The sequence below is a fragment of the Canis lupus genome, chromosome 26 (genome assembly GCF_003254725.2).
Source record: "Canis lupus dingo isolate Sandy chromosome 26, ASM325472v2, whole genome shotgun sequence".
In the NCBI taxonomy this organism is placed as follows: Eukaryota; Metazoa; Chordata; class Mammalia; order Carnivora; family Canidae; genus Canis; species Canis lupus.
This window is the reverse complement of record NC_064268.1, coordinates 25,299,717-25,371,805: the sequence shown is the minus strand read 5'-3', so window position 1 is coordinate 25,371,805 and position 72,089 is coordinate 25,299,717. Positions and strand designations below refer to the sequence as shown.

Genomic DNA, 72,089 nt, shown 5'->3' with positions numbered 1-72,089 from the left:
TATGTTTAATAGACCATATTGAAACTGTAGATTAGGTCTCAGTACTGGTTTACGTAAAATGGAAGGGAAGCCCCACTCCTCAACATTTAGAGAAGGAGGAAGAAAGCACAGTCTTGGAAGGTCACTTTGGAGAGATGGACACACCCTGGGAGAGATAAATTGGGTTATTGTCATGAACCACTGAACAGGAGAATGGGACCAGGGATCTTCACTTCCCATGGTGGTGTTGACCCTTTCACATCTCACTTTCTCTCCTGCCTTTAAAGCTGAGCCTTGGGAGGAGCAAGATGGCGGAAGAGTAGGGTCTCCAAATCACCTGTCTCCACCAAACTACCTAGAAAACCTTCAAATTATCCTGAAAATCTATGAATTCGGCCTGAGATTTAAAGAGAGAACAGCTGGAATGCAACAGTGAGAAGAGTTCGCGCTTCTATCAAGGTAGGAAGACGGGGAAAAAGAAATAAAGAAACAAAGGCCTCCAAGGGGGAGGGGCCCCGCGAGGAGCCGGGCTGAGGCCGGGGCGAGTGTCCCCAGGGCAGGAGAGCCCCGTCCCGGAGACGCAGGAGCTGCACCGACCTTCCCGGGCGGAAAGGGGCTCGCAGGGAGGTGGAGCAGGACCCAGGAGGGAGGGGATACCCTCGGGCTCCCCGGGACAGTAACAGCAACTCCGCGCCCAGGAGAGTGCGCCGAGCTCCCCAAGGGCTGCAGCGCGCACGGCGGACCCGGCGGGACCCGGAGCAGCTCGGAGGGGCTCGGGCAGAGGAAGAGGCTCCGTGCGGAGGGGGCTGCGCGGTTCCAGGAGCAGCTCGGAGGGGCTCGGGCGGCAGCTCCGCGGAGGGGGTTGCGCAGCCCGGGAGCGCGAATCCACCAGCGCAGGCTCCGGAGCACAGGGCGCCGGGACACAGCCCAGGATCCGGCCTCCCCCGGGACAGGCAGAGGCCGGGAGGGCCCAGGACCGCAAGGACGCTCCTGCCCAGAGCTGAGAAGATCAGCGGCCCCGCCCCGGAGCCTCCAGGCCCTGCAGACGGAGTTCCTGCCGGAGCTGAATCCAGGTTTCCAGAGCTGCCCCACCACTGGGGCTGTTCCTCCTGCGGCCTCAAGGGGTAAACAACCCCCACTGAGCCCTGCACGAGGCAGGGGCACAGCAGCTCCCCCAACTGCTAACACCTGAAAATCAGCACAACAGGCCCCTCCCCCAGAACACCAGCTAGACGGACAACTTCCAGGAGAAGCCAAGGGACTTAAAGAACACAGAATCAGAAGATACTCCCCTGTGGTTCTTTTTTTTTTTTTTTTTTTTTTTTTTTTGGTTTTTTTTTTTTTGGTTTTTTTTGTTTTGTTTTATTTTTTTGTTTTGTTTTGTTTTGGTTTGGTTTTTGATTTGTTTCCTTCCCCCACCCCCCCCTTTTTTTTCTCCTTTCTTTTTCTCTTTTTCTTCTTTTTTTTTCTTTTTTCTTTCGTTTTTTTTTCTCTTCCCTTTTTTTTCTCTTTCTCTTTTCTTTCCTTCTTTCTCTCCTCTCTTTTTCTCTTTTTCCCAATACAACTTGCTTTTGGCCACTCTGCACTGAGCAAAATGACTAGAAGGAAAACCTCACCTCAAAAGAAAGAATCAGAAACAGTCCTCTCTCCCACAGAGTTACAAAATCTGGATTACAATTCAATGTCAGAAAGCCAATTCAGAAGCACTATTATACAGCTACTGGTGGCTCTAGAAAAAAGTATAAAGGACTCAAGAGACTTCATGACTGCAGAATTTAGAGCTAATCAGGCAGAAATTAAAAATCAATTGAATGAGATGCAATCCAAACTAGAAGTCCTAACGACGAGGATTAACGAGGTGGAAGAACGAGTGAGTGACCTAGAAGACAAGTTGATAGCAAAGAGGGAAACTGAGGAAAAAAGAGACAAACAATTAAAAGACCATGAAGATAGATTAAGGGAAATAAACGACAGCCTGAGGAAGAAAAACCTACGTTTAATTGGGGTTCCCGAGGGCGCCGAAAGGGACAGAGGGCCAGAATATGTATTTGAACAAATTCTAGCTGAAAACTTTCCTAATCTGGGAAAGGAAACAGGCATTCAGATCCAGGAAATAGAGAGATCCCCCCCTAAAATCAATAAAAACCGTTCAACACCTCGACATTTAATTGTGAAGCTTGCAAATTCCAAAGATAAGGAGAAGATCCTTAAAGCAGCAAGAGACAAGAAATCCCTGACTTTTATGGGGAGGAGTATTAGGGTAACAGCAGACCTCTCCACAGAGACCTGGCAGGCCAGAAAGGGCTGGCAGGATATATTCAGGGTCCTAAATGAGAAGAACATGCAACCAAGAATACTTTATCCAGCAAGGCTCTCATTCAAAATGGAAGGAGAGATAAAGAGCTTCCAAGACAGGCAGCAACTAAAAGAATATGTGACCTCCAAACCAGCTCTGCAAGAAATTTTAAGGGGGCCTCTTAAAATTCCCCTTTAAGAAGAAGTTCAGTGGAACAGTCCACAAAAACAAAGACTGAATAGATATCATGATGACACTAAACTCATATCTCTCAATAGTAACTCTGAATGTGAACGGGCTTAATGACCCCATCAAAAGGCGCAGGGTTTCAGACTGGATAAAAAAGCAGGACCCATCTATTTGCTGTCTACAAGAGACTCATTTTAGACAGAAGGACACCTACAGCCTGAAAATAAAAGGTTGGAGAACCATTTACCATTCGAATGGTCCTCAAAAGAAAGCATGGGTAGCCATCCTTATATCAGATAAACTAAAATTTACCCCAAAGACTGTAGTGAGAGATGAAGAGGGACACTATATCATAGTTAAAGGATCTATTCAACAAGAGGACTTAACAATCCTCAATATATATGCTCCGAATGTGGGAGCTGCCAAATATATAAATCAATTATTAACCAAAGTGAAGAAATACTTAGATAATAATACACTTATACTTGGTGACTTCAATCTAGCTCTTTCTATACTCGATAGGTCTTCTAAGCACAACATCTCCAAAGAAACGAGAGCTTTAAATGATACACTGGACCAGATGGATTTCACAGATATCTACAGAACTTTACATCCAAACTCAACTGAATACACATTCTTCTCAAGCGCACATGGAACTTTCTCCAGAATAGACCACATACTGGGTCACAAATCGGGTCTGAACCGATACCAAAAGATTGGGATTGTCCCCTGCATATTCTCGGACCATAATGCCTTGAAATTAGAACTAAATCACAACAAGAAGTTTGGAAGGACCTCAAACACATGGAGGTTAAGGACCATCCTGCTAAAAGATAAAAGGGTCAACCAGGAAATTAAGGAAGAATTAAAAAGATTCATGGAAACTAATGAGAATGAAGATACAACCGTTCAAAATCTTTGGGATGCAGCAAAAGCAGTCCTGAGGGGGAAATACATCGCAATACAAGCATCCATTCAAAAACTGGAAAGAACTCAAATACAAAAGCTAACCTTACACATAAAGGAGCTAGAGAAAAAACAGCAAATAGATCCTACACCCAAGAGAAGAAGGGAGTTAATAAAGATTCGAGCAGAACTCAACGAAATCGAGACCAGAAGAACTGTGGAACAGATCAACAGAACCAGGAGTTGGTTCTTTGAAAGAATTAATAAGATAGATAAACCATTAGCCAGCCTTATTAAAAAGAAGAGAGAGAAGACTCAAATTAATAAAATCATGAATGAGAAAGGAGAGATCACTACCAACACCAAGGAAATACAAACGATTTTAAAAACATATTATGAACAGCTATACGCCAATAAATTAGGCAATCTAGAAGAAATGGACGCATTCCTGGAAAGCCACAAACTACCAAAACTGGAACAGGAAGAAATAGAAAACCTGAACAGGCCAATAACCAGGGAGGAAATTGAAGCAGTCATCAAAAACCTCCCAAGACACAAGAGTCCAGGGCCAGATGGCTTCCCAGGAGAATTTTATCAAACGTTTAAATAAGAAATCATACCTATTCTCCTAAAGCTGTTTGGAAAGATAGAAAGAGATGGAGTACTTCCAAATTCGTTCTATGAAGCCAGCATCACCTTAATTCCAAAGCCAGACAAAGACCCCGCCAAAAAGGAGAATTACAGACCAATATCCCTGATGAACATGGATGCAAAAATTCTCAACAAGATACTGGCCATAGGATCCAACAGTACATTAAGAAAATTATTCACCATGACCAAGTAGGATTTATCCCTGGGACACAAGGCTGGTTCAACACCCGTAAAACAATCAATGTGATTCATCATATCAGCAAGAGAAAAACCAAGAACCATAGGATCCTCTCATTGGATGCAGAGAAAGCATTTGACAAAATACAGCATCCATTCCTGATTAAAACTCTTCAGAGTGTAGGGATAGAGGGAACATTCCTCGACATCTTAAGAGCCATCTATGAAAAGCCCACAGCAAATATCATTCTCAATGGGGAAGCACTGGGAGCCTTTCCCCTAAGATCAGGAACAAGACCGGGATGTCCACTCTCACCACTGCTATTCAACATAGTACTGGAAGTCCTAGCCTCAGCAATCAGACAACAAAAAGACATTAAAGGCATTCAAATTGGCAAAGAAGAAGTCAAACTCTCCCTCTTCGCCGATGACATGATACTCTACATAGAAAACCCAAAAGTCTCCACCCCAAGATTGCTAGAACTCATACAGCAATTCGGTAGCGTGGCAGGATACAAAATCAATGCCCAGAAGTCAGTGGCATTTCTATACACTAACAATGAGACTGAAGAAAGAGAAATTAAGGAGTCCATCCCATTTACAATTGCACCCAAAAGCATAAGATACCTAGGAATAAACCTAACCAAAGATGTAAAGGGATCTATACCCTCAAAACTATAGAACACTTCTGAAAGAAATTGAGGAAGACACAAAGAGATGGAAAAATATTCCATGCTCATGGATTGGCAGAATTAATATTGTGAAAATGTCAATGTTACCCAGGGCAATATACACGTTTAATGCAATCCCTATCAAAATACCATGGACTTTCTTCAGAGAGTTAGAACAAATTATTTTAAGATTTGTGTGGAATCAGAAAAGACCCCGAATAGCCAGGGGAATTTTAAAAAAGAAAACCATATCTGGGGGCATCACAATGCCACGATTTCAGGTTGTACTACAAAGCTGTGGGCATCAAGACTGTGCGTTTCATTGCATTTGTATCTTTGGGGTAAATCCCCAACAGTGCAATTGCTGGGTCGTAGGGCAGGTATATTTTTAACTGTTTGAGGAACCTCCACACAGTTTTCCACAGTGGCTGCACCAGTTCACATTCCCACCAACAGTGTAAGAGGGTTCCCTTTTTTCCACATCCTCTCCAACATTTGTTGTTTCCTGCCTTGTTAATTTTTCCCATTCTCACTGGTGTGAGGTGGTATCTCATTGTGGTTTTGATTTGTATTTCCCTGATGGCAAGTGATGCAGAGCATTTTCTCATGTGCATGTTGGCCATGTCTATGTCTTCTTCTGTGAGATTTCTGTTCATGTCTTTTGCCCATTTCATGATTGGATTGTTTGTTTCTTTGGTGTTGAGTTTAATAAGTTCTTTATAGATCTTGGAAACTAGACCTTTATCTGATATGTCATTTGCAAATATCTTCTCCCATTCTGTAGGTTGTCTTTGAGTTTTGTTGACTGTATCCTTTGCTGTGCAAAAGCTTCTTATCTTGATGAAGTCCCAATAGTTCATTTTTGCTTTTGTTTCTTTTGCCTTCAGGGATGTATCTTGCAAGAAGTTACTATGGCCGAGTTCAAAAAGGGTGTTGCCTGTGTTCTTCTCTAGGATTTTGATGGAATCTTGTCTCACATTTAGATCTTTCATCCATTTTGAGTTTATCTTTGTGTATGGTGAAAGAGAGTGGTCTAGTTTCATTCTTCTGCATGTGGATGTCCAATTTTCCCAGCACCATTTATTGAAGAGACTGTCTTTCTTCCAATGGATAGTCTTTCCTCCTTTATCGAATATTAGTTGCCCATAAAGTTCAGGGTCCACTTCTGGATTCTCTATTCTGTTCCACTGATCTATGTGTCTGTTTTTGTGCCAGTACCACACTGTCTTGATGACCACAGCTTTGTAGTACAACCTGAAATCTGGCATTGTGATGCCCCCAGATATGGTTTTCTTTTTTAAAATTCCCCTGGCTATTCGGGGTCTTTTCTGATTCCACACAAATCTTAAAATAATTTGTTCTAACTCTCTGAAGAAAGTCCATGGTATTTTGATAGGGATTGCATTAAACGTGTATATTGCCCTGGGTAACATTGACATTTTCACAATATTAATTCTGCCAATCCATGAGCATGGAATATTTTTCCATCTCTTTGTGTCTTCCTCAAATTCTTTCAGAAGTGTTCTATAGTTTTGAGGGTATAGATCCTTTACATCTTTGGTGAGGTTTATTCCTAGGTATCTTATGCTTTTGGGTGCAATTGTAAATGGGATTGACTCCTTAATTTCTCTTTCTTCAGTCTCATTGTTAGTGTATAGAAATGCCACTGACTTCTGGGCATTGATTTTGTATCCTGCCACGCTACCGAATTGCTGTATGAGTTCTAGCAATCTTGGGGTGGAGACTTTTGGGTTTTCTATGTAGAGTATCATGTCATCGGCGAAGAGGGAGAGTTTGACTTCTTCTTTGCCAATTTGAATGCCTTTAATGTCTTTTTGTTGTCTGATTGCTGAGGCTAGGACTTCCAGTACTATGTTGAATAGCAGTGGTGAGAGTGGACATCCCTGTCTTGTTCCTGATCTTAGGGGAAAGGCTCCCAGTGCTTCCCCATTGAGAATGATATTTGCTGTGGGCTTTTCATAGATGGCTTTTAAGATGTCGAGGAATGTTCCCTCTATCCCTACACTCTGAAGAGTTTTGATCAGGAATGGATGCTGTATTTTGTCAAATGCTTTCTCTGCATCCAATGAGAGGATCATATGGTTCTTGGTTTTTCTCTTGCTGATATGATGAATCACATTGATTGTTTTACGGGTGTTGAACCAGCCTTGTGTCCCAGGGATAAATCCTACTTGGTCATGGTGAATAATTTTCTTAATGTACTGTTGGATCCTATTGGCCAGTATCTTGTTGAGAATTTTTGCATCCATGTTCATCAGGGATATTGGTCTGTAATTCTCCTTTTTGGCGGGGTCTTTGTCTGGCTTTGGAATTAAGGTGATGCTGGCTTCATAGAACGAATTTGGAAGTACTCCATCTCTTTCTATCTTTCCAAACAGCTTTAGGAGAATAGGTATGATTTCTTCTTTAAACGTTTGATAAAATTCTCCTGGGAAGCCATCTGGCCCTGGACTCTTGTGTCTTGGGAGGTTTTTGATGACTGCTTCAATTTCCTCCCTGGTTATTGGCCTGTTCAGGTTTTCTATTTCTTCCTGTTCCAGTTTTGGTAGTTTGTGGCTTTCCAGGAATGCGTCCATTTCTTCTAGATTGCCTAATTTATTGGCGTATAGCTGTTCATAATATGTTTTTAAAATCGTTTGTATTTCCTTGGTGTTGGTAGTGATCTCTCCTTTCTCATTCATGATTTTATTAATTTGAGTCTTCTCTCTCTTCTTTTTAATAAGGCTGGCTAGTGGTTTATCTATCTTATTAATTCTTTCAAAGAACCAACTCCTGGTTCTGTTGATCTGTTCCACAGTTCTTCTGGTCTCGATTTCGTTGAGTTCTGCTCGAATCTTTATTAACTCCCTTCTTCTCTTGGGTGTAGGATCTATTTGCTGTTTTTTCTCTAGCTCCTTTATGTGTAAGGTTAGCTTTTGTATTTGAGTTCTTTCCAGTTTTTGAATGGATGCTTGTATTGCGATGTATTTCCCCCTTAGGACTGCTTTTGCTGCATCCCAAAGATTTTGAATGGTTGTATCTTCATTCTCATTAGTTTCCATGAATCTTTTTAATTCTTCCTTAATTTCCTGGTTGACCCTTTTATCTTTTAGCAGGATGGTCCTTAACCTCCATGTGTTTGAGGTCCTTCCAAACTTCTTGTTGTGATTTAGTTCTAATTTCAAGGCATTATGGTCCGAGAATATGCAGGGGACAATCCCAATCTTTTGGTATCGGTTCAGACCCGATTTGTGACCCAGTATGTGGTCTATTCTGGAGAAAGTTCCATGTGCGCTTGAGAAGAATGTGTATTCAGTTGAGTTTGGATGTAAAGTTCTGTAGATATCTGTGAAATCCATCTGGTCCAGTGTATCATTTAAAACTCTCGTTTCTTTGGAGATGTTTTGCTTAGAAGACCTATCGAGTATAGAAAGAGCTAGATTGAAGTCACCAAGTATAAGTGTATTATTATCTAAGTATTTCTTCACTTTGGTTAATAATTGATTTATATATTTGGCAGCTCCCACATTCGGAGCATATATATTGAGGATTGTTAAGTCCTCTTGTTGAATAGATCCTTTAAGTATGATATAGTGTCCCTCTTCATCTCTCACTACAGTCTTTGGGGTAAATTTTAGTTTATCTGATATAAGGATGGCTACCCCTGCTTTCTTTTGAGGACCATTCGAATGGTAAATGGTTCTCCAACCTTTTATTTTCAGGCTGTAGGTGTCCTTCTGTCTAAAATGAGTCTCTTGTAGACAGCAAATAGATGGGTCCTGCTTTTTTATCCAGTCTGAAACCCTGCGCCTTTTGATGGGGTCATTAAGCCCGTTCACATTCAGAGTTACTATTGAGAGATATGAGTTTAGTGTCATCATGATATCTATTCAGTCTTTGTTTTTGTGGACTGTTCCACTGAACTTCTTCTTAAAGGGGAATTTTAAGAGGCCCCCTTAAAATTTCTTGCAGAGCTGGTTTGGAGGTCACATATTCTTTTAGTTGCTGCCTGTCTTGGAAGCTCTTTATCTCTCCTTCCATTTTGAATGAGAGCCTTGCTGGATAAAGTATTCTTGGTTGCATGTTCTTCTCATTTAGGACCCTGAATATATCCTGCCAGCCCTTTCTGGCCTGCCAGGTCTCTGTGGAGAGGTCTGCTGTTACCCTAATACTCCTCCCCATAAAAGTCAGGGATTTCTTGTCTCTTGCTGCTTTAAGGATCTTCTCCTTATCTTTGGAATTTGCAAGCTTCACAATTAAATGTCGAGGTGTTGAACGGTTTTTATTGATTTTAGGGGGGGATCTCTCTATTTCCTGGATCTGAATGCCTGTTTCCCTTCCCAGATTAGGAAAGTTTTCAGCTAGAATTTGTTCAAATACATATTCTGGCCCTCTGTCCCTTTCGGCGCCCTCGGGAACCCCAATTAAACGTAGGTTTTTCTTCCTCAGGCTGTCGTTTATTTCCCTTAATCTATCTTCATGGTCTTTTAATTGTTTGTCTCTTTTTTCCTCAGTTTCCCTCTTTGCTGTCAACTTGTCTTCTAGGTCACTCACTCGTTCTTCCACCTCGTTAACCCTCGTCGTTAGGACTTCTAGTTTGGATTGCATCTCATTCAATTGGTTTTTAATTTCTGCCTGATTAGCTCTAAATTCTGCAGTCATGAAGTCTCTTGAGTCCTTTATACTTTTTTCTAGAGCCACCAGTAGCTGTATAATAGTGCTTCTGAATTGGCTTTCTGACATTGAATTGTAATCCAGATTTTGTAACTCTGTGGGAGAGAGGACTGTTTCTGATTCTTTCTTTTGAGGTGAGGTTTTCCTTCTAGTCATTTTGCTCAGTGCAGAGTGGCCAAAAGCAAGTTGTATTGGGAAAAAGAGAAAAAGAGAGGAGAGAAAGAAGGAAAGAAAAGAGAAAGAGAAAAAAAAAGGGAAGAAAAAGAAAAAAAGACGAAAAAAAAAAAAAAAAAGAAGAAAAAGAGAAAGAAAAAGAAAGGAGAAAAAAAGGGGTGGGGGAAGGAAACAAATCAAAAAGCAAAACAAAACAAAAACAAAAACAAAAACAAACAAACAAAAAAAGAACCACCGGGGAGTATCTTCTGATTCTGTGTTCTTTAAGTCCCTTGGCTTCTCCTGGAAGTTGTCCGTCTAGCTGGTGTTCTGGGGGAGGGGCCTGTTGTGCTGATTTTCAGGTGTTAGCAGTTGGGGGAGCTGCTGTGCCCCTGCCTGGTGCAGGGCTCGGTGGGGGTTGTTTACCCCGTGAGGCCGCAGGAGGAACAGCCCCAGTGGCGGGGCCGCTCTGGTAACCTGGATTCAGCTCCGGCAGGAACTCCGTCTGCAGGGCCTGGAGGCTCCGGGGCGGGGCCGCTGATCTGCTCAGCTGGGGCAGGAGCGTCCTTGCTGTCCTGGGCCCTCCCGGCCTCTGCCTGTCCCGGGGGGAGGCGGGATCCTGGGCTGTGTCCCGGCGCCCTGTGCTCCGGAGCCTGCGCTGGTGGATTCGCGCTCCCGGGCCGCGCAACCCCCTCCGCGGAGCCGCCGCCCGAGCCCCTCCGAGCTGCTCCTGGAACCGCGCAGCCCCCTCCGCACGGAGCCTCTTCTTCTGCCCGAGCCCCTCCGAGCTGCTCCCGGGGCCGCGCAACCCCCTCCGCGGAGCCGCCGCCCGAGCCCCCCGAGCTGCTCCTGGAACCGCGCAGCCCCCTCCGCACGGAGCCTCTTCCTCTGCCCAAGCCCCTCCGAGCTGCTCCCGGGGCCCCGCAGCCCCCTCCGCGGAGCCGCCCCCGAGCCCCTTCAGCTGCTCCGGGTCCCGCCGGGTCCCGCCGTGCGCGCTGCAGCCCTTAGGGAGCTCGGCGCACTCTCCTGGGTGCGCAGTTGCTGTTACTGTCCCCGGTAGCCCGAGGGCCTCCTCGCCCTCCTGGTCCTGCTCCAACTCCCCGTGAGCCCCTTTCCGCCCGGGAAGGTCGGTGCAGCTCCTGCTCCTCCGGGACGGGGCTCTCCTGTCCTGGGGACACTCGCCCCGGCCTCAGCCCGGCTCCTCGCGGGGCCCCTCCCCCTTGGAGGCCTTTGTTCCTTTATTTCTTTTTCCCCGTCTTCCTACCTTGATAGATGCGCGAACTCTTCTCACTGTAGCATTCCAGCTGGTCTCTCTTTGAATCTCAGGCCGAATTCATAGATTTTCAGGATAATTTGAAGGTTTTCTAGGTAGTTTGGTGGAGACAGGTGATTTGGAGACCCTACTCCTCCGCCATCTTGCTCCTCCCCCCCGGTTAATCATCTTTCAGCTCAAGTCATGATCCTGATGTACTGGGATGGAGTCTTGTGTTTGGCTCCCCACTGAGCAAGGATTCTGCTATGCCACCTCCTTTCTCTTCATCTCTCTCACAAATAAATAAACAATAACTTAAAAGGAAATAATTTCTTATTAGGGCTCCAGTTAAGAGGCAGGTGATAAACTGCTGGAAGCAATGGTACAGGGGTAAGGCCTGGAAGAGGCTGGTTCTTGGGAGACAGTGACCACTCTTCTCACTTGGCCTGTGACTACATGGAGGAGGGAGACAGGATTCCGTCCATGGTGGAGACACCAGCTCTTGGGCCTTCAGGACCCACCCGAGCCTTGGATCCCAGGTCTTATACCCTCCGCACAGTGTTGAGATGGACTGGCACCTTCCTACCCATCTGCTTCCTCCAAGGTTGGTATTTAACAAGAATGGAGGTGCAAACTGAGAAGTCAGTTCTCTCAGATTCGCGGCCTGTGCTTCTCCCTCATCGCTGCACCCAGACTTTATCTCTCACACGCAGACATGGCCTCCCCAGGTGCCTGCACCAAAGCCTGTTTATGGAGCTCACTTGCAAGTGCTTGAAAGTCCTCAGGCCCCACTTCTGATTTCTCAGGTGTCCCCCCAGGACTCCTGCCCCTCTGTGTTCCACCACGGAATGAAGCCCCTGAATCCACTACCCTGGAGTCTGCCCAACGCCCTGTCCCAGATCTCATCTTGCATGGAAGAGTCCTTCAGCTCAGACTCAACAGACACTTACGATGCGCCTCCCTTGGTCCAGTCCCCATCCTTAGCTCTGGGGCGAGAAGGGAAACAGAAGACCCAGTTCTGCCCCATGAAGGCTCAGTTCTTCCAAGGACTCACTCCATACAACTAGCTCTTCATGTGGAGAATTGCCCTCCTCAAGGAGAGGAGACATTTCTGGTCACAGAGGAGACCCCCTTCTCTGTGCCTCTCCAGACAGGCCCTGATGTGGAACCCCACAGGTGACAGTTGTGACCGTGGACACCCTGCAGGCAGGGCAGTGGTTTCTACTCACTGTCCCTGTGCTCCAGCCAGGGCAGCAGACATAACTGATCACAGATGTCATCAGATCACACACCTGACAGATCTGAGCAGGATCCTGACCCTCACAGGCCTGTGGGGACATAGCCAGCATCCCTCAGGACCTTGAGCCTCCCAAACCCATACTGCCTCCTGATGGCAGGAATGTGTCCACTCTACCTGGAAGGGCTCCTGCCTTGAAGCCAGAGCCCAGGGCTGCTTTCTGTAGACATTCCTGCCCTCTTCAGAGCTGCTAGTCTCAGTTTCCAATGCGGGGAGTCCCGTGGATTTGGTTTGGAAACATGCCAGTCAGGAAAGGCAGCTGTGGTAAGTGAGGGGACATTGTGTACAGACCCAAGATTCAGAGGGAAGGGAAAACATATGAATTCCGCTAAAATATCATTGTCACTGTGGGTGGCACCATTCTTACTAAAGAAGACTCACTGTCCGGGCTTATGCTTGAAAATAAAAAATTGCAGAAGGATAAATGTAGTGGTCTGACGGGCCTGCCATAAGAAGATGACTGTCCACACGTTCAACCCCTTTTCCTCCGTAGACCCCAGGGATGGCAGATGTCTGCCTTCTCTTGGAAGATTTGCATCTTTTAAAATGTGGTTAAACTGTGATCCTACAATGAACATATCATGTTTTATACTGTGGGCCCCTTCCTGGGTAACATCTTAGTCGGTCCCGGCTTTGGGTGATTAGATACAAACTTGGAATTAATATCCACATGTGGATTTCTAGGCACTTGCAGTTTTTAATGATTGTGAATGAATCTGCTGTAATTATTCACATGGAGGTTTCCCTGTGGCAAATGTTTTGGATGTATTTATTTAATTTTACACTGGCATCTATTTAGAAAACACCCAAGATTAGAAACTGGTCAGTGCCAGTTATACTCATGTAGATAATAATATCAGATTAAAATAAGGGCTGACTTAGTCTTCAAGCACTTCATGGGTACAGTTGAGGTCCCATGATATTTTCAAGTGCAAAATAATTTCTTTCATTTAATTCAAATCACAAAGAAAAAAATGAATATAAATCAGCATAGAAGTAAGTGTTCCCCAGCTGATAAAGACAAGAAATTTTTGTTTTCATGAAGCCTCTTTGTCTACAAATGGGCTGCTCTGAGTAGCTTTGAGGACAGAAGGGATAGGAGGAGCCTCTTTTGCATGTGGTTCCCCTGGATGGACCTTGGTCCATGGCGTCAGCAGCAGGAGCATAAGAAACAGAAATACAAAAAATAGGCATTCCCCTGAAGACTAATGGGAGGATAGCATAGCGTTGAAACTTGAACAAATAGGTAAATGACCAAGAATAGGAACTCCAGATTCCTCAGATGTCAGGTGAGAGATGAACACAGTGGGCTTACCACTCCCTTGTCTCTGAATTGAGGTCAAAGAGATTCTGTGTCCCAACCAGATGGGAGCCATAGCCCTTCTGTGTCTTCTGAGACCCCTTGTCTAGGAAGGGGCTGCTATGAGTTCTGGGGGAAGGGAGGGAAGGAGGAGCCCTCATTCCCACATGGTGTCCTTGGAAAGACGTGGGCCGATGGTGGCAGTAGCAAGAGCCTCAGAAACAGAAGCCACAGGCTGAACCTCACCAATACCTGGAGACCCATTCTGCCAGATGAGAAAAGTGTTCTGATCTCAGTTATGACAAGCCAGGGGATCTGCATGAACCCTGAGATGCTGTCACAGGAGCTTTAAGGGGGGGCCCCTTCATCCTCTGTCCTCAGCCCACAGATGGCCAGAGAGCCAGAGTTGCTGTTGACCAGGTGCTCCAAGGGTCTAACTATCATAGTAGATGGGAATTTGGGGGCCTATTCATGGGAGCTTTTGGTCTCAGGACACATATTGGACATTCCTGACGTGTCTTGACTCAGATGCAGTTGAATTCTGTGCCCCTGGTTCTTCCTTTACATCCTGGACTCTGTCTACTGTCTAGACAGTCCCTGGCACTAGGAATTTCAATTCATTTTTATAAAATTCCCCATATGTTGCTGCCAAGGACAGGGTTGGTAGATAGATTTTAAGCCAATGGGGACAGAACTGTATGCAAAATTCTCTGCAGTGAGCCTCAGTTCTGGATTTCAGCCAAAGAGAAAGGAAACAGCTGACTTGGCCAGGAAGTCTGGGCAGCATAGGGATCCCCACTGCTCTGGGAATAGCAGGTTTTCCTCTAACAGCCCCACAGGCCTGGATCACTGGAGAAGCACTAGTAATCAGCCTATTTTTCAGTCTGGAGCCCATAGGTGGTCAAGGAGCCAGTGATGCCAAAACCAGAGCCAGAAAATTGATTGGGGACCCGAGGATCAATTGCTATTGCCATAGATGAGAAGTCTGGGGTCTGTCCTTTTGAGCTGCTTGTACCATTTCACACCATAATCACCAATACTGGGACTCTTCCAAGGCAGGAGAAGGTGACCCTCTGGCCAGGGCCCCAAGCACTAATGGCCGCTGAGTCAGTACAGACTGGGCCCATGACCCTGCAAGGACGAGAGACATAGACAGGTTGTGCAGGCCTGGTGAGCAGACCTCGGGGTGGGTGTGGTCGTGTAGGGGGGCAGGAACCTGAGTCCGGTTCCTGGGTCCCCTCCCCCAGTGCAAGATGGGGGACAGGAGTCCTGCAGACCTGATCCCTCAAACCAGGCTGACTCCCGGGGATTTCCTTGCAGCGTCCCAGGAGCATGTGGCGTAGTGAGTCCTCCTGTCTGCTGCGAGTCCTCAGGGGTGAGTCGTGTGTTCAATGAGGTGAGACCTGCCCCTCTTCATGTCCTGCAAGGGAATTTTCAGGGAGGATTGAGGACAGTGAGTGTGTGTTGGGAGGGATGTTTGCAGACTTTCAAACCCCAGGGGGAGGAGGAGTCACAGAGGAGCACAAGCTGAATGTCCAAGGTCAGGCTGCAGTGCCTGGACATCAGGTGTCATGAAGAAGTGGGGATGGAGATGAACCCCAAACTTTGCACCCACCTGCACACCCCCAGATCCCCAGCCACAGGGAGGCAGAGCTGGGGGTCTCTCTCATCCCTTCATCCCCCAGGGGAGGAGCACTGCATTCTGGTCACAGCTCCCCACTCCCACACAGGGTCACACCTCCTTGGATCAGTGGATGGGATGATGTCACCCTGTGCCCCATCACAGCCCCCAGAAACCTAGATGACATTCTCTGCCTGCACGAAGGTGCTGTCACTCTGGGGTACAGTTTGCTGAGCTGTGACAGCACAGCAGTGTGGTGTGGCTGCTGTCACAGTGCTGTAGAGGAGAGTGACATTATCATGAATACAGTCACCTCACACACTCACCCTCCTCCTTCCTCCACCTGCTGTCAATCCCTGGCCTCCTTACTACCTCCAGATTCCTGTCTCTTCCAAAATACAATGAATTCCAGTGATGTGGAATGTAGCCTGTGGTATGTTCTTCTTCCCTATGAAATGTACCATTAGGGGATCCCCAGGAGGTTCAGCGGTTTAGCACCTGCCTTCGGCCCAGGGCGTGATCCTGGACTCCTGGGATCGAGTCCCTTGTTGAGCTCCCTGCACAGAGCCTGCTTCTCCCTCTGCCTGTGTCTCTGCCTCTCTCTCTCTCTCTCTTGCTCTCTCTCATGAATAAAAAAATAAAATAAAGAAATGTGCAGTTAATACTCATGCATATTTTTGAACTTCAAAACTTATTTTCTTTAAATGTTGATTAATATCACTCTTTATGACTATTCATAATGTTGGAGGACGCTTTTCTTAACTCAAGTCTGATAATTTTAAAAAGCTGGTATAAAAATTAGTGTGTAGATTTTTATTCCTTTCACCTGAGGTAATATGAAAAAAGTTTCCATAAACAAGCACATCGGGATTTTTCTCTACAAAGATTTTTTTTACTTTATATAATTTTGAGTATGGCATTGATTTATGTGTTCGATACAACATCAAATAATGAGAACTAGTCATTTGGTTGAAGCTAAGGGAACAATGATCCCAGCTGCACAGAGCGCTGACATGTGCAACAGCAGAGCAGGGACGGGGCTGAAGGACCATGACAGCTTCATGACTTATGAGAGTTTCATTTACTGAAAAATCAGAAGATGATAAGTGAATGTTCACTAGTCTAGAAGAAACTGTCCCAGCTCATGAGCACAAAATTTTCGGTATTTTTAAAGACTCGTTGTGTACAAATGGGGCTAATCTGAGTGACTCTGAGGTGAGAGACGATGAAGGAGTCTCCATTCCCAGGAGGCACCCCAAGATGCAACTGGACCTGGAGCATCAACTGAAGAATCAGCAGAAACCCAGGGGGAGCCTAAGCAGGCAGCTGCTGGGGTGCTCACTCACTTTGTAGATGGGTAAGTAGGTTTATGTCTCACTTCCCCATAGGCCTGGAGCACCGTGGGAGCTTTGAGACTGCTGTCATAGGATGAGCAGTAATAATCAGCCTCGTCCTCAGCCTGAAGTCCAGCAATGGTCAGGTGGCTGTGCTGCCTGATTTGGAGCCAGAGAATCGATCAGGAACCCCAGAGGGTCGAGTATTGGTATTATAGATGATGGTTCTGGGGCCTGTTCCTGGGAGCTGCTGGTACAAGCCCACATAGCTGCTATAACCAAAGTTGGAGCTGCTTCCAGTGCAGGAGATGGTGACCCTCTGGCCCAAGGCCCCAGACACGGAGGCCGGTTGAGTCAGCACAGACTGGGCCCAGGACCCTGCAAGGGGGAGAGACACAGAGAGGGTGATGCTGGGGTCTAGAGACAAGAGAAGGATGCAGGACGGCACACATCCTCCCAGGCCCCCTTCACGGTCTCCACATCCATTCACCTGTGAAGTGAGCGAGGAGGGTGAGGAGGAGAGGAGACCAGGCCATGGTGGAGGTCTTCACTGATCCTGCCTTCTGTGGTCCCACAGCTGAGCAGAGCCTCCCCTCATCTCTCCCTTCCCCTCTTCATCCTCTGGGAGAGGGAGGGGCTCTCCAGTGCAAATAAGTCCCCAGTTGTCTGGTCCCTCAGTGGCCCTGGGTCAAGTCCCTCTGCCTGGGGATGTGAAGGATGTGGGCAGGGGAGGGGAGGGGCTGTGTTAGGGGCTGTGTTAGAAACCTGAGTTAGGGAGGTCCCAGGTGTGAGCCCTCAGCAGAGGACACAGGCAGTGCCTGGTGGCAGGTCCCAGCTATAATTATCCTTGACTCTTCAGAAATGGACCCCATCACCCCCTGGTGTCCAATCCCAGATACACTATTGTGTGACTTGGTGATCAGAGCCCATCTAAAACAAAGTGTGCCTCCCCACTGCTCTGTCCACTGCTTTAGGGCCAGGACAGGAGTCCCCTTATGTAACCTCCCATTTCCAGAGGAAAAACTTTCTGCTTCATTTAGATTTCTCATGGATATGTGTCCATAGCTTCTTGGGTGTTTTTCCCTCAGAACTGAGGTGGTATCTCTATACAAACTCTTCTTGGATCAGGATCAAGTCCAGAGCATTGACGGGTCCCTATGCACATTTGGAACCTTCTGTGCAAGATGCTGTGTTCTCTCCTGTTATGTGACTCCTCCCTGAGTTCTAGAGGATTCCTTCCTCGGAGGTTTGTACATCAATGAAGAGACAGGGAGAAATCTGGCCACGTTTTGGGTAGAAGCTCTTGAATTCATTCCTAGTAGATAATATACTGAGAATCTTCGTCACCTGTCCCTACTTACACTTGGTTGTCACAATAGTTTCCCACACACTGTTGGCAGGGATTCCCTCCTAGGGACTCTCTTCCCAGCACATGGTCACAAGACTGCAGGAGCCCAGCCTCATGAGGTTGCGAGTGTCGCTGACATCAGAGCAGAGGGATAAAGATGCTGGAAGTTCTTGTAAGACAGGAGTGACTGCTGAAGTTGCTCTGACAGAGACCAAGGGACAGAGTGATGTGTGAGTCACCAGTTAGTCAACTGTGCATTTAAAATGGATGTGGCCTTTTTACACAATGTTCCTCACAGTAAGATTTATTTAAACTCAGTGACAAAGTCATTGTGAGGCTGCAGGTGGAAACACTATACACCTGTCCCAGATCTGTGCTTAGTGAGAGGGAATATGGATAGAAACTCTGGCCAAGAAATTGGATGCAAAAACAACTGTAAAAGACGGCCTTCTGTTCTTGGTTGAAAGGGAGTCAACAGACTTTTTATGAAATCGACTTTCTATTTTTGGTCGTAGGTTTAGTATTATGAGTTTTATTCTATAATCAGGAAAGTCCAAAGTGATGGCTAAGGAAGCTCAAGGAGAGCCTATGCCTACAAAGTTCAGAGCCATGTCAGCCATCGAATCACCAAAGACACACAGAGCTTCCAGGGCAGAGCAATCTGAGGTCAGACTTGACTCTGGGGTGGACACAGCTGTAGTCCCTCTGCCTGGTACCCAGCATGTTCAGGACAGATTTCTTGGTCATTCAGCCACCCGTGACTACAAGAAGGGATTTCTAATACCCAAGGGCAGCTGCACCCAAAGTTTCTGTCAAAGGTCCCACATGTGAGTGGTGGACACATGGAGATGAGACCATGTGGTCCAGAGCTGGGAAAGAAGTTTTCTCCATAGAAGTCCAGCCTCTTTGGAGGTGTCAGGGGAGTGACTCAGTGTGTGAGAGTCCAGTCCTGTGAGTACTGGGAGTGTGTGTTCCACGTCACCATGGACTCTGAGAACCGTGGGAATAGTACTGATGCTGGGCTCCCAGAATCAATGTACTGATTGCCTCAGGTGCTGACTGGAGCCCAGGGATGGTCAGGGGATGATCTGCCCATAGGGACAGAGATGCCTTTGGGATTCCTGAGAATCAGCCTTGTCCCAGGAGATCAGGTGTTCAGGGCATGTCCTGGCTGCCCCGCTGACAGGAACCCAGTTATACAGGATGTTGCTGGTGTTTCCTGGTGACTGGGAATCTGCATTCCAGAGATTGTGACCTTGAGGATGGTGGGTGAGCACAGGGTTACTCTGAACTCTGGAAGCACAGAGAAATTGAGAAACTGCAGAGCCAAGGATATTGTACAGAGAAGAGAGAGAGGAGGACACTTTGCCCCCTTTTCTACTTGTGACTTCTGATGGATGGTTCTCCCTGGAGCTGATCCTAGAAATAAAAGGCATGTGTCTGAAAGATCATTTCCTGGAGGGGAATTTGTTTCTGGTGGTGACGAATCATTTGAGAGGAGACCTTGCAACAATCCGAAGTCCAGGTTTTGTTGGGTGACATAAATCTGTCCATTTATCTCATCTGTCTCGATCCACTGTATCCCATAAGAAGGACTTAGAGCAAAATCCTAGAAACGGAGACTTTGTTATTTGACCCAGTGGATCTCCAGATGGTTTTATATTGTCGCCCAAGGTATCTGGAAATTACCTATGCAGTGAGGGAGGGATGTGAGGAACAGGGCAGAGACACACAGACCTTGATCCTGAGCCTCACGTCCAAGCCTGGGCCTACCAACCCATTCTCTGTGCTCTCCTGATACTCACATTTTGGGGGAGGTTTCTCATGCAAACTTTCCTCTTTCCTAAGGTTATACAAGCTCCTCCTTTGACTTTAGTTAGGGCTCCAGCTTAGCATAAGAGAATATAGGAGTCGGGGGTAGGGCTTCACCCAGAAGTGACACAGGAGCACCTGCAAAATGCCCAGAGACAGACACTCCCAGGGGATGTACAAGGGAGCACCACTGCTCTCTGATGGTTGCAAGAGACATGTGGACCTTGGGCTGATCTGGTGTCCAGGGGTCCTTTCCCCCATTCCTCCATGCTCACTGATCTAGTCTCTTCAGATTGGCTTCTTTTACTTAGAAATATACATGGAAATCTCCCCAATGTCTTCCTCTGCCCTGAAAATTTATGTCTTTGAATTGTTGAATCACATTCCATGTATGGACATACTAGAATATCTTTACCCATTCACCATTTGCAGGACATATTTGTTGGCTTGGCAATCATCAATAAAATAGGAATAAATATTTAGGGACATATTTTGGGTGAACACAAGTAATTCATTTATAGAATTACCTAAGAGCATGGATTTTGTATTATATCTCTAAGATTTTGTTTAGCTCTGCAAGAAACTGCCCAGGCATGTTCCAAAGTGGCTGGGGCATTTGGTATCCACCCCCAGCAGTGAAGGAGAGTTCCTGCTGCCCCACATCCTGGGCACCATCTGATGTTGATGTTGTATTGAATTTTCGTCATGCTTATGGGAGTCTGGTGCTACCTCACTGCTTCAGTGTGTAATCCTCCAGTGAAACATCATGTGGGAAATCTTTACACATGTGCAGTAGTTCTCTGTGTACATTTTTGTAAGGGGTCTTTTCGCATCTGCTCACTGGGAAAACATGACCCAGCACCCATGAATTCTGGAGCTTGCAAAGCTCCAATATGAAAAGAAAGAGAGAAAATCAATATTACCAAGATTCCAGGACACAGGGAATTCTACTAAATTCTTAGGAATGCACCAGGGGATAGGCAGGGCCTGGGCAGAGGCCACATGATTCTTCTGCGTCACACAACTGGCCTTCTTCTCATTGCAGCCCAGCAACAGTGGGGTCATATCGGTTCTGAAATCCACATAACTATTTTTTCATTGGGAGATGAATATGTTCAAAAGGAGGTATTTTCATTAACATTTTACACTTAAAAAAGTCTGAACTATCAATCATTCTCTTTCTTGCAAGATACAAAGCATTTGTAGCCCGATTCTGAGCCTCTGTTGGTCACAGGCAGGGACAGGGGAGTGATGGAATAAGACGTGGAGGATAGACGTTAACACACGTCCCCAGGAAACAGAAGTTCTCTGTGTGATAATGGTAGTATGCTGCTCAACAGCAATGATGACCAATCTCTCCTCAGGCAGCAGCCCAAGGTGGTCGAAGGTGTTTTTGTCAACACACCCATACCTGGAAAATCAGACTTGCACCCCTGGCTGATCATTCAATGCTGTTCTGGGTCACAATGTAGGATCTCTGCCTGGGAGCTGTGGTACCAATGCCAGGGTAACCCCTGTGTTTCTACTGTTCTTGTGCAAGAGAAGGGGACCTTGGATATGGGCTCATCAAGAGGTTCCCTAGGGGAGGAACACATGTACACATGGGAGCGTTCTTACTCTTGACGTCCACAGCCCTCACATCCCTGGATTATGGAAAAGCTACAATGGGACTAAGGAAAGAGGGAGACAGAGTCAGTACTTTTGGGCTAAGGACACCCACTCACAAGAGTCTCCATTAACCTGTTGGCAGCTATAGCAGATGCTCATTCACGCACCCACATCACCCAAATTCACTGATGCACGCTGAGCATTTTCCCAGTAATGGTGCAACATCCCCCAAATCTCATATTCCATAAAACGGTTCATGGTCCCAAATTCCCTCTTTGACTGAACCCTTCTCTTCAATTGCACAATGGAAGCCTCAGGTGCTGAGCAAATGATCCCATCCAGCTCTGAGAATGGAATTTCCCAGGGCCTGTGTCCTCACACAACATCCCAGATCCTAGTGCTCAGGCCTAAGACACAGTGAACCTTGACCACTTCTGAGCACTGGAGCCTGGGAGGGAAGGGAAGGCTCTGCTCTGAGCCCTGGAGGTGCTGAATCCATGCTGGGGAGGACGGCACCCTCTGCTTAGATAGTCTAAGACCTCTGAGGGGGATAAAGTCAAAGAAAGGCTCTTTGTCCTCATTTCAGGAGAAAAACATTTACCAGCAGAGATTCCAGTTTTATGACATTTGGAAACCCAGGTAACATGAATGTTACAACATATAAGTGTTTTGTTTTATTTTTGTTTTATGTTTTTTCTAAGGACATAGAGACACTGATGAGATAATTGAGAATAAACCCATTATGAACCAGGTGGCACTTGTAAGTACGCAATATATATATACAACTTATTTTACAAGTATAAATTTTCATGAAAGAAGAATCTGAAGAGATGAAGGATTTTGTCCCATGTCCTGATTTGCCACTGTCACTGTGAGAAGCATTATTGTTTCTGATTAGACAGTGAAGGTCAGTCTAGTCCTCAGGCTGTAGCCCAGAAATGAGGGAGCCCTGCCTTTCCTGAGGCATCCTTGGATCAGGGAGAAGTGGCTGCGGTCCCCAGAGCCCTGGTGCTCATCTGAGTCTGAGAAGTAGTACAGGAGGTACCGGGGAGGGCTCCGTGGCTTCTGCTGGAACCAGTGTTTGTAGTAGCTGCCAACACTGGGGCCACTGCTCTGGGTGCAGATGAGTACTGTTGTTCCAGGAGATGCAGAGAGGGAGGGCGCTGGGTCCGCAAAGGTTGGGACAGGGACCTGCAAACACAGACACTGATGGGTAATGGAGCAAAGACCAGAGAAAACTTCCCAGTAGCTGAGCCAGAGGGGCTGATGGAGCCTAGGAACTGGGACCTGGTATGTGAGGCCTGTCTGTACCTGTGCACTGAGAGAAGTACATCAGGAGACAGGAGTCCAGGACATGGTGACGGTCCCCACACCAGGTGGGCTTCTGCAGATGCCTCCTTTTACCCCCATTATTTTCTACCAGAGGGTGTCCATGCAAATGAAGTCCATCTAGTGATTTCCCAGCCCCTCCCTGAGCCCTGGTGCTGGAGCTCAGCTCACACCCCATTGTGGAGGTTGGGAGTTAGCTTCCCCCCTGGGGAGAGCCCTGGAGGAAGAACCTGCTGAGACCACACGCAGTCCCTGCTCAGGGGACTCTTCCAGGCCTGAGAGGACACAGCTGTTGAGTCCCCATCAGTGAGCAGAGGGCTCAGCACACAGACCCAGGCTTCCTTAAGTGAAGGTTCCTCCCTGAACAGTTATGTAGGGTCCACACCTACAGGTCCACAGCTCCCCCTGTTGGTCACACACCCACCCCATCTGGGATCAAAGCCCTGGGAGCCCAGGGGCTTTCACCAGCTCACCAGGGCCGTGTCCACACCCCCATGTCTTATCTCTAGATACCATGATTTGTATACACAGCACACGATTACTCTGGTCTCATTCTGTGAAGTGATGCTTCCTTATCTAAAGAACAACCATGTGCACAAATAGCCAATTAATGTGTCACCAGAGAAGTTATCACAAAAGGTGAAAGTTAAGGGTGTATCATGTCAAGCATCACTGATCAGAGGACAGTGGAGCTGGTTTAAAGGGCTGGTAGGTGCACAGGACACATTCATAGATCAATATTTAACAAGTATTCCGAGATATCTTTATGGAAGTTAGTGTTCAAAAGCATCTATTACTATATTTTTGAAAATTTTTAAATTTTTAATTGGAGTTCAATTTGCCAACATATAGCATAACACCCAGTTCTCATCCCGCCAAATGCCCCCCTCAGTGCCCATCACCCATTCACCCCCACCCCCTGCCCACCTCCCTTCCACTACCTCTTCTTCATTTCCCAGAGTTAGGTGTCTCTCATGTCGTGTCACCCTCACTGATATTTTCACACATTTTCTCTCCTTTCCCTTTATTCCCTTTCACTATTATTTATATTCCCCAAATGAATGAGACCATTTAATGTTTGTCCTTCTCTGATTGACTTATTTCACTCAGCACAATACCTTCCAGTTCTATCCACGTTGAAGCAAATTGTCGGTATCTGTCGTTTCTAATGGCTGAGGAATATTCCATTGTATACATAGACCACATCTTCTTTATCCATTCATCTTTCGATGGACACCGAGGCTCCTTCCACAGTTTGGCTACTGTGGACATTGCTGCTATAATCATCGGGGTGCAGTTGTCCCCGCGTTTCACTGCATCTGTATCTTTGGGGTAAATCCCCAGCAGTGCAATTGCTGGGTCGTAGGGCAGATATATTTTTAACTCTTTGAGGAATCTCCACACAGTTTTCCAGAGTGGCTGCACCAGTTCACATTCCCACCAACAGTGCAAGAGGGTTCCCATTTCTCCACATCCTCTCCAACATTTGTAGTTTCCTGTCTTGTTAATTTTCCCCATTCTCACTGGTGTGAGGTGGTATCTCATTGTGGTTTTTTTATAATAAATTTATTTTTTTATTGGTGTTCAATTTGCCAACATACAGAGTAACATCCAGTGCTCATCCCGTCAAGTGTCCCCCTCAGGGCCCGTCACCCATTCCCCCCCACCCCCCACCCTCCTCCCCTTCCACCACCCCTAGTTCGTATCCCAGAGTTAGGAGTCTTTATGTTCTGTCTCCCTTTCTGATATTTCCTACCCATTTCTTCTCCCTTCCCTTCTATTCCCTTTCACTATTATTTTTGATTTGCATTTCCCTGATGGCAAGTGATGCGGAGCATTTCCTCATGTGCTTGTTGGCCATGTCTATGCATTTCTGCTGTTCATACACACCTCCCCCCTTTGTAGGGAGTGGCCATGATCTGTCTGAAACCTGCAGAGGAGTCCTTCTTGCCTCTCCATAACTGTAAGAAATTTGAGGACAAATTTTCGGGTTCCCTCTCTGCAGCTGCAGAACCACATTCTTTGTCTCCACCTTCCCACGGATCCCTGCTTGTCTCCATCTGACTGTCATGGTACAAGCACAGGAATCAATTGAATTAGGAGGCCACCCCACCCCCTTAATCACTGCATCTGTACTAATTACATCTGCAGTACCCGTTTTCCATATAATGTCACATTCGAAGTCCTGAGCTCTACAATTTCAACATATGTTCTTTGGTAAGATAGAATTTAAATGAGAATGTTAGGAAAGAAGAATCCTTTCCCAAAAGTTTATAAGTATCACTATTTTATTTATTTATTTATTTATTTATTTATTTATTTATTTATTTATTTAAAGTTTTTATTTCTTCATTCAAGAAAGACACACACACAGAGAGTCAGGGACACAGGCAGAGGGAGAAACAGGCTCCATGCATGGAGCCCAAAATGGGACTCGAATCCAGTACTCCAGGATCAAGGCCAGGGCTGAAGGCAGGAGTTCAACCCCTGAACTAAGCAGGCCTCCCTTTAAAAAAAAATTGCTATTATTATTTTTAAGTATGCAACACAGTTTCATTGCACTGAAATGCAACCTGATAAAGTAAGCATCAAGAAAATACTAAATGAACACTTCTCGATTTTTCATTTTTTTCTGTAAAGGAAATGTATTTAGCCTCAATCTATAGTCCTGATCCAACAGACATTTTGTAATACAAAATATCTGATTTTGGGTTTTTGTGAACTAATGCCTCCTGAGTCACTCATATACTTTTCAATGTTAGCATTCACCCAGGGATGGAAATCAGACCAGACCCTTCCCAAGGCCCATCTCCCCATGACCAGTCTGCATTTATAGTGCTCTGGGCTCATGTATTTGGCCATGAGATGTCAGTAATCACATGATATTTGTATCCACACTTGATGAAACAAAGTGTATGTGTCCCTTCCTCATCTTGGTTTCTCACTGGGCCCAGCACCACTATAGTGTAGCCCCCAGGGGTACTCATCCTCGTCCTCAGGCTGGGCACTAGTAGTTGGTCAAGTCAGACTTGTTCCCAAGAAGGGAGCCTGAGAAATCAGTATTTATTGTTTTTATTATAAATAAATGCTCCAGACTTGGCCAATCTTTGCCTAGATCCAGTATGGATAGAGTCCTGTGCTGGAGGCATTCCTGAAAGTGACTGTCCCTCCTGGGGACACTGCCATGAAGTCTCCTGAGTCACCACGATCTAAGAATTGGTCCCTGAAATGAAAAGAGGCACATGTTAGGAATGAAGAAGAAAGGTGGATGGATCCCTCCTAAGGATGCCTCTGAGATCCCCATGAACATGGGAAGTGGCTGAGGAAGGGGAGAAGAAGGAGAGGAGTCAAGATCATGCTGTGGAATTTCCACAGATTCCCTGGCCTTAAAACTGGCTCTGGTCTCTGGGATGTCTCTTTTTTATTTAAGTTTTTCTTTACATTTCAATTATTAACACAATGTGTAATAGGAGTACAATTTAGTAGTTCAAGACTTAAATAAATGAGCCTGTGCTCATCACAAGTGCACTCCTAAACCCCTGCACCACCTTTGTAACCCATCCCTCCACCCACCTTCCATTTAGTAAGCATTAGTTAGTTCTCTAGAGTTAAGGGTTCGTTCTTGTTTTCCTCTCTTTTTCCCCTATGATGCATTGTTTCATTTCTTAAATTCTTCATGAGTGAAATTATATAGTATTTGTCTTTCTCTGATTGACTTACTTCACTTAGCATTATACTCCCTAGCTCCATCCACATCTTTGCAAATGATAAAATGTGATTCTTTTTATGGTTCAGTAATATTCCATCATATATATGTATATATATAACTTCTTTAACCATTTATCAGTTGGGCTCACTCTGGTATTGCTCAAAATGCCACTATGAACATCAGGGAGCATGTATCCCTTTGAGCTATTATTTTTGTATTCTTTGGGTAAATACCAGGAGGGTAATTGCTGAATCACAGAGTATTTCTATTTTTAACGCTTTGAATATCCTTCAAATTGTGTTCCAAAGGATCTACATAAATTTGCACACCCATCAATAGTGCAAGACGTTTCCCCTTTCTCCACACCATTGCCCACACCTGCTGTTTCCTATGTTGTGTCTATTAGCTGTTATGACTGGTGTGAAGTCATATCTCAGTTTAACTTTTATTTCTTTTGGGATGTTTTGTTTATCTCCTCCTCAGCTCCGGGATGAAGGGTGCGCTTGGGGGTATGTTGTGTAAATAGGAGCCCACAATTCTATCTGATTCTGGACCCTCAGCCCAGCTAGTGGCTTCCATCCAAGGTGGATTTCTGGAGTGGGTGAGAGCTATGGGTTTGTCCCCTGGGAGGAGACAGCTGCTGTCATCTCTCCCTCTGGCAGTAAGCACCAGTGCAGGGCCCAGGCAGGTGGAACCTTTTCAGTGGGTTTCAGGCCTGGCCAGCTCTGAGCAGGTGCACAGAGCCCCCTGGTGACAGCCTCAGCGGATCAGTCAAGGAGGAGGGAACTGTGCAGGAGGAATGGAGCCCATTATTGGTTTCAACAAATAAGCAAGAAAACAAACAAATAAGAAGTGTTAAAAAAAAAAAAAAGAAGTGTTACCTACTCTTGAGTCCCTCTGGAGAGTTTCCTTTCTGTCAATGACTTCTGTTATCTTTTTCAGTTCTAAAATTTCCATTTGGTTTGTTTTGATGATTTCTCTTTAATTTCTGCATTTCTATTTTTTCCATTTGTTGTAGAGTGCTTGTAATTTTACACCACATGGGTTTTATGAGAGTTGCCTAAAACTACCTGTCCAATAATTACAGCATGTGAGTGATCTCAGTGCTGGTGTCAGTTGATTCTCCTTTCTTATTCAGGATTTTATCTTCCTGGTACTTGACATGTCATACTTTTTTATTGGATCCTGGGTATTATGGCTATTATATAATGATATGCTTGATCCTCAGTTATTTTTCTTCAAACAAGCGATCCTCCCGCTGAGGTGCAGCAGCAAGGGGAAGGGTGTTCATGTCAGCTTCCAGGTGGCTCAAATGAAAATGTTTACCACTCTGCTGCTTACTCTCTGCTGGAGAAGGTGGGGCAGTGATTGCCACTTCCCAGCTCTTATCAGGTGGGGGTGTGGGACAAGCTCGTTCCTGGGCCCTGTCAACACCATGGTGGGATGCACAGGACTGAATGGAGCTGCTTTCCTTCAGGGAGTGGATCCTCTGCTCCCCACTGCATTCCTTGCCCTCACTGACACCAGGGAGTGGAGGATCAAATGCAGGTCCAGCTCCCTTGCCTCCTGCATCATACTTCAGTGTTTTGAGGCCCAGGGAGAGCCCAGGCTCAGTTCCCCAGTGTTCAGACCGCCACTAGCAATGGGTTATGGCAACAAACCAGCTTTGCCATGTACCACTGCATTCATTCTCCCTGCTGAGCGAGGGAGTTCATATGATCTCCCCAGTATCTGCCAAAATCATGGGTGAGAAAACCTGGGGTGCAAACTAGTCAACTAGGCCTGCCTTGCCCAGAATTGATGATGTTCCCATGCGATGGAGGCTCAGCTATCTCCTCAGTAGCTGACACCATGGCGGATGGGTATTGGGACACTGCCTGCTTCTGCCAGGAGGATATGGACACCATGTCTCTGCTGAGCAATAATTGAACCCTGCATGAGGATACCCTTTGGGGATTCATTAGTGTGTGCAAGTCATGGGCAGGTTTGTCCAAATATTTCCTCCACTCAGGCCAACTTATCTACATATCCTCTGACCAAAGGAGTTGCTGCTTTTGGAGTTTTAGTGTTTTCTTTCTTTTCTTTTCTTTTTTTTTTTTTTTTTTTGAGATTTAGTGTTTTCTGGTTTGATTTTCTGGATCTCAGCCTTTGAATGTTTCTTGGTTGGAGGAACCTACAGGATCTTGTCTTACATGTAGGGGACCTAACACAAGAAAAGGAACCAGGGTACGCACTTTGGCATTTTCCTCAATTTGTTTGAAGTCTTCCTTCTTCCTCTTTCTACCTTCAAAAGTCTTCCTATACTTGTTTGTTGTAGTGTGTCAGGACATTTCAGTTGTAAGAGAGAAGACCTGCATGAATGGGAGCACTTCCTGCTGTCCAGTGCTGGGGAATCTCATGGTGCCCATTCTGAATTCTTTCTTCCAGGGCTAGAATGGTGGGGAACCTGCTGAACTGCTGGAAGGGAGGAGATTTATCTTGACTCTCAAGCTGTGTAAATAAAAGACAAAGAACCTGATTGTTATTTTTACATTACTCTTTACAGTGTAAAGAAAAACAAATACATTCCATAACCAAGAACTCAATGTGAAAAGTTTTACAGGCCGGCTGGAAACCAGTAGAGCACAAATATCTGTCTTTCTGTTCTTAAATGCAGAGGAGTGGAGAGAAGAAATTTTTATTCCTTTTTTCTTTTATTTGTTTGTGTATAGAAATTTTATTCTGTAATAAGTTTATATTTAAGGAAATAAATACAAATATGGGATAGAGATCTCTATGTTTCACCCAGCTTTTTCTAATGGTAACATTTTGTGTTGTTATGATATGTTTATAAAAACAAGTATTTACCAGTGGTGTGATAATCCTGAAAAAATTGCAGACTCAATCTGGATTTCAAAATTTGTTTGTTTGTTTATTTATTTATTTATTTACTTATTTTAACACTGTTTTGCCTAAAATCAATCCAAGTAATAACATTGAATTTATTCATAAGGACATACTAAAATCCTCCAATGTATGAGTTTCAGGCTTTCTCTGTTCTTGATTTTGGGAATTTGGAGACAGCTGGTGTGGTATATTGTAGAATGTTCATAAGGACATACTAAAATTCTCCAATGTATCAGTTTTCAGGCTTTCTCTGTTCTTGATTTTGTGAATTTGGAGACAGCTGGTGTGGTATATTGTAGAATGTCCCAGAACAGGGGTTTATCTGATTTTTTTCTCATGATTACATTAATTTTATGGATTTGGGGAAAAATAGCACAGAAGTGAATTGATGTTCTTAGTGCATCATTGGGAAGATGTGTCATACTAACATGACATATCATTGAGAGTATGGGTGGCGACAATGCATATTCGGTGCTATTTTATTTTATTTATTTATTTTATTTATTTTTTTGAAGATTTTATTTTTATTCATGAGAGACACACACACACATACACAGAGAGAGAGAGAGAGAGAGAGGCAGAGACACAGCCAGAGGGAGAAGCAGGCTCCATGCAGGGTGCCTGACACGGGACTCCATCCCTGGTCGCCAGGATCACACCCTGGACTGAAGGCACTACGAAACTGGCTGAACCACTGGGCTGCCCCATTTGGTGCTATTTTAAATGATTCTTTTTCTGTTCATAATCTATCTGATGTCAGTCTACTGGATTTTGGCTATTCTGATAATTGTGCAATGGTAGCTCATTCATATTTGCTTTTGCTTTTCCCTAATGATATATAGTATGGAATAGAATATCACATGTTTATATGAAATCTCCCTATCTCCTTCTGTGAAATATCTGGTAATGTCTTTAACTTACTTTTTAGCCACGTGTTTTTTCTTGTGCTTTGTTTGAGAAATACATTGTATAGTGTTTTTCCTTCCTTCCTTCCTTCCTTTTTCTTTCTTCCTTTTTCTTTCTTTCTCTCTCTTTATATCCTTTCTTTCTTTCCTTCTTATATATATTTGTATCTGTATATTTATGACTGCTCAACTCTCCAGAAGTTTGGCAATTTATCTGAAATACATTCTGTCTCTGGTTTATTGATTTTGTCTGTTAGGTTTTATTTTTGTCATTATTCAGGGGAAATGGGACACATCTTCTCTAAGAGACATTTCACATCACATTTTCCAGTCATCCAGATCATACTAGAAGTGGAACCATACCAGTCAGGGCACCAGCTGCTCTCCATCGGCTTCCGTATTTCTGAAACCCCAAGTGTCTTTGTTCTGCTGCTATAATCTTTGCCTATGAGGTTGGCCAAATGTGCCAGCGTTTCTAATGACTTGGTGAAGAGGAAATAACTATGGTATGGGGTGACACCAGGGATGGTAGTAAAAGTCCTTATGACGATCCCATCTCAAGGCCTAGAGAACACACAGTCTGAATCCATACATGCTACAAATGAGCTTCCAAACAACAAGCCATTTTGTTCAGGCCCAATGGATTGAGGACAGAACTCAGGAGGTTCGTCCGGTCTCAATTCCCCACATCTGCTTGTCACCTCTACAATGGAATCTGCTAAAATTTCTCACTCCTCCCCTCTGCCCTTCCCCACACATTCTCTCTCTCTCATTCGAATAATAGTCTTGAAATATAATACATTATATATTTATCATATGTTTAATGCTTACATATTTATACAATATATTTCAAATATATATTATGTATATATAGAGAGATTAGAAATTAGATGCAAATATGAATATTTTTTTCTAAGAGAAAAAATTATCTGTTACCACAGACGACAGCATAGCATATTCCAGTTTAGCCCCCTGAAGAAGAGCTTGAACCATAAGGCAACTGGATGACTGGGGAGATGACCATCCTGTGCAAATAATGAGAGCAAGGGTCTACAAATGACCGCCCTCTGCATCTTTTCCCTCATCACTGAAAGGAACCCCTTGTTGATGAGGGAGGAGGTAAAGGGAAGAATCAGGACAGGACAGAGAAGCCCCACCACTCTGATCCCTGAGGACTCACTGGTGGCATTCCCATTTGCCCCTCATCAAAGGTCTCTCACCTTAGACACAGGTAGCAATACTGATGATTTTTTAAAATGCAAATTTGACCAGGTATTTGATTGTCTCCCTCTGCCTGAACATCAGCTCTGAAAATGACTCCATGGGGATTGAGGATGAAATGTGCCTGGAGAAATTGAGTCAGAACTGAGAACTCATGAGACTCCAGGGACTCCTGGGAGCACAATACTTCACTGAGGACACTGCCTGCCCAGTTTGCAAGAATTTGTGTATTTGTGTATTTTCTTAGACACCTGGCCCAGAAGTCTGGTCTCACAGGACCCATGCGACAGCGCCCCCTGCTGCGCTAACATGCTTAGCCCACCATCTCCTCTGACTCCACCCAACACTCTTGGAATGGTGTCCAGACTGTGCAACTCAATCATTTTAATGTCACTGCCCAGGAAAGGAGAATGAGGAGTTGCCCTTGTCAATTTTGGCCCTGACAGTTATTTTCAAAAAACTAATGGTCTCCAGACAGTTAAATACATGATAAATTGCATTGTGCTCATATTACCAGATACTTCAGAATTATCTGTCATTGAGTTTGCTTCTTCCAGGTGCCTCAGGTCCTTACAACTCTATCATCCTCTTGAAACAAGTAAAGGTCATAAGGTTCTCAGGGTACCAAGATGGTTCACACCTTCTAATGATTCTATGTGAATTCTTCTTTCATTTGAACGCTGTTGTTGTTGTTTTCTTGTTACTATATAGATTTCCTGTCAAGTCTGCATCCCTCACTGCTAAGGCTTTTCAGCCTATATTTGCTATGACAATATAATGCCATCAGGGGAAATATGTCTTCCACCCCTACTGATTTGTCTGAGATCATTTTTTCCCCTGAATGTTAGCCAGAAATTCTAATTTGTTTGTCCCTCTGATATACTTTGTATTTCTAGGCTCATTCTGTTATTTACTCAGCATGAAGATTCCTATTAAGAGAGCCTTACTATAAATGGACCTCTCCTCACTTCTGAGGTGTTCTTCAACCTCCCCTGCACTGAAACCATCATGGTCCTGCACTCTAATTACATTGGACTCTAACCTAGAAATATTGTACAGAGTTCCATGGAAGTCACTGGAGTTATGTGTCTAAGATCTGAGTCCAATAAACAGCTATTGTCTAACATCTTGCCTAACAGGGAACCAGAGGGGATGAACAGTAGACAGTGAAGGATTGAACCAGGAGAGTGTCCAAATGGCAGGATGACACCAAGTGTGTAGATGTATTTCGATGACGGTGGTTGAAGCTTCACTATATTAAGTCATCCAATCCATTGCCACCGTGTCTTCTCACTACTGAAATCTGCTTAATTTTTGGCAATCTTTTGTAGTTTTCAGTTTACAATTTTTTCCTACTCGTTATATTCCCTCCTAAATGTTTTATTCTTTTTGATGCTATCCTAAATAGAATTGTTTATTAGTATCTTTTTTGGGCTTCTTCATTTTGGATATAGACAACACTACCTGGTTGTGATAGGGCATTACCACTTGAACTCCTGTGGGAGATACTAGATAGATCTCATTGAGGATTGATGATAGAGTTTGTTCCCTATTTTGGAAGAGTAGGAACAAGTAATGAAACAGGAAAGAATATGAGAAGGAAGCTCTGCATCCGTGACCTTAAAATAAGCAATCTCACATGATTGACTGTATGCACAGGAAAAAATAGATGACTAAATAAAATGGCTGTTGCCTCGACCCCTTATGGGGAAAATAGAAAACCCTAAAGCTTTTTCTTCTTTTCCAGTTTGACATACACCTGATTTATGTTTTCTAGAACCTATGTAATCATTTGTGAAACATGTATTTCACAAGGACCAAGAATTCTCCGGTTGATGCAGTCGAAGTAGTAAGAGGTGGGGTGAGGAAGGAGCTTCCCTCTTTGTTCCTGACCCAGTGATTTTGGCAGGAAGGAGAGGAGAGATATGCTTCCAGCTCTTTGCTTCCTCAGGATGTGGCCCCTGGTAGAGGACACCCTCCTCCCTATAAGCAGCCTTTCTCTGCTGGTTCCCCAGCTTCCCCTCCCTCCTCCAAGCTCTAACATCTCCCCCATCTCCTCACTGGACCATAATTCCCCTTCTCTGAGAACAATGATATCTAGGGAATAACCCTCAAGATTTGACGCACACCTACGACTGCTGGATTATTTGAAGGTTGATTTTTAAAAAAGTATATTTCATTCCAATTAGATGTCCTTATTGTCTGTTTATGCTGGAATCATGCAGTGAGTAACTATAAGTTTCTGGTAATAAACTATTTCCCAGATAATGGTACCTTGTTTAATTGATTCATATGTTCCACTACTGAGACTTCTTCAGTTACAAATAAAGAAGTTATAGAAGTTATTCAGCATTGAATCTCTAAGACCCAGATATTCATAAAGTACATAATTTTAAAATATGCTGTAATATCTGAAATGTATATAAATATCTTAAATACATAGATATAGATGGGATATGACATATGAATAACAAAAAGGTCAGATTGTGAAAATAAGGGTAATTTGTGTTGAGGAGAACAGGGACCATCTAAGTGAGTCCTTAGGGGAGGAGGTTGTCAAAGACCAGCAGTCCTCCCCTGAGATGAGTGGGTCTGCCCCACCTCTGAACTCTCCAAGTGAGGAAGGATCTGAATGAGGATTCTAGGAAAGATTCATGGACCTTCAACAAAATTAAGGTTCCCTTGTAAAGATGCATCTTCTCTATATAAGGTAGTGGCCTATCCCCATACATCTACTCCACATATTTGCCCGTCTCTGCTTCTGGTCTTAGACAAAGGCAAGTGTAAGAAGAAGAAGTCAGAGACAGAATTATGAAACTCTGTCATAGAAAATTGTGGTTCAGGGAAAGGCCCTCGCTGGGCCTGTTGAAGAATGAGAGAGGCATTTTTCATGGAATCCCAGATGAAGGGGAGATTTTAACCATGTACTCTGAAAATGGAGGTGATTCATATTTGGAGAACCAAATCAATAACAGAGGGATAGGAAGTCAAAAGTTACAAGATGTCCAGGAGAGGAGAAAAGGTTAAGCAAAAAGTGCAGGGTGAGAGAGGACTATCTAAGGCAAAGGAAATGGACCTCCTCTGCCTAGATCATTGCGGGTTCTCCAGCATAGAGCCCCTGCCCCTCCAAAGGAGAGCTATCTGAGGAACCTGTGGAATGTGTTGGAGTGAATGGATGAGGGCATGAGGAAGATAGATAGATACAAAAAACCTGGGAAAAGATTGATCCTTTCAAAGCTCAGGCTCCTGTCAGGTCAGAGAAGCCCCTGTGAACTTAACAACTTGTCATCTGCCACTCACCTTAATCTTCCAGTTTGAGGGAACTCCCCCGCACTCCTCTCAGGACACCCCCCAGTTATTCTTCCCATCACAAGGGTCCTATCCTCAGTTGCCCTCTCTGACATTTGGTCACCTGAACAAGGACCTTAATCATGCTGACTTTGTAGTTCCTGGAGCTCATGTGTGCAGAATAGAAACAGGTGGGTATTCTGGAATCCTACACTGTGGAGGGGGGGCATGGTGAGCACCACGTCCTGTAAGTGAAGGCAGGATCTGCTCTCTGAGCTACACTGGGGTAGCAGGCGGTGTTCTCATGTGCATTGTAGGTCACAATGGGGCATTGAACCATGAAGGAAATAACAGCGCAGCCTCCTGGGCACAACGATGAGATCTGCGGACAGAGTCTTACTCCTTCTTTCCTTTTGCTCTTGGGAATGGAGTCACTCATGACATATGGAGTCACATTCCCCATGACTGTTCCCTACATGATTTTGGACTGGTGATGCCTTTAGTCACAGGAAGAAGGAAGAGATGATGTAGGTTTCCATGTGGGTTGAGAAATGCCACCATCCAGTTTCACCAGGGGGTTATAGAGTCACAGCAGAGGAGAACCTCAAATGGGTGGAGTCCTGCTCCAAGTCCCACTGAAGCAGGTTCAGGCCCTTCTCATGTGTCAAGAAGGTGGGCATCAGTCCTTCTAACTTGTCAGTCACAATGGCCCAGAGCCTCCTGGTGTCCACACAATCATGACCTGTATTTAAATCCAAGATAGTGCTTCACAGTCAGGTTTTTCAATTTCAGAATAAGATAAACCTCTTGAAAACTTTTAAATGAAAATGTATCATATGCAAATATGAAAATAAGTAATGAAATGTGGACAAAAATAAAGAATGATAAATATGGGTTAATAATAAATAACAGGTACACTTTATTAAGAAGAAAAAAGTCCAAAAATGCTTAAATAAACCAATTTCCTTAGAAAAATTACACAAGGTTATTAGGAACTTTTCCTCAAAAGACATAAGATACAGGGAGCTTCCAAAGAGAAACTAACTAAAATAAAGATACAACCATTCTAAATCTTTGGGAAACGGCATAGCAGTCCTAAGAGAGAAATACATCGCAATAGAAACATCCTCAAAATTTTTGAAAAAACCCTAATACACAAGATAACCTCACACCTAAAGAAACTGGAGAAGAACAGCAAATAAAACATACACCAAGCAGCAGAAGAAAGCAAAACTCAATGAAGTAGACCCAGAAGAACTGCAGAAGAGATCAACAAAACAAGGTGTTGGTTCTTTGAAAGAAGTAATAAGAAACATAAACCATTAAACATCCTTATTTAAAAGAAGAGAGAAATCACTCGAATTAATAAAATCATAAATGAAAAATGAGAGATCACAACCAATACCAAGGAAATACAAATGATTTTCAAAACATATTATGAGCAGCTATACACCAATAAATTAGGCAATCTAGAAGAAATGGACACATTTCTGGAAAAATGCAAATATTTTATTATAAAAATGCACAACTATAACAGAAAGAAATAGAAAACCTGAACAGGCCAATATCCAGGGGGGAAATTGAAGCAGTCATCAAAAACCTCCCAAGACACAAGAGTCCAGAGCCAGATGGCTACCCAAGGGAGTTCTATCAAACGTTTAAAGAAGAAATAATGCCGTTTCTACTAAAAATGTTCCAAAGAATAGAGAGGGAAGGGATACTGCCAAACTCATTCTATTAGGCCAGCATCACCTTAATCCCAAAATCAAACAAACCCCACTAAAAAGGAGAAATATACATCAATATCCCTGATGAACACAGATGCAAAAATTCTCAACAAGATATTAGCCAATAGGATCCAATAGTACATTAAGATTATTCACCATGACCAAGTGGGATTTAATCGGGGAATTCAAGGTTGGTTCAACAATCATACAACAATAAACGTGATACATCACATCAACAAGAGAAAAAACAAGTATCATATGATCCTCTCATTAGATGCAGAGAAAGCATTTGACAAAATACAGCATCCATTCCTGATCCAAACTCTTCAGACTGTAGGGATGGAGGGAACATTCCTCAACATCTTGAAAGCCATCTACGAAAAGCCCACAGCAAATATCATTCTCAATGGGGAAATACTGAGAGCCTTTCCCCTAAGATCAGGAACAAGACAGGGATGTCCGCTCTCACCACTGTTCTTTAAGATAGTACTAGAAGTCCTAGCCTCAGCAATCAGGCAACAAAAAGAAATAAAACGCACTCAAATTGACAAAGAGTATGTCAAACACTCCCTCTTTGCAGATGACATAATACTGTACGTATAAACCCAAATGATTCCACCCCAAGGTTGTGAAACTCATACAGCAATTTGGCAAGGTGGCAGGATACAAAATCAATGCCCAGAAATCAGTGGCATTTCTATACACTAACAATGAGACTGTAGAAAGAGAAATTAAGGAGTCATTCTCTTCAGAGAGTTGGAAAAAAAATCTTAAGATTTTTGTGGAATCAGAAAAGACCCCAAATAGCCAGGGGAATTTTAAAAAAGAAAACCATAGCTGGGGGCATCACAATGCCAGATTTCAGGTTGTAATTCAAGGCTGTGGTCATCAAGACAGTTTTGTACTGGCACAAAAACAGACACATAGATCAATGGAAAAGAATAGAGAATCCAGAAATGGCCCCTCAACTCTATGGTCAACTAATATTTGACAAAGCAGGAAAGACTATCCACTGGAACAAAAACAGTCTCTTCAATAAATGGTGCTGGGAAAATTGGACATCCACATGCAGAAGAATGAAACTAGACCACTCTCTTGCACCACACACAAAGATAAACTCAAAATGGATGAAAGATCTAAAAGTGAGACAAGATTCCATCAAAATCCTAGAGGCGAGCACAGGCAACACCCTTTCTGAACGCGGCCACAGCAACTTCTTGCAAGATACATATAAGAAAGCAAGGGAAACAAAATAAAAAATGAATTATTGGGACTTCATCAAGATAAAAAGCTTCAGTGCAGCAACATTAACAGTCAACAAAACTAAAAGACAGCCTACAGAATGTGGGAAGATATTTGCCAATGACATATAAGATAAAGGGCTAATATCCAAGATCTTTAAAGAACTTAAAGTCAACACCCAAGAAAAAATAATCCATCATGAAATGGACAGAAGCCATAAACAGACTTTTTTCCAAAGACCTGCATGTGGCACAAAAAGCACATGAGAAAATGCTGCAAGTCACTTGTCGTCAAGGAAACACAAATCCAAATCACAATGAGATACCACTTTACACCAGTGAGAATGGCTAACATTAACAAGACAGGAAGCAACAAATGTTGGAAAGAATTGGAGAAAGGAGAACTCTCTTGCACTGTTGGTGGGAATTCAAGCTGTTACAGCCACTCTGGGAAACAGTCCAGAGGATTCTCAAGAAGGTAAAAATAGAGCTACACTAGTCCCAGTAATTACACTACTGGGTATTTGCCCCAGAGATCCAGATGTAGTGGAATGATGGGACGCCTGCACCCCAGTGTTCATAGCAGCAATGTCCACAATAGCCAAACTGTGGAAGGAGCCACCATATCCTTTGACAGATGAATGGACAAAGGGGATATATACAATGCAATATTACTCTGCCATCATAAAGGATGAATTACCTACAATTTCTGTTGACCTGATGGAACTGGAAGGTATTTTGTTGAGTGAAATAAGTCAATTGGAGAAAGACTATCATCAAATGGTTACACTCATATGTGGAATATAAGAAAGAGTGAAAAGGACTATAAGGGAAAGGAGCAAAACTGGGTGGTGGGAAGTTTGGGAGGAAGACAAACCATAAGAGAGTCCTGACTCTGGGAAACAAAGAAAGGGTTTCAGAAGGGGAGGAGAGTAGGGGACAGGGTGACTGGGTGAGAGGCACTAAGGAGGGCATTGATGGGATGGGCACTGGTGTTATTTGTTGACAAATTTTGTTTAAAGAAATAATTTTTTTAAAAAAATTATTATGCCTGGGTGGCTCAGGTGGTTAATAACCTGCTTTCAGCTCAAGACATGATGCTGGGGTCCTGATATCCATTCCAGCATAGGGCTACATGCTGGGCAAGGAATCCTTTGTCCCTCTCCCTCAGCTCCCCCTTATCTCATGCCATCTCTCTCTTTCAGATAAATACATAAAATATTTTCTGTGTTGAAAGTACACATTTAGGGATGCCTAGGTGGTTCATAGTTTGCCGTCTGCCTTTGGCTCAGGGCATGATCCTAGAGTCCCAGGATGGAGTCCCACATCAGGCTCCCTACAGGGGGTTTGCTTCACCCTCTGCCTATGTCTCTGCCTCTCTCTGTGTAGCACTCATGAATGAATAAATAAAATTTTTGAAAAAATTAATATGCATCTATAGGGGCTCCTTGCTAGCTCACTCACTGGAGGGTGGGATTCTTGATCTTGGTTGTAGGACTGAGCCTGATGCTGGATGTAGAGGTTCCTGAAAACTAAAATCTTAGAAAAAGAAAATATAAATATAAGTGTAATATTTCCTAAAACATAGAATGCTGGTGTGTGCTATCGTCTGTATGGATTTCATCTATTCTACACATTTTATGAGCAAGAAAGTATTAGTGGTGTTAAGATTTTAGTATTAATAAACATTTTATCTAACAGTTTAGAGGGTCCATGGATATTGCCTTTAAGAAAGGAAAGAGTTACAGGGAGGCACCATTTCAGGCCAGCATCCCCAAGGATTATGCTCTACTGAGGTCACCAGTAAAGGGATTCACTACCTTAGGGCCTGTGTCCCTGCTTGGGAGCTATGGCCCCAGGACTGTGGCCCACCTCCTCATCTGTCTCTGTCACTGTGCTTAGCATCACTGTCATACACTTGACTGTAAGCTCCACAGAAGCTTCTCAATGAAGAGGACCAGATAAAAGGACCCAGGGGTTTTTGTCTCACTTCCTCCTTATCTGAGATGTTGTGGGTAAGTGAAGCTGCTCCCACTGCCATGTTCTGCAACAGAGTAGTCGTCAGCCTCGTCCTCAGGCTGGGCTCCTGTGATGATGAGGGCGGCTTTGTTCCCAGAGACGGATCCAGAGAAGCGATCAGGGACACCAGAGGGGCGGCTGTTTGTGTTGTAGATAACTGTGCTAGGAGCCATGCCTGGGGTCTGCTGGTACCAGCTGGGATAGTTACTTGTAGTGACTGACCCAGAGCTGAGGCCACAAGTGAGTGTGAGTGTCCCTCCTGGAGACACTGACAGTGATGGTACCTGGGTCACCACAATCTGAGAATCAGCTCCTAAAACCAAAAAGAGAGAAAGGTGCTATTATGGAAGACAAGGATGACATGAATCCCTGCTTCTCTGTGCCCCGAACAGATGCAGAGTCCATTTCCCGTGACCTGAGCCATAAGCAAGGAGCCCGAGAAGAAACACTGTCCAGGCCATGGTTGGGATCCTCACTAGAGGTGGGCTCCACAGGCTCTTTGGCTGGCGAAGGGTGTTCCAGGACCTTTTCATGACTCCTGACCTATGAGAATAAGCAACTGCTTTATGCAAATTAGCTTCCTCTCTCTCCCTGCCCCACAGTCACCCAAAAGTCACCTGGGAGATCTTGAAAGGGACAGATGCTGGGACCTCACACACAAAAATGTCTGCAGGGTGACCTGGGACACAGACTGGCAGGAAGACATCTTTCTCCAAATCAATGACCTATGACCCTGGTGATGTCCATCCCAAAGTTCCTCGCTGAGAATCCTGACAGCTGTATGAGGAGATGGATACATTCTCCAACTCCTGGCCCAGCCTCTAAATCACCTCAACTCTAACCCCTCTCTGGAACATTTTCTTCCCTCGCCAGGGACATTGCTCCTTGTCTCTTTGGAGATCTTAGCAGTAACTCCTCCATCCATGAGGACACTGGGAATCTCAGAGTCCATGTGACAGATGTAACAATGATGCTCTCCTCTTCGTTAATCAGGGACCATGTCTGCAGTAGTCCAGGGCGAGCTGACCAAGGATGTCTCTTTATCAGAAATCAACCCAACACTCTGTGAACAAGTGAGTCTCATGGACCATTTTGAACTCAATTTCCCATTGTGTTCTGCTGAGAATCAGAGGGTCCTGGAAGGCTGGGGAAGGAACCTGGAGAAGGAGGACTGGCAGGAGCATAAGGAGTCTCCAGGAACAGGGGAAGATGAGGCTCAGGGCTCATGTTTGTCCAAGTGTTAGATACCAAAACGCCTGCCATTCATTTTGCAACTACTTGTAAATTGTTGGTTTGATAAACCATGCATGTTCTTCTTTCCTTTCTCTTCATGTTTGAGATCCTAAACTCATATCAGAGAAAAACAATCATACTCATGATCTTCCAGTTAAACTAAGGCATCCCTGACACTTTAGAAAACAGTAGGTAATTTCACATCTATCAAATTTTGAGATGAGGAATGATATTCATACAAAGAAAAAAGAAGGAATGGGGAAAGCTAAAAACACAAACAGTATCTATTTCCATAGATAACTATAAAGTAGTGACATAAACGAGAAAGTCCAATAAGAAATAAGCACTGAAATGATAGCAGACAAAGGACTCAGGCACTTACTGCCTATTTAATCAAGAGCACAATTGAAAGTCATAGTTCGAGCAAGGGACCCTGAGGGTGGCCACCTGGACACATTGCCCCAGGCCTTCCCCAGGGTCCTTTTGACCTTCCTGTGAGGCAGATCCCGGGGGGTGGGGGGTGGTGGTTGGGGTGATCTGCATCCAGAGCAGAATGGAGGGATTGATAGACTGGAGACAGTATCACCCGAGTCCCCAGGAGTCCTCTCAGGCAGGAAGGTGATAGAGCAGCGCCCCCTGTGGGTCCTGTGTGATTCTACATGAGTCAGGCAGGAGCTTCCTCTGGGCAATCTGGTACCTCTGAGAGGACATACTGATGCAGGCTGACCAGGGCGCTCTAGAGATCACTGTGTCCCCTGTGGTGCATCCTGTCACATCACTGTTCTCTCCCACAGGGCATGAAATATAGTCATCTTGAATTAACTGGGGAGTCACAGTAATCAGCCAGCCTCCCTCACCTTGAAGGGGGCCCTGAGCCACCCGTAGAACCTATCTCAGGCATCCTTAAGGCTTCCCAGGTCAGAGGAATCCTTTCCTACTGGGAAGGTCTGGAGCCACTGGTGAGCACAAGGATTGGAAACTGGGTGTGGAGAACCCAGGGCACAGGAGCCCCGCCCAAAGTTGGAAGATGCAGACAGAAACCCTGTCCCCAAGATTCCATCAAAATCCTAGAGGAGAACACAAGAAACACACTTTTTGAACTCAGCCACAGTAACTTCTTGCAAAATACATCCACCAAGGCAAAAGAAACAAAAGCAAAAATGAACTATTGGGACTTCATCAAGATAAGAAGCATTTGCAAAGCAAAGGATACAGTCAACAAAACTAAAAGACAACCTACAGAATGGGAGAAGATTTTTGCAAATGATGTATCAGATAAAGGGCTAGTTTCCAAGATCTATAAAGAACTTCTTAAACTCAACAGCAAAGAAACAAACAATCCAATCATGAAATGGGCAAAAGACATGAAGAGAAATCTCACAGAGGAAGACATAGACATGGCCAACATGCACATGACAAAATGCTCTGCATCACTTGCCATCAGGGAAATACAAATCAAAACCACAATGAGATACCACCTCACACCAGTGAGAATGGAGAAAATTAACAAGGCAGGAAACCACAAATGGAGAGGATGCGGAGAAAAGGGAACCCTCTTACACTGTTGGTGGGAATGTGAAATGGTGCAGCCACTCTGGAAAACTGTGTGGAGGTTCCTCAAAGAGTTAAAAATAGACCTGCCCTACGACCCAGCAATTGCACTATTGGGGATTTACCCAAAAGATACAGATGCAGTGAAACGCCAGGACACCTGCACCCCGATGTTTATAGCAGCAATGTCCACGATAGCCAAACTGTGGAAGGAGCCTCGGTGTCCAACAAAAGATGAAAAGATATGAATTTAGTGTCATCATGATGCCTATTCAGTCCCTGTTTTTGTGGATTGTTCCCTTGGACTTGCTCTTTCCTTTACAGAATCCCCCTTAGTATTTCTTGCTGAGCTGGTTTGGAGGTCACATATTCTTTCAGTTCCTGCCTATGTTGGAAGCCCTTTATCTCTCCTTATATTCTGAATGACAGCTTTGTTGGATACAGTATTCTTGGCTGCATGTTCTTCTCATTTAGGACTCTGATTGCTAGAACTCATACAGCAATTTGGTAGTGTGGCAGGATACAAAATCAATGCCCAGAAATCAAAGGTATTTCTATACACGAACAATGAGACTGAAGAAAGAGAAATTAAGGAGTCAATCCCATTTACAGTTGCAACCAAAAGCATAAGATACCTAGGAATAAACCTAACCAAAGAGGTAAAGGATCTGTACCCTAAACACCACAGAACGTTCCTGAAAGAAATCAAGGAAGGCATAAAGAGAAGGAAAAATGTTCCATGCTCATGGATTGGCAGAATTAATATTGTGAAAATGTCAATGTTACCCAGGGCAATTTACATGTTTAATGCAATCCCTATCAAAATACCATGGACTTTCTTCAGAGAGTTAGAACAAATTATTTTAAGATTTGTGTAGAATCAGAAAAGACTCCGAATAGCCAGGGGAATATTAAAAACGAAAACCATATCTGGGGGCATCACAATGCCAGATTTGAGGTTGTACTACAAAGCTGTGGTCATCAAGACAGTGTGGTACTGGCACAAAAACAGGCACATAGATCAGTGAAACAGAATAGAGAACCCAGAAGTGGACCCTGAACTTTATGGTCAACTAATATTCGATAAAGGAGGAAAGACTATCCATTGGAAGAAAGTCTCTTCAATAAATTGGACATCCACATGCAGAAGAATGAAACTAGACCACTCTCTTTCACCATACTCAAAAATAAACTCAAAATGGATGAAAGATCTAAATGTGAGACAAGATTCTATCCAAATCCTAGAGGAGAACACAGGCAACACCCTTTTTGAACTCAGCCACAGTAACTTCTTGCAAGATACATCCACGAAGGCAAAAGAAACAAAAGCAAAATGAACTATTGGGACTTCATCAAGATAAGAAGCATTTGCAAAGCAAAGGATACAGTCAACAAAACTAAAAGACAACCTACAGAATGGGAGAAGATATTTGCAAATGACGTATCAGATAAAGGGCTAGTTTCCAAGATCTATAAAGATACCACCTCACACCAGTGAGAATGGGGAAAATTAACAAGGCAGGAAACCACAAATGTTGGAGAGGATGCGGAGAAAAGGGAACCCTTTTACACTGTTGGTGGGAATGTGAAATGGTGCAGCCACCCTGGAAAACTGTGTGGAGGTTCCTCACAGAGTTAAAAATAGACCTGCCCGAAGACCCAGGTATTGCACTGTTGAGGATTTACCCCTAAAGATTCAGATGCAATGAAACGCCGAGACACCTGCACCCCGATGTTTCTAGCAGCAATGTCCACAATAGCCAAACTGTGGAAGGAGCCTCGGTGTCCATCGAAAGATGAATGGATAAAGAAGATGTGGTTTATGTATACAATGGAATATTCCTCAGCCATTAGAAACGACAAATACCCACCATTTGCTTCAACGTGAATGGACCTGGAGGGTATTATGCTGAGTGAAGTAAGTCAATCGGAGAAGGACAAACATTATATGTTCTCATTCATTGGGGAATATAAATAATAGTGAAAGGGAATATAAGGGAATGGAGGGATCCCTGGGTGGCGCAGCGGTTTGGCGCCTGCCATTGGCCCAGGGCGCGATCCTGGAGACCAGGGATTGAATCCCACTTCGGGCTCCCAGTGCCTGGAGCCTGCTTCTCCCTCTGCCTATGTCTGTGCCCCTCTCTCTCTCTCTGTGTGTGATTATTATAAATAAATAAAAATTGAAAAAAAAGGGACGGGAGAAGAAATGTGTGGGAAATATTAGAAAGGGAGACAGAACATAAGGACTCCTAACTCTGGGAAACGAACTAGGGGTGGTGGAAGGGGAGGATGGCGGGGGTTGGGGGTGAATGTGTTTGGGCACTGAAGGGGGCACTTGACGGGATGAGCACTGGGTGTTATTCTGTATGTTGGTAAATTGAACACCAATAAAAAATAAATGTATTATAAAAAAAAAAAAACCCAGGCCAGGGTGACACAGTCCCTGGTCCCCTCCATGGGCTGGGCTGCCCCTGGCCTCCTCTTCTCCTCCCCCCTCTGCCACAGGAGGGGCTGTCCATGCACATGGGCTTCACCCACTGACTGCCCTGCCCCTCCCTGGGCCCTAATCCTGGAGCTCTGCTCACACCACACACTGAGGAAGATGGAGGTGGCTTCAGCCCTGGGGAGAGCCCTGGGGGGAAGCACCTGCTGAGATCACACACAAGCCCCCAGGGGAGACTGCCAGGCCAGAAGGGACACAGATGCTGAGTCCCCATCACGGAGCTCAGAACCCAGTTCTCAGGCCCAGGCACCCTGAGTGAAGGGTCCTCACTGAGCAGCCCTGTAGGGACCACAAGGCAGTCCCTCAGGGCCCCCTCCTGGTCACAGGGCACACACCTCGGCAAGGCCCAAAGCCCTGAGATCCCAGCTGGTTTCCAGGGCTCACCAGTTCCCTCCCCATTGACATGTCCAGGTCTGACTCTCAGAATGGGTTCCATCTCGTGGGCATTAGAAGCATGAGTTCCGCATGTTCTCACAGAAATGTATTTGTGTTTTAACCTCCTGTTTTTGTTTATTTTTGGGTATTTTTTATTGGAGTTCAAGAAACTCCTACTCTGTCATCTGGCTGACGTCACTCTGCTCCCTTCATGCAGGCTCAATGCAATGGGATGCAGGGAACTTACATTCACCGTGGCTCTAGCTGGTCCTGAGGGAGGGGGACGTCAAAATTCCTGTGTGCACCAGCCATTCGGGAGTGTCCCCTCCTCAGACCTCAGTTTATCTGATCTCAGCTGATCATCTTGGTGGGGGACCAGACATCCCTCCTTGAGGCCCTGGGTTCTCTTGCTCTTTCCGATATGAAGACAATGTGGCTGCAATTGTGCATCAGTCTCAGGTGAGGCTGGAGCTCTAGACCCAACCAGAGATAGGTCTACTCGTTTGTGAATGTGGCCTTGTCTTGGATCCAGGGAAGCAGCTGGGGACTCCAGAGCCCAACTGTGTACTTGAGTGTCAGTAATAGTACAGTAGGTACCAGGGAAGGCTCTCTGCCTTCTGCTGGAACCAGCTTATAACATATCTATCAATACTGAAGCCATAGCTCAGGGTGCATGTGAATCTGGCTGTTGTTCCCAGGGATGCAGAGAAGGAAGCTGGGTCACCACAGCCTGGATAGAGAACCTGAAGACACTCACACATCACAATGAAGACAAGAGACAGGTTGCTTCTGATTGAGCAGCTGAGCCACGCAGATAGGACTCAGGCTGGGGTCCCCCCCCCGCCCTTTCACTGGGGCCTGTACCTACCTGTGCAGTGATAGAGGAGCCCAAGGAGGACAGGAGTCCAGGCCATGGTGGCGCAGTCCCTTCTTAGGCCACAGAGCTGAGGCTGGGGTGACCCTGTCGTGTTATCGCCTGTTCCAGGGCCTCACAGGGGAAGGGCTGCTCATACGAATGTGATCACGCCTGTCTCTCCGTCCTCTGCATTTTTTGGTCTGTGGCCCTTTGACAGTGAGGATTCCTGATGCATTAGCTTCCCTCTGGTTGACCTGGAGGAAGCAGCTGCTGGGACCCCCGCAGGCCCATGTCCAAGGACCCATCTCAGCTCAGAGAGAACATGACTATTTAGTTCCCACTGAAAGCAAGGTACCCAGCCTCAAGACTGGTTCAGAGAAGGGATTTCATAACTGCGAGCCCCTGTCCTGCAGACCCCCAGACTCCATCCTACTTCCCCCTGCTAGTCTCTGGGCAACTCTCCTTCTTTCCCACCTCAGGCAAGCCTCCTCTTCCCCTGCTTCTCTGACTCCTGCATTCCCACCATGTGAGAGTAACCCTCCAGGGATTGGTAGATGTCCAGGGGTGTTGTCTCTGATCAGGATTCCTACACGGACTGGGTTCTAGAAGGAGGGATCTGTGCAGTCCTCTTCCAGGAGAGCCAGGAACTGCTGTGGAGCTGAGGATCAGACACAGGGAACAGAGAGCAGAGGGTCTCTGTTCCTGCCAGAGGGGCTCAGGGGAGGTAGATTGGCTCTGGGTGCTGGATGTGAGCAGGAGCTTGTGGGGAGGGGACACACATCTTCACAGAGGAGGACACAGAGGTGGGAATGCTGGGCACTTCCTAAGCAGGGTTGAGAGGACACAGAAAAGTCTGATGAAACTGCCAGGGTTTTGGGAACAGAGAATGGCCTGGGCATCAAGCAGGGACCAGTGCAGGGCCATCCTGTGACCTCCTTCCCCTCCATTTACTGTGAGATTTTTCATCCCAGCTGTGCCTGTCCTCAGGGGTGCTCATCAGAGAATTAGCTTCAGTGGACATCCAAGTACAGATAGTGGGACAGGGAGACCTAGGAGGCTCATTAGGAGGAGGGAGGGGCTGGAGGATCATGACAGCCAAGGCAATGGGGAAGGGTACAGGGGGTTGTGTCCCCAGGTGGGACAGTGGGAGCTGACTGACTGGACTCCAGGCTGTGGGAGAGGGAGGGATGTTCCATAGTGTCAGGTGGATGGAAGGCGATGCCAACAGAGTCAGGAATGCCTGGAGAGACACAGGTGAGGTCAATTGGGGTAGCAGGTAGAGGGCTGATGCTGGATCTGTTGATCCCATGTCACCTAAAGACCATATATGATTTGTACAAGGTGTGGAGACATTCGCAGACAACCAGGGCTGAGGGAAGCCTTCCTCCCCCAATGGAAGGATGTGAGTGCTACATTAACCACAAGCCTGAGGGCTTAGTCTGAGGGGTCCTGAAAGGAAAGCTGGAGGCCATAAGGTGACAGCAGGAACAGGGTGATGACCAAACACACAACGATGATGGGAACCAAGTAGTTACAAATGCTTCCCCCACCCCTGCATCTTTTCTATGCATCCCTGAAGGGAACCCCTGGTCTATGAGGGAGGAGGGGAGGAGAGGACAGGACAGAGAAGCCCAGGGCTCTGCTGGCTGAGGCCACACGGTTGGCATTCCCATCCTCCCCTCCACAGTGGTCCCTTGTCCTAGACCAGGTAGCATTGCAGGTGATTCATTTCATCATGAGAATCTCTCCAGGAGTGGATTGTCTGTCCTGCCTGAACACCAGCCTGGGCAATGACTACACGGGGAGAAGAATGCAACATGAACAAGGGAGGAAGTCAGAGCTGAGCACCCATGCACCTCCAGGGGCATGGATGCTGCAGAGTCACACTGCAGTGAGGACACTACCTGCCAAGTGTGCAAGAATTACTAGAGTATTTCCCTAGTTGGGCTGGACCAGAAGCCTGGCCTCAAGGGACCTGTCCCACGGCGACACCTGCTGGGCTGAGACACTGAGTCCTCCAGCCTCTCTGACCCTCCCAGCACTCCTGCAATGATGTCTAGATTTTGCAGTTGACTGGAGATGATGTCATAGCCCAGGGCAGTGAATGGAGAGGTGCCCACCATGGAGTTTCGGGCTAACAGGGCTTTTTTTTTTTTCAAACTCCCTAACAAGCCCCAGGATGGTTAAATACATGGTGTACTGCACAGGGATTCTGTTCCCAAGTGTTTCAGCATCGCTGAGAGTAGAGTTTACCTCTTCCAGGTGACTGAGGTAATATCCAGTCTACCATCATCCTGAACCAACTAAACGCCATAAAGGCCCACCGTACCTAAGTGATTCATACCTTAAAATAATTCTACATGGAACCAACTTCCACTTTGACCCTTGTTGTTGTGGGTTTAGATTCTCCTGTGAAGTCCCTCAGACTGCTCTGCTAGGACCTTTGATGCTTCTCTTTGCCATAAGAATAGAATGCTGTCAGGGAAAAGTGTCTTCTGCTCCTGCTGACTTTTCTGGGTTCAAAGTTTCCTTGAAATTTAACCTGACAACTGCTTATATATGGGACTCTCTCATATACTTAATATATTTTGAAACCAGTTATGTACTGGTTCTGTAAACAGAACATTACTATAAATGGAGGCCTCTTATACTGAGTGGTCTTCCACCTCCTGCACTGAGAACCTTCATGATACATGTATTGGGCCCTAACCCAGAATTATTGTTCAGAATTCATGGGGGATGGATGTCTGAGATCTAGGCCCAATGAACAGACATTTGTCCAAGACCTTCCCAACCAAGGAAGCAGATGGAGTGAGCAGTAGGCATCGCGGGGTTGAACTGAGGGAGTTTGGGACAAAAGCATTAATTTTCTCCAGGTTACTAATAAGATGCAGGCTGCTACATATAGGATTTATTTAACAGTGTTTATGTGAGGTAATATATTAGTGTTACCTAACCTTTGAGCTTGCTGTCTGCATGGCCCTGGAGTCCCGATCAGTCTCCAGTCAAAACCAAATTCAAGGGCAACTCTTTCTAAGGTTCACTGTTCATTCATACCTGATAAGATCTACGTGGTTTATCCTACCTGAGGGACCAATGTTTCTAGTGCTGTACTATGAGAGTCTCCGGGTACACATGACCCCCAGTGCACAGGCCCTGGCAATGATGTCTGCATTGGTACAGACTAAAATGATCTCAGCATGAAAGTGTCCACTATTCATGCTTCCCAGTCTGGGTTTTCATTTTCCCTTTGCAGTGAGCCTGGGAATTCATTATTTCTTGTGTCTCTGTGATGTACTTATGATTCATTTTCCTTTTTAATTATTCCAGATTCTAATTGTTAAGAGTATAAGGATTTATTTAAAAATTTATATGATACAAAAACATTAGGATTTCTTTCAACCTCAACTATTCAGCCTTGTAATTATTTGGTAAATGCAGCAGGGATTGACAGTAAAAATGCCACAGAACATTGATTTTTTTTTGTTATATCAAGGTTGTCTATGACAATGAAACCTCAGTCCATAGCTCTGTTATCTAACACACTGAGAAACCTTTCACCATCATTCCAAACAAAGTGTCAGAGGAAAAACAAAGGGAGAGAAAGACTCCACATTAGATTAATCCTTACTGGTTCACCTGATCTGATTAAATCTGAAACATCTCCATTTCCTGATTTTGACACATCCTGAAACATGAAATGTTTGAGAACTTTTTATCACGTGAATGAGTGGAGACTGGAATCAATCCATAACGATATATATCCCCAGTTTGTTCACATTTTCTAGTTTTTACCCGATGTCCTTTTCTGTTCTAAGATCCAGGTCAGGATTCTTCGTTACATTCCTGGTATCTCCTCTTTTAAAAAAGATTTTATTTATTTATTCATGAGAGAGAGAGAGAGAGAGAGAGAGAGACACAGGCAGAAGGAGAAACAGGCTCCATGCAGGAAGCCTGATGCAGGACTCGATTCCAGGTCTCCCGGATGAAACTCTGAGCTAAAGGCAGCACTAAACTGTTGAACCACCGGGGCTGCTCCGTTCCTGGTATCTCCTTAAGCTTCCCTTATTGTGACATTCTCTCAGGTTTTCCTTGTTTGCTGGTGTCTATGTCCACACTTACTGAGTGAGGATTATGCCTGACATCATTCAGGGCCAAGAGTTTACACCTGTAACCTGAAATCCTCTGCACAGGAAAGTATCTCTTCTGCTTATTCGTTGATACATGCAGTTAACAATATGGTCCGTGGACAGCTCTTATAGACTTGGAGTTAAAAGTCAATGCTATTACATTCATTTGGTCCTCAAATATTTCCAATTTTTCGCAGTGGCAGCATTTACAGTTGGCTCATGAACTCCTCGACACATCCTGTCATTGTGTGTGTGTGTGTGTGTGTGTACCTGTGTATGCATGGTGGGAGTGCATTGATGTCCTTGTCTTTGTTCTGACAGATTCTTCACTTTCTGGCACTACAAGGCACTCCCTGTTCATCCTGTGTAATCCCTGATCTGGGGATCAAGCATTTCTCCCAAGAAGCCTGACTGTCCTCCTGAAAGAATGGGATTAGAGAGCAATATCTGGGGAAAGGCACCATAGTGACATTATGAGGCTTCACTATGTCTAATCCCTCACAGCAGAAACTCAAAGGAATTCTATGTGGGAGTAAGTAATCCAAACATGAACATAGTGGTGACGATTTCCATGTGCAATTATCAGTCTCCACCAATTACACATGATTGCAAACTGCCATCTCCAGCTCTAATCCATGACCACAGTCACTCAGGCCTCCTACTTTGGTGAATCTCCATTCCTGAAGTGAGCAAGCAGCTTGCAGCAGCGTCCATCCATTTACTCAATTGCGCAGTTGCAGGACACAGTGCAGCCCCAACAAACCATGCACCTGTTCTCCCAGGGACACACCCCTGTCTCTTAGATACAGAGCTCCGTGCAGTCTCTCATGACTTTACACTTACAGGCTCCACTCAGGTTCAAAGTCACTCAGTGGAGCAGCTTTCCCCCAAGCGCTGCACTGAGGTGGGCTCACAGGTTTTTCCTGCGGGTCCATGGGTTTAGTCACAGACTACATTCCTTCATGGGCCCTAAACCTCTTAATTAACTTTTATATGCAGATTTAAGGGCTCTGTCAAGTGGCTCTACACGGTTCAGTGAATCCTGACAGCGCCGTATTGTCATTTCAGTACCATCACAGTAGCATATTGAAGAATTTCATTGCTCAAAAACAATTTTCTCTGTGCACATGTACTTTTTCTTCTTTTAGCCTCTAAGAAACAGCAGGTATCATTACACTCTCAAGACAATGGCTCTTCAAAAATGTAATACATAATCATAATACTGTGAAAAATGTCGTTTTACAAATGTGCCACCAATTGGATGACATGTTAGTCAGGAACAGCTGTGTGTTCATTATATATAAACCTGCAATAAACCTCCAGGGGCAGATATCTGGTTGCCTTCAGTTTTTACAAGCTGTGAATGAAGCTGGTATAAACATTCTTGTGCAGGTTTTCCCTGAGCAAAAGTTTTTGGATTTATGTTTATAATTTTATAATTTTATGTTTGCATCTATTTAACAAAAAAAATCAGAAAATAAGACAAAACAGCCAGCACTAGTTATAACCGGATAGTGTATAAAATCAAAAGGAAATAAGGCTGACTTATTTAAGCACAAAGTGGGTATTGTTGAGAACCATGGTATATTCAGAGGCAAAAGAAAATGTTTCATTTATTTTAGACTCAGAAGGCAAAAATGAATATCAACCAGTCTAGAGGTAACTGCTCACAGCTGAAGAAGACAAGACATGTCTGTTTACAGGAAGACTCTTCATTCAGGAGGGGCTGCTCTGAGTGACACTGAGGACAGAAGGGGCAGGAGGAGCCTCACCTCAGGCAGGCCCTGGGATGGACCTGGGCCCAGGGCATCAGGAAAGAATAAGCACAATCACAGGCTACTTTGAGGAGGAACTGCTGGTGTGTCACCCTCTTCACACATGAGTGTGTTTTTGTCTCACTTTCCCCCAGGCCTGGAGCACCGCGGGAGCATTGAGACTATCATCCCAGGATGAGCAATAATAATCAGCCTAGTCCTCAGCCTGGAGTCCAGAGATGGTCAGGGTGGCTGAGCTGGCAGACTTGGAGCCAGAGAATCTCTCCAGGACCCCTGAGGGTCTGATATGATCCACTTAGATGATGATTTTAGGGGCCGTTCCTGGAAGCTGTTTGTACAAGTTAACATAATTATCACCCATGTTGTTTGTGCTTCCAGAACAGAAGATGGTGAACCTCTGACCCAGGCACCCAGACCCTGAGGGCGACTGGGTCAGCACAGGCTGGGACAGAGGTCTCTGCTATCATGGGCCCCTGAGAGGGTGCTAGTGTCACTGCAGGGGAGCCTCAGGTGAGGAGGGGCTTCTTTGTGCATGAAGGAGTGGAAGATCTGGGGAAGGAGCACAAACACTGATTTCCTATTTCAAAAATGGGAGACCCTGACCTTGAGCAGCAGGAGCAGTGCCCTTGGCATGGGGCTGGTGTGCAGGCCGGGTGAGCAGACCCCGGGGTGGGTGTGGTCATGTAGGGGGGGACAGGAGTCTAGGAAAGAACCCTGGGCCCCCTCCCTGGGTACAGGATGGGGGACAGGAGTCCTGTAGGCAGCATCCCTCAGTCCAGGCTGGCTCCGGGGCCTCCCCTGCAAGGAGCCTACAGCTTGTGGGCCTGTGAATCCTCCTCACAGTTCTAGGTCTCCCAGGGTGAGCTCGCTGTCAGATGAAGTGATACCTGCCCCTCTTGGTTTCCCCATGGGAATGTTCATGGAGGGCTTAGAACAGTGAGCATGTGTTGGGGGGTATGTTTGCAGACCTTCACACTCCAGCAGGAAAGAGGATTCATGGAGGAGCATGAGCGGAATGTCCAAGGTCAGGCTGCAGTGTCCGGGACAGTGGGCGTCATGAAGAAGTGGGGATGGAGAAGAACCCAACTCTCCCTCCACCTGTACATCCCCAGGACCCCAGCCACAGGGAGGGAGAGCTAGGGGCTCTCTATCATCCGTTCAACCCCTGGGGAGAGGGTGCCATCCTGGTCAGTCACTGTTCCACACCCTATCTTCTTCCTGATGTCCTCTTGGGCAGGAGGATCCTCCTGAACTGTAGTGGTCTGGGCTTTATAGCAGGTGGGTCCTGGGCCCAGGCTCAGGCAGCGACTTCCATCCCAGCTGCCAACACCCCATAGACCCTAGGGACAGGCTTCCAGTCCCCTGCTGCCCCAGACCCGGTCTCCCTTAGCTAAGATGAGGGGACAGGAGCCCAGAACATAGCCCCCTGCCTCCAGTGCTGTGAGTCCCCTACCCATTATGCTTGGAGTAGACAACACCCAGGTCAAACCTAACCTTCTTGAAGCTTCACCTCATGACCCCAAATGGCTCAGAATCCCCTGCTGTGGCTCCTCCATGGGGACTGTCTCCAAAGTCCCCACTGCTCCACTGCTTCTCCAGGATTAGAGTGAAGCTCGAGGTCAGCACAATCCCCAGGGCAGGGAGCACATGAACAAAGACATCAGGGATCCTGCCCCCATGGACTCCAGTGTGGGTCCCTGAATCCTGGTCTCTCTCTTTCTCTGTGTCTGTCTCTGACCCCAGTTCCTACCTCTGTCAGTTGAGCCTCTGTCCACACTCCTGGTGGGGAGGCCACAGGCTAGACCTGCCTCTACAATGATTTCTGTTTCTGGCCCCAATTTCCAGGTTTATAAGTAATCAATCTTTAGTTTTCAAAGTCCTTGTGTTGCAGCTGAAGGACCGTCCTGCAGTCGCCATCAGAACCACAAGGACAGAACCGACCATGACATTGGTTATGGAGAGGCCGAGACCCTCACAACAGAGGACCTTCTGTTTCTGAAGGGACTACCCTGGCTCCCACCATCTGTGACATTAGAGGTTGTGGTTCAATTCCAGGCACGGCTCTGAAACATCACAATGACTGACCCCTCTGCCCAGGGGACACAGTCTGTCATCTGGACTAAGGAGCTCAGGTGCAGTTTCTTTGCTCCCTTTTCAAACTGTCCAATCTCCCTCAGGTCCCCACCTTCCAGTCTCTGCCCTTCGGGGACATGGAGTCACACCTCCTTGGAGCACTGGATGGGATGATGTCTCCCTGTGAGCTCTGTCATGGACCCCAAATTCCTAGAAGACATTCTCTGCCTGCACGAAGGTGCTGTCACCCTGGAGTACAGTTTACTGAGTTGTGACAACACATCAGTGTGGTGTGGCCGGCGTCAGAGTGCCGTGTAAGAGAGTAACATCACCACAAATACAATCACCTCCCACACTCCCCCTCCTCATTCCACCCGCCCCCCGCCCGTCAATCCCTGGCCTCCTTACCACCTCTACATTCCCACCTCTTTCAAAATCCAATGAATTTCAATGATGTGGATGTAGCATTGATGTGTTCTTCTTCCATTAAAAATGTGCATTTAAACACTCGTAAAACAATCAGTGTGATTCATCATATCAGCAAGAGAAAAACCAAAAACGATATGATCCTCTCATTAGATGCACAGAAAGCATTTGACAAAATACAGCATCCATTCCGGATCAAAACTCTTCAGAGTGTAGGGATAGAGGGAACATTCCTCGACATCTTAAAAGCCATCTATGAAAAGCCCACAGCAAATATCATTCTCAGTGGGAAACCACAGGGAGCCTTTCCCCTAAGATCAGGAACAAGACAGGGATGTCCACTCTCACCACTGTTATTCAACATAGTACTGGAAGTCCTAGCCCCAGCAGTCAGACAACAAAAAGACATTAAAGGCATTCAAATTGGCAAAGAATTCAAACTCTCCCTCTTCGCTGATGACATGATACTCTACATAGAAAACCCAAAAGCCTCCACCCCAAGATTGCTAGAACTCATACAGCAATTCGGTAGCGTGGCAGGATACAAAATCAATGCGCAGAAATCAGTGACATTTCCATACACTAACAATGAGACAGAAGAAAGAGAAATTAAGGAGTCAATCCCATTTACAATTGCACTCAAAAGCATAAGATACCTAGGAATTAACCTAATCAAAGAGGTAAAGGATCTATACCCTGAAAACTATAGAACACTTCTGAAAGAAATGGAGGAAGACACAAAGAGATGGAAAACTATTCCATGCTCATGGATTGGCAGAATTAATATCGTGAAAATGTCAATGTTACCCAGGGCAATTTACACGTTTAATGCAATCCCTATCAAAATACCATGGACTTTCTTCAGAGAGTTAGAACATATCATCTTAAGATTTGTGTGGATTCAGAAAAGACCCCTAATAACCAGGGGAATTTTTAAAAAGAAAACCATATCTGGGGGCAGCACAATGCCAGATTTCCGGGTGTACTGCAAAGCTGTGGTCATCAAGACAGTGTGGTACTGGCACAAAACCAGACACATAGATCAATGGAACAGAATAGAGAACCCAGAAGTGGACCCGGAATTTTATGGTCAACTAATATTCGATAAAGGAGGAAAGACTATCCACTGGAAGAAAGACAGTCTCTTCAATAAATGGTGCTGGGAAAATTGGACATCCACATGCAGAAGAATGAAACTAGACCACTCTCTTTCACCATACAAAAAGGTAAACTGAAAATGGATGAAAGATCTAAATGTGAGACAAGATTCCATCAAAATCCTAGAGGAGAACACAGGCAACACCCTTTTTGAACTCGGCCACAGTAACTTCTTGCAAGATACATCCATGAAGGCAAAAGAAACAAAAGCAAAAATGAACTATTGGGACATCATCAAGATAAGAAGCTTTTGCACAGCATAGGATACAGTCAACAAAACTAAAAGACAACCTACAGAATGGGAGAAGTTATTTGCAAATGACGTATCAGATAAAGGGCTAGTTTCCAAGATCTATAAAGAACTTCTTAAACTCAACACCAAAGAAACAATTCAATCATGAAATGGGCAAAAGACATGAAGAGAAATCTCACAGAGGAAGACACAGACATGGCCAACAGGCACATGAGAAAATGCTCCGCATCACTTGCCATCAGGGAAATACAAATCAAAACCACAATGAGATATCACCTCACACCAGTGAGAATGGGGAACATTAACAAGGCAGGAAACCACAAATGTTGGTGAGGATGTGGAGAAAAAGGAACCCTCTTACACTGTTGGTGGGAATGTGATCTGGTGCAGCCACTCTGGAAAACTGTGTGGAGGTTCCTCAAAGAGTTAAAATAGACCTGCCCTACGACCCAGGAATTGCACTGTTGGGGATTTACCCCAAAGATTCAGATGCAATGAAACGCCGAGACACCTGCATCCCAATGTTTCTAGCAGCAATGTCCACAGTAGCCAAACTGTAGAAGGAGCCTCGGTGTCCATCGAAAGATGAATGGATAAAGAAGATGCGGTTTATGTATACAATGGAATATTCCTCAGCCATTAGAAATGACAAATACCCACCATTTGCTTCAACGTGAATGGACCTGGAGGGTATTATGCTGAGTGAAGTAAGTCAATCAGAGAAGGACAAACATTGTATGTTCTCATTCATTTGGGGAATATAAATAATAGTGACAGGGAATATAAGGGAAGGGAGAAGAAATGTTTGGGAAATATCAGAAAGGGAGACAGAACATAAAGACTCCTAACTCTGGGAAACGAACTAGGGATGGTGGAAGGGGAAGAGGGTGGAGGGTGGGGGTGAGTGGGTGACGGGCCCTGAGGGGGACACTTGACGGGATGAGCACTGGGTGTTATTCTGTATTTTGGTAAATTGAACACCAATAAAAAATTATTTTATTAAAACACACACACACACACACACACACACACACACACACACAAGGGGGAATCAGTAAAAGAAAGAGGAAGTCCAAGAGAACAATCCACAAAAACAGGGACTGAATAGGTATCATGATGACACTAAATTTATATCTTTCAATAGTAACTCTGAACGTGAATGGGCTTAAAGACCCCATCTAAGGCTCAGGGTTTCAGACTGGATAAAAAAGCAGGACCCATCTATTTGCTGTCTACAAGAGACTCATTTTAGTCATAAGGACACCTACAGCCTGAAAATAAAAGGTTGGAGAACCATTTACCATTCAAATGGTCCTAAAGAGAAAGCAGGGGTAGCCATCATTATATCAGATAAATTAAGATTCATCACAAAATGTAGTAAGAGATGAAAAGGGACACTATATCATACTTAAAGGATCTATCCAACAAGAGGACCTAACAATCACAATATTAATGCCCTGAATGTGGGAGCTGTCAAGTATATCAATCAATTAATAACCAAAGTTAAGACATACTTAGATAATAATATACTTAAACTTGGTGACTTGAATGTAGCGCTTTCTACAATTGATAGATATTCTAAGCACAACATCTCCAGAGAACAAGAGCTTTAAATGATACACTGGACCAGATGGATTTCACAGATATTTACAGAAGTGTACATCCAAACGCAACTGAATACACATTCTTCTCAAATGCACATGGAACATACTGAGAATAGATAGACCACATACTGGGTCACAAATCAGGTTTTAACTTATACCAAAAGATTGGGATTGTCCCCTGCGTATTTTTAGACCATAATGCTTTCAAATTAGAGCTAAATCACAAGAAGAAGCTTGGATGGATTTCATACACATGGTGGTTAAGGACCATTCTGCTAAACGATGAAAGGGTCAACCAGGAAATTAGAGAAGAATTAAAAAGATTCATGGAAACTAATGAGAATGAAGATACAACCATTCAAAATCTTTGGGATACAGCAAAAGCAGTCCTGAGGGGGAAATACATCACAATACAAGCATCCACCCAAAAACTGGAAAGAACTCAACTACAAAAGATAACCTTGCACCTAAAGGAGCTGGAGAGAAAACAGCAAATAGATCCTACACCCAGCAGAAGAAGAGAGTTAATAAAGATTCAAGCAGAACTCAATGAAATAGAAACCAGAAGAATTGTGGAACAGATAAGCAAAACCAGGAGCTGGTTATTTGAAAGAATTAATAAGATAGATAAACCATTAGCCAGTCTTATTAAAAAGAGACAAAAGACTCAAATTAATAAAATCATGAATGAGAAAGGAGAGATCGCCACCAACACCAAGGAAATACAAACGATTTTAAAAAAATATTATGAGCAGCTGTACACCAATAAATTGGGCCGCCTAGAAGAAATGGACACATTTCTGGAAAACCACAAACTACCAAAACTGGAACAGGAAGAAATAGAAAACCCGAACAGGCTGATTACCAGGGAAGAAAGTGAAGCAGTCATCAAAAACCTCCCAAGACACAAATGTCCAGGGCCCGATGACTTCCCAGGAGAATTCTATCAAACGTTTAAAGAAGAAACCATACCTATTCTACTAAAGCTGTTTGGAAAGATAAAAAGAGATGGAAAACTTCCAAACTCATTCTATGAGGCCAGCATCACCTTAATTCCAAAACTGGACAAAGAATAATAGAGAATAATAGGAGAATAATAGACCAATATCCCTGATAAACATGGATGCAAAAATTCTCAACAAGATACTAGCCAATAGGATCCAACAATATATTCAGAAGATTATTCACCATGACCAAGTGGGATTTATCCCCGGAATGCAAGGCTGGTTAAACACTCAGAAAGAAATCAATGAGATAAATCATATCAGCAAGAGAAAAAACAAGAACCATAGGATCCTCTCAATAGATGCAGAGAAAGCATTTGACAAATACAGCATCCATTCCTGATCAAAATTCTTCAGAGTCCAGGGATGGAGGGAACATTCCTCAGCATCTTAAAAGCCATCTACAAAAGCCCACAGCAAATATCATTCACAATGGGGAAACACTGGGAGCCTTTCCCCTAAGATGAGGAACAAGACAAGGATGTCCACTCTCACCACTGCTATTCAACATAGTACTAGAAGTCCTAGCCTCAGCAATCAGACAACAAAAAGAAATAAAAGGCATTTGAATTGGCAAAGAAGAAGTCAAACTCTCCCTCTTCCCAGATGACATGATCCTGTACATAGAAAACTGAAAAGACTCCACCCCAAGATTGCTAGAACTCATACAGCAGTTTGGCAGTGTGGCGGGATACAAAATCAATTCCCAGAAGTCAGTGGCATTTCTATACACTACCAATGAGACCGAAGAAAAGAAATTAAGGAGTCAATCCCACTGTATGTTGGCAAATTGAACACCAATAAAAAATAAATTTATTATTAAAAAAATGAGTCAATCCCATTTACAATTGCACCCAAAAGCATAAGATACCTAGGAATAAACCTAACCAAAGACATAAAGGATCTATACCCTAAAAACTATAGAACACTTCTGAAAGAAATGGAGGAAGACACAAAGAGATGGAAAACTATTCCATGCTCATGGATTGGCAGAATTAATATCGTGAAAATGTCAATGTTACCCATGGCAATTTACACGTTTAATGCAATCGCTATCAAAATACCATGGACTTTCTTCAGAGAGTTGGAACAAATTATTTTAAGATTTGTATGGAATCAGAAAAGACTCCGAATAGCCAGGGGAATATTAAAAACGAAAACCATGGCTGAGGGCATCACAATGCCAGATTTCAGGTTGTCCTACAAAGCTGTGGTCATCAAGACAATGTGGTACTGGCACAAAAACAGACACATAGATCAATGGAAGAGAATAGAGAATTCAGAAGTGGACCCTCAACTTTATGGTCAACTAATATTCCACAAAGGGGAGGAAAGTCTATCACTGGAAAAAAGACAGTCTCTTCTATAAATGGTGCTGGGGAAATTGGACATCCATATGCAGAAGAATGAAACTAGACCACTCTCTTTCACCATACACAAAGATAAACTCAAAATGGATGAAAGATCTAAATGTGAGACAAGATTCCACCAAAATCCTAGAGGAGAACACAGGCAACACCCTTTTTGAACTCGACCACAGTAACTTCTTGCAAGATACATCCACCAAAGCAGGGATCCCTGGGTGGCGCAGCGGTTTGGCGCCTGCCTTTGGCCCAGGGCGCGATCCTGGAGACCCGGGATCGAATCCCACGTCGGGCTCCCGGTGCATGGAGCCTGCTTCTCCCTCTGCCTGTGTCTCTGCCTCTCTCTCTCTCACTGTGTGCCTATCATAAATAAATAAAAAAAAAAAAATTTTTTTAAAAAAAAAAAAAAAAAAAAAAAAAGATACATCCACCAAAGCAAAAGAAACAAAAGCAAAAATGAACTATTGGGACTTCATCAAGATAAGAAGCTTTTGCACAGCATAGGATACAGTCAACAAAACTAAAAGACAACCTACAGAATGGGAGAAGTTATTTGCAAATGACGTATCAGATAAAGAGCTAGTATCCAAGATCTATAAAGAACTTATTAAACTCAACAGCAAAGATACAAACAATCCAATCCTGATATGGGCAAAAGACACGAAAAGAAATCTCACAGAGGAAGATACAGATATGGCCAACAAGCACATGAGAAAATGTTCCGCATCACTTGCCATCAGGGAAATACAAATCAAAACCACAATGAGATACCACCTCACACCAGTGAGAATGGGAAAAACTAACAAGGCAGGAAACCACAAATGTTGGAGAGGATGTGGAGAAAAGGGAACCCTCTTACACTGTTGGCGGGGATGTGAACCGGTGCAGCCACCCTGGAAAACTGTGTGGATGTTCCTTAAAGAGTTAAAAATAGACCTGCCCTATGACAATTGCACTGCTGGGGTTTTACCCCAAAGATACAGATGCAATGAAACTCCAGGACACCTGCACCCGGATGTTTATAGCAGCAATGTCCACAATAGCCAAACTGTGGAAGGAGCCTCGGTGTCCACCGAAAGATGAATGGATAAAGAAGATGTGGTTTATGTATACAATGGAATATTCCTCAGCCATTAGAAACGACAAATACCCACCATTTGCTTCGACGTGGATGGATCTAGAGGGTATTATGCTGAGTGAAATAAGTCAGTCGGAGAAGGACAATCATTATATTGTCTCATTCGTATTGGGAATATAAAAAATAGTGAAAGGAATAAAGGGGAAACGAGAAAAAATGAGTGGGAAATATCAGAAAGGGAGACAGAACATAAAGACTCCTAACTCTGGGAAACGAACAAGGGGTGGTGGAAAGGGAGGTGGGTGGGGGTGGGGGTGACTGGGTGACGGGCACTGAGGGGGGCACTGATGGGATGAGCACTGGGTGTTATGCTATATGTTGGCAATTGAGCCCCAATAAAAAAAATTATAATAAAAGTACTTAAAGGGAATAAGGGGGAAAGGAGAGAAAATGAGTGAAAATGTCAGTTAGGATGACAGAACATGAGAGACTCCTAACTGAAATGAACAAGGGGTAGTGGAAAGGGAGGTGGGTGGGTGGCAGGAGTTACTGAGTGAAGGGCACTGACAGGGGCTCCTGACGAGATCAGCACTGGGTGATATCCTAATGTTGGCAAATTGAACTCCAATTAAAAATGTAATTAATAATTTAAAAAAAATACCTGGTTTCTTGAACCACAGGCCTGCATACAGCTTACACCTGCATCAGCTTAATTAAACCAATTTTAATGAACTGGTTATTGTCAGGTGGGGATCAACAAAACTGAACAATCTACCGGCCCAACTTTTAATATGTGGAACTTCAGGGACATTTCAGAGGAGGGAAAGAACTGACCAAAGATAGGCTGCCTCAAGATGAGCCACTTTGTCATGAACACTTTTTTAAGTTAAAAGCAAATGAAACTCAGCAGATTTAGGAAAAGCTCTTTACCTTCCCCCAAACTGCCATATTGTATCGGGAAGAGAGCTATTACCAGGTGTTCCTCTTTACCTAAGACACATATCTACATAGCAGGACAACCTTTGTTTTCTGCACATCTCCTCTCAACTTCCTGCTAATGCTTTCTCCTCTTTGATCCTCAGACCCCTACCCTTCTCCTTTGCTCATGTAAGTATCATGTTGCTGACTTCTCAAGAATTCTCCATATGTGTGGATTTCCCTTACACCAGCTATGAAATTTGATTTTCTCCTGTTAATGTGCCAAATGTCAATTTGATTCTGATTCATCAAGAAGGATCTTGAAAAGTACAGTAAACTTCCTCCCCAGCAACTGGCAGACATGAAGTTTCATCAAGTCAAACAAGAGTAAGCAATGATATACATCCCTAGGACTCCTGATGAACAGTCCCCTGGGTCAGGGGCTGATCCTATTTCCTAGAAACATGAGGTACAAGTCATCCTGCATCAGAGATGGGTACTCATACTGTCCCAGCTGGTAGAGACCCTTCACAAGACCCCCACCTCCTTTCTCTCCTTCCAGCTCCCATCCTCAGTCCCAGCTTCATCCAAATTATGATCGCTCTTTCTTCTCCATCTTCCTCTTGTTCAGAACTCCTAGTCTGACTGGGACAGAGTCCACACAACTGCCACATCCCACCTACATGCTCTCATTCTGCTTCATCAATGCCTGTGCAGAACTGGAACATCATTATGGGACATCAGACATCCTCCTCCAATGTTCCAGCTCCACTCCACCTACATCACACTTCCTCATTATCCTGGGACACAAATTTCCTTTATGCCATGTTTAGCTTCTATGTCCTCTCTCTTTCCCCAGACACTGTCAGATCTCTGAACATGAGGACCCTTCCTGTCATGCCTACGTATGTTCCTCATCCCTAGGCTTACATGTGGCACATACTAGGTGTTCAGTGAGAGGTGTACATGTGCACTATCTGAACAGTGCTCTATCCTCAGTCAGACACAGACTCTGTGTCTCTGGTTCTGTCCTGACCTGTCACAGTGATACGGAATTGTCAACCCCAATGGTCAGGAAAGAATTCTTGAGACCTTTAATGTTGCAAAAAGGTGGCTTTATTATAGAATGGGGACAGGACCTGTGGGCAGAAAGCTGCACTGGGATTGTGAGGAGTGACATTATATGCTTTTATATGGGTATAGGTTAGGGATAGTATAAGTCCCTAAGGAATTTGGAAGTAAGGCATTAAGGACCTTAAGGACCTAGTTGCTGTTAAGATAAAGTTATTCTCAGTATTTAATAAAACATAATAAACATTAAGGCATTAAGACAGCCATGAATTCCTGGAGGAATGTCACATTCTGCATGTGTCATGCATCTAATCAGTGGACTGCAAACTATAAGGACATTTAATTTAAGCTACGTTTCTCTTCCCTTTGTTTTCCTCATCAACAGACACTGTGACCAGGGCAGCCTGCCCCTGGCACCCAGGAATTTTTCTTCAATATGAGAAAACCATACAATGTGTTCATGCTAAGGAAAGGGTGAAGAGGCTGAATTTAGGAGAATGTGGATGATTTTGTAGCCAAAGTGAGATTAGTCTCAGACTACAGTTTAGACCAAACAAAGGAAGGAGTTGACTTAGCCAATGAGTGGGAGCTGCAAAGGAAGATCCATTGCTGTGGGGCGGGGGTGGACAGAAGGTTTTTGTCTCACTTCCCCACAGGCCTGCAGCACTGTGTAAGCACTGAGTTTGCTATCCCATGCTGAGCAGTAATAATCAGCCTCATCCTCAGCCTGGAGCCCAGTGATGGACAGGGAGCCTGAGCTGCCAGACCTGGAGCCAGAGAATCGTTCAGGGACCCCAGAGGGCTGATTAGTACTAGCATAGATGATGGTTTTAGGGGCCTTTCCTGGGAGCTGTTGGTACCAGTTCACACCATAATCACCCCCAATGTTGGAGCTGCTTCCAGTGCAGGAGATGGTGACCCTCTGCCCCAGGGTCCCAGACACTGAGGATGGCTGAGTCAGCACAGACTGGGCCCAGGACCCTGCAAGGGGGAGAGACACAGAGAGGGTGATTCTTGAGTCTAGAGACAAGAGAAGGATGCAGGACCCCTCATGTCCTCCCAGGGCCCCTTCCCCTAACCCCAAATCCAGTCACCTGTGCAGTGAGTGAGGAGGATAAGGAAGAGAGGGCACCAGGCCATGGTGGAGATCATTACCAATTCTGCCTTCTGTGGCCCCACAGCTGAGCAGAGCCTCCCCCCATCTCTCCCTTCCCCTCTTCATCCTCTCAGAGAGGGAGGGCCCATCCATGCAAATGAGACCCCAGCTCTCTGACTCTTCACTGGCCTTGAGTCAAGTCCCTCTACCTAAAGATGTCAGGGGGGGAGGGACAGAAGGTGGGACTGTGTGGGGCCATGGGTTGGGGAGGTCCCAGCTGTGAGCCCGGAGCAGAGGGCACAGGCAGTGACAGGTGGAAGATTCCAGTTTTTTGGGTGGGGGGTTGTTTGTTTGTTTTTAGATTCCAGTTTTGATCACCCTTGACCCTCAAAAAATGGCCCTGAGCACCCTCTGGTGTCCAGACCAAGATACATCATGTGTGACACGGTGACCAGAGCCCATCAGAGACAGTTCCTGACTCCCCATCTGCTCTGGCCACTGTCTCTACTTTAGGGCCAGGCCAGGTGTCCTTTATGGCCTCTCATCACCTCAGGACAGACTTTATGCTCTACTCAGACTCCTCAGGGTGAGTCTGTTCATGGCTCCCTTGGTTGTTCATGGGTCAGAACTGAAGTGGTATCTCTACACAAACTTCTTAGAACAGGATCAAGTACGAACAGTGACAGGTCTCCATGGTCATATGGCCACTTCTGTGCAGGATGGTCTTTTTCCACTAATGTGATCTTTCCCTTGCTATAAGTTCAGCAATGTGTCTCAAATACACTAAAATATTTTACTTCAAAAGTACTTTTCCCAACGGCTTTGATCTGCACTTTGATCAAGCTTCACCATTTTAATGCTGTCTTCATTAATACATAAGTTAAATAAACTATTTCACTTTTGTTCACTCCACATTTATAAAAGAATCAGGTGTTTGCCTTAGTAATTCAGACTACCTCTGACCTCAGCTTCAAGGACACAGAAAAGAAAGGTGTCTGTGATAGGGCCTCCAATGGGCAGGACTCTGTGAGGTGAGGATCCTCAAAAATGATTCTAAAGTCACGTGGGGACAATAGATTGGAGGATCAGAAAAGAAAGGGCCAGTCATGGAGTGTGTGTCTAGAGTGGACTGCACTGGGCCTCCGGAGTGATCCTCACCTAAAGGAGAGGCAGGTGGAGAAGTGGCACCTAGATGGTGGTGGGTTGTTTTCAGGAGAGAGTATCTTCAGCCTCTTTCATCTTTCTTCCTCTGTCAAGGAAATGAAGGCATCAAAGGAATACTTGTATTGCTTTTCATCTGCCCTGACACTACTGCATTTCAAATCAATACCTGGTGGATAGGATTTGGCATCGATTTTCTGTAAGTCATGTCCTCATTAAATCTGTGGCTTGAGGGGATCCCTGGGTGGCGCAGCGGTTTGGCGCCTGCCTTTGGCCCAGGGCGCAATCCTGGAGACCTGGGATTGAATCCCACGTCAGGCTCCCGGTGCATGGAGCCTGCTTCTCCTTCTGCCTGTCTCTGTCTCCCTCTCTCTCTGTATGACTATCATAAATAAATAATTTTTAAAAAGATGTTTAAAAAAAAGTCTGTGGCTTGAAAGCTCAAGTTAAAGACAGGGAGAAAATATCTGTAATGTCTAACTTCTAAACAGATCGATGTTTAGAAAATATCAAGAAGATTTAAATCAGTAAGGAAAGAAGCAATGTAATTAAAAATGGTGAGACAATGTGAGTTGTTAATTTACCAAAGAAGATATGTAAATAGCCAACAAGCACATAATTTACACCATAATGCAGAAAATATTAAAAATTAAGTCATGACAATATCTCCATTACACAAACACAAGGGTGGCTCAGAGTGAGCAGACTGACAATATTCTGTATAGACAAGGACATAAACAAATGTAACTCCCATATAGCACTAACAGGAACATAACCACTTTGGTGACCACCTGGTAATTTACTTATGCAGTTATCATACACTTTTCCATATGTTCTAGCATTCAATCCTTAGTGAGTTATCAAAGGGAAATGAAAATGAATGCCTACACAAAGATTTTTACAAGAGTGCTCATAGCAGGTTTATTTATAATACAACAAACTGGAAACAACCCTAAAAGTTGCCACTAAGTGCATATATAGAATGTATAATAATATGCCTATAGAATGGAGTGTGCACAGCAATAAAATAGCACAAACTACTGATGCACAGACATCGATGGAAGAGAAAATTATGTTGAGTGACAGGAGGCAGACACAGTAGAACTTCTACTGTATGCCTGCAAGGAGGGAAAATTATAGGGAAAGTACATGTAAGCCACAGTGGCAGAGAGCAGATTTGTGGGTTTCTGGGGTCAGGCTGGGTGGATATTGACTGAGAAGTGGAGGAGGGAGGTGAATGGGTGCCGCTGACGTTCTGTATCTCAGCTGTGGGATCGACTAAAGAGTTCATATAATTGTGCCAGTGAACAAACTGTGTGCTTGAAATACACTTGTGCATTTCGCCTTAACAAGACTGATTTAAAAACTCTATGACATTCTGACGATGAAAGTACAATCAGTAGTACACTTTTCAAAAGTCATGGCTATTGCAAAGAGAATGTTGATGAAATTATGGATAAAAGATGAAAAAATAAAGTAAAGCTTTCTGCTTTAGGTGAAGTATAATAATTACATTTGTTTTCCTAAAATTGCTTGATTTCTCTCTTTTTTCTTTTTTCCTTCTCTCTTTCTTTCTTGTCTTTCTTCTCTCTCTCTCTCTCTCTCTCTCTCTTTCCATCTTTCTTTAGTTTCAAGTTTTCTTTGGGATCTGGAAGACTGATTTGCAAATTTGAAAGCTGTCACTTGGTGCCCAATGAAATCCCATGAGGGACCTGTTCCTATGAACTTCAGAGCCATTTCAGTGAAGGAATTACCAAAGTCAGACAGAGCTTCCAGGACAAAGTGATTTGGGTCAGTCTTGTCTCTAGCGTGGGCACAGCTGTAGTCTCTGCACCCTGTGTTCAGAATGTTCAGAATAGAGCAACTCATCATTCGGCCATCCATGAGTAGAGGAGTTAATTTCTATTACCCAAGGCCACCTGAAGCCAGAGTTTCTGTCAAGCTCTTGAGTCCGATGGTAGAGAAATGGAGATAAGACAGATTGTGTTCCTGAAGCCAAAGGCCTGTGGCCCAGGGTGGGGACAGAAAGACTCCAGAAGAGGTCCAGCGTGGCTAGAGGTGACACTGGTGTGTCTGAGGGAGCGACAGCCCAGCCCTGAGAGCACAGGAATGGTGTGTCCCACATCCCTAGGAGCCTTGAGATCCATGGGAGCAGCACTGAGGCTGGGTTCTCAGAATAAATGTACTGATCAGCCTCAGGCACTGAGTGGAGTCCAGAAATGGTTGGGGGCTGAGCTACCCGTGAGGAAAGAGACTCCCCCTGGGATTCCTGAGCATCAGCCTCATCCCAGGGGAGCAGGTACTTAGGCCACATCCTGGCTGCCCTTGGTGACAGAACTCCAGTCACACTCGATGTCCCTGGGGTTTCATCTGATGCAGAATCTGCCTCCTAGAGATTGTGATCCTGAGGATGGCTGGATGAGCACTGGCTGAGCCTGACTTCTAGAGAGACAGTGAAGCCCAGAAACTGCAGAGAGTAGCACAGTATATCCTCAGAGAGAAGAGAGAGCTGTGTGTGTGCGTGTGTGTGTGTGTGTGTGTGACCAAAAGTGTGGCCATATGACATCATATCCCTTTATGACTTCTCCTGAGGGATGGTTCTCCATGAAGCTGATTCTGGATTTAAAGGGCAAGTGTCTCAAAGACCTTTTCCCAAGAAGGGGATTTGTTTTAGGCAATGAGGACTCACATGAGAGCAGACTTATTCACAATTTACTGTATCAGAAGACCAGATCTTGTCGAGTGACATCAATCTGTCCATCTTATTTCATCTAGCCTCCATTCAGTGAATGGCATAAAGAAAACGTAAAGCAAAGTCTGCCTAGATATAAATAAATAAATAAAATTTTTAAAAAATAAAGGCTGCCTAATATTTAAGAATATGTGATTTGACCTCAGCCTGGGGTGTTTGCCCCTCAGGGGTACTTGGAAATCACCTGTGCAGTCAGTGAGGCAGGTAAGGAGCAAGAGAGCCCAGGCCATAGTAGAGACACCTAAGACTGCTGAGGCCTGCAGCCAGGCCTGAATCCTCCAACCCTTCATGTGTATGTCCATGATGCTCAGGGTGGAGTTCTCCATGCAGTGTAATAATCATTTATGTGCCTCCTTTGGTAAGGGGTCTGTTCATATCTACTCACTGGGGAAGCATTGTCCAGCACCCAGGAACGCAGGAGTTCAGCAAAGCTTTCATCTCAGGAGAAAGGGAGAAACTGAGTATGTTTAAGATTTTTGAGCTCAGGGCATTCTTAATAACGCCCAAGATAGTACTAGGGCTCATGTAGGGGGTTAGGCAGAGGGTCACCTGATTCGCCTGGGTCACCTATCTTTCACTACTCCCCTTCTTGTCTTTCCAACCCAGTAAATATGTAGACCATTTTGCTAACACAGTAACTATTTTTGCATTAGGAGGGCAACCTGCAAAAGGAGATATATTCATTGACTTTATAAATTTACATGATTCCAGATATTGAAGCCCTCTGCTTTTAGTAGGATACATAAAGTTAGAAACCATAATCTGAGCTGTTGTTGGTCCCAGAAATGGACAGGGGAGTGATGAATAAGACCAGGGCAGGGTGGAGGGTATAAATTATCTCATGTCCCTGTTTAACAGGACCTCTGTGTGACATTTGGTTGTAGCTCTACAGCAATGGTGACCAGCCTCTGTCTCCTCAGACTGGAGCACAGAGGCAGTTAAAGAGGGTTTGTCAGTACATCTGGAACTGCATAATTGGGCATAAACACATAGGCAGTCTCTCAGTGCTATCCTAGGTCATAATGTAGGGGTTTTGCCTGAAGCCTTGATACTGTTTCCATGGTAACCTGCAGTATTTCTGCTGCTCCTGTGCAGGAGGAGATGATCTGGGATCTGGGGTGCTCCAGAGCTTCCTCAAGGGAGTGGCACATGCACATATGGGCGTTCCTCCTCTGGACATTCCCCCATATCCCCATTCCTTGGATTATGGAAAAGTCTCCATGGAATTTGAGGGAAGAGCAAGACATAGTCTGTATCTGAGGGCTCAGGACACCCCTTTATGGAGTCCCCATGGGCCCTGGCATCCGCTGTAGCTGGACCTCCCTGGACCTATCTAACCGAAATTCCCTGGAGTAGCCTCAGCATTTTTCCATCAGCTATGGAGCTTTCCCAAACTCTGAAGGCCCATAAAGGGATTTCTGGTCTCAGGCCCCAAATTTACCCTTTGACTAACTCTCTTCTGCCTGACTTCACAACTGAAGGGTCCACTGCCCAGCAAGAGATCCAGCCCCTATGCTTGTAACTCTTCACAGGCCCATGTCCTCACAGAGCAACTGACATCTTCGTGTCTCACCCCTGGATCCAGGGAGCTTTGGCTTGTCTTGAGTACAAGCACCTGGGACAAAAAGAAAGAGCTCTACTCTGAACCCTGGAAAGGCAAATCCATGCTGTGGACTATTGTCCAACTGCTAGGATGGTCGAGGGCCTCTGTCTAGAGGGACTGATGCATGCTGTGGGGTTGTTCTATGTCCCCCAAGGCCTATCTACCTGTGCAGTGAGAGAGGAGCAGGAGGAGGAACACAATCCAGGCCAGGGTGATGCAGCCTCTGGTCCCCACAGTGGGCTGGGCTGCCCAGGCCTCCTTTTCTCCTCCACCCTCTGTCACAGGAGGGGCTGTCCATGCACATGGGCTCCACCCACTGACTGCCCAGCCCCACCCTGAGTCCTGGTGCTGGAGCTCAGTTCACACCACTCACCAATGAGAATGAAAGAATGATTCACCTTGGGGAACCCTGGGAGGAAGCATCTGCTGAGACCACACACAGTCCCCTCGAGTTAGGGGACTCCACAAGGCCAGAAGGGACACAGCTTCTGAGTCCCCATTAGGTAGCACAGGGACCAGGCCACAGGCCCAGACTCTTTTGAGTGAATAGTCCTCGCTGAGGACTTGTGGAGGGACCACAGGGCAGTCCCACAGCACTTTCTTCTGGTAATAGAGCACAAAACTCACGTTGGTCCAAAGCCACAAGAAACTTGCTGGCTTTTGCAGCTCACCAGGTCCCTGTCTATTCACACATCAGTAATATGATCCACAGATAGTGTGATCTCATAGCGATGTCCATGATTACTATAGTGTTTTCACTGTCAGTAATAGTATTAGTCTATGGGAGATGCAAACATTTACCACAACTATAATTTAAGTTGTATACACCCTACAAAAGATACTGCAAACGTCATAACCCTCCAGTGGTATGTGTTTCAGAATATGTACATATTTTGAATATTTTATAAACCATGTACATTAATAAAGCAATTGATTCCAACTACTCTCTCATAAATTGAGTTAATTGATCTGCTATTTTTTAAATAAATTATTTTTTTATTGCTCTTCAATTTACCAACATACAGAATAACACCCAGTGCTCATCCCGTCAAGCGCCCCCCTCAGTGCCCATCACCCACTCACCCCCACCCCCCGCTCTCCTCCCCTTCCATCACCCGTAGTTCGTCTCCCAGAGTTAGGAGTCTTTATGTTCTGTCTCCCTTTCTGATATTTCCCCAACATTTCTTCACCCTTCCCTTATATTCCCTGTCACTATTATTTATATTCCCCAAATGAATGAAAACATACAATGTTTGTCCTTTTCCGATTGACTTACTTCACTCAGCATAATACCCTCCAGTTCCATCCACGTTGAAGCAAATGGTGGGTATTTGTCGTTTCTAATGACTGAGTAATATTCCATTATATACATAAACCACATCTTGATCCATTCATCTTTCGATGGACACCGAGGCTCCTTCCACAGTTTGGCTATTGTGGACATTGCTGCTAGAAACATTGGGGTGCAGGTGTCCCAGCGTTTCATTGCATCTAAATCTTTGGGGTAAATCCCCAACAGTGCAATTCCTGGGTCGTAGGACAGGTCTACTTTTAACTCTTTGAGGAATCTCCACACAGTTTTCCAGAGTGGCTGCACCAGTTCACATTCCCACCAACAGTGTAAGAGGGTTCCTTTTTCTCCACATCCTCTCCAACATTTGTTGTTTCCTGCCTTGTTAATGTTCCCCATTCTCACTGATGTGAGGTGGTATCTCATTGTGGTTTTGATTTGTATTTCCCTGATGGCAAGTGATGCACAGCATTTTCTCATGTGCCTGTTGGCCATGTCTATGTCTTCCTCTGTGAGATTTCTCTTCATGTCTTTTGCCCATTTCATGATTGGATTGTTTGTTTCTTTGCTGCTGAGTTTAATAAGTTCTTTATAGATCTTGGAAACTAGCCCTTTAGCTGATACGTCATTTGCAAATATCTTCTCCCATTCTGTAGGTTGTCTTTTAGTTTTGTTGACTATATCCTTTGCTGTGCAAAAGCTTCTTATCTTGTTGAAGTCCCAATAGTTCATTTTTGCTTTTGTTTCTTTTACATTCGTGGATGTATCTTGCAAGAAGTGACTGTGGGCGAGTTCAAAAAGGGTGTTGCCTGTGTTCTCCTCTAGGATTTTAATGGAATCTTCTATCATATTTAGATCTTTCATCCATTTTGAGTTTATCTTTGTGTATGGTGAAAGAGAGTGCTCTAGTTTCATTCTTCTGCATGTGGATGTCCAATTTCCCCAGCACCATGTATTGAAGACACTGTCTTTCTTCCAATGGATAGTCTTTTCTCCTTTATCGAATATTAGTTGACCATAAAGTTCAGGGTCTACTTCTGGGTTCTCTACTCTGTTCCATTGATCTATGTGTCTGTTTTTGTGCCAGCACCACACTGTCTTGATGACCACAGCTTTGTAGTACAGCTTGAAATCTGGCATTGTGATGCCCCCAGCTATGGTTTCCTTTTTTAAAATTCCCCTGGCTATTCGGGGTCCTTTCTGATTCCACAAAATATTAAA

At 44.8% G+C, this 72,089-nt stretch overlaps 1 long non-coding RNA gene and 2 gene segments (V, D, J or C); all 3 read right to left on the bottom strand.

Moving 5' to 3' along the window:
* Positions 1-25,652: 25,652 nt before the first annotated feature.
* LOC112676891 (uncharacterized) lies at positions 25,653-35,007 on the bottom strand. Its single transcript, XR_004809623.2, has 2 exons — positions 34,619-35,007; positions 25,653-25,820 (listed from the first exon to the last, which is right to left on the bottom strand). It is a non-coding gene; the product is annotated as an uncharacterized LOC112676891 (long non-coding RNA).
* Positions 35,008-39,571: 4,564 nt separating this feature from the next.
* LOC112676273 (immunoglobulin lambda variable 8-61-like) lies at positions 39,572-40,119 on the bottom strand. The segment is given in 2 exon segments: positions 39,572-39,906; positions 40,009-40,119. Coding segments are annotated over 2 exon segments (381 nt in total).
* A 23,417-nt stretch (positions 40,120-63,536) lies between these two features.
* On the bottom strand, positions 63,537-64,198 carry LOC112676259 (immunoglobulin lambda variable 1-40-like). The segment is given in 2 exon segments: positions 63,537-63,946; positions 64,060-64,198. Coding segments are annotated over 2 exon segments (468 nt in total).
* Positions 64,199-72,089: the final 7,891 nt, after the last annotated feature.